At 33.0% G+C, this 71717-nt stretch overlaps 6 protein-coding genes across 14 annotated transcripts; all 6 read left to right on the plus strand.

The window, feature by feature from the left end:
* The first annotated feature begins 8262 nt into the window (after nucleotides 1-8262).
* LOC123211542 (enoyl-CoA delta isomerase 2, peroxisomal-like) lies at nucleotides 8263-9263 on the plus strand. Its single transcript, XM_044630340.1, has one exon. It carries the CDS (start codon nucleotides 8407-8409, stop codon nucleotides 9136-9138), a length of 732 nt encoding a protein of 243 aa, XP_044486275.1. The 5' UTR covers nucleotides 8263-8406; the 3' UTR covers nucleotides 9139-9263.
* Nucleotides 9264-12268: 3005 nt separating this feature from the next.
* LOC123211537 (TNF receptor-associated factor homolog 1a-like) lies at nucleotides 12269-21812 on the plus strand. 5 transcript variants are annotated; one of them, XM_044630328.1, is made up of 11 exons: nucleotides 12269-12472; nucleotides 13041-13263; nucleotides 14580-14691; nucleotides 15187-15275; nucleotides 15373-15441; nucleotides 15519-15648; nucleotides 16186-16344; nucleotides 16504-16852; nucleotides 17757-17869; nucleotides 18126-18320; nucleotides 21679-21812. In XM_044630328.1, exons 2-10 carry the CDS (start codon nucleotides 13086-13088, stop codon nucleotides 18307-18309), a joined length of 1383 nt encoding a protein of 460 aa, XP_044486263.1. In that variant the 5' UTR covers nucleotides 12269-12472; nucleotides 13041-13085; the 3' UTR covers nucleotides 18310-18320; nucleotides 21679-21812. The 5 variants fall into 5 exon arrangements, with proteins under 5 accessions (XP_044486263.1, XP_044486265.1, XP_044486262.1 ...); XM_044630330.1 differs by lacking the exon at nucleotides 21679-21812 and adding an exon at nucleotides 18372-18670 and having other exon boundaries at nucleotides 12270-12472; nucleotides 18126-18239; XM_044630331.1 differs by lacking the exon at nucleotides 21679-21812 and adding an exon at nucleotides 18372-18670 and having other exon boundaries at nucleotides 12272-12472; nucleotides 18165-18239.
* LOC123211540 (enoyl-CoA delta isomerase 2, peroxisomal-like) lies at nucleotides 21071-22021 on the plus strand. The gene has a single exon (XM_044630338.1). It carries the CDS (start codon nucleotides 21163-21165, stop codon nucleotides 21892-21894), a length of 732 nt encoding a protein of 243 aa, XP_044486273.1. The 5' UTR covers nucleotides 21071-21162; the 3' UTR covers nucleotides 21895-22021.
* A 3003-nt stretch (nucleotides 22022-25024) lies between these two features.
* On the plus strand, nucleotides 25025-34568 carry LOC123211539 (TNF receptor-associated factor homolog 1a-like). 5 transcript variants are annotated; one of them, XM_044630333.1, is made up of 11 exons: nucleotides 25025-25228; nucleotides 25797-26019; nucleotides 27336-27447; nucleotides 27943-28031; nucleotides 28129-28197; nucleotides 28275-28404; nucleotides 28942-29100; nucleotides 29260-29608; nucleotides 30513-30625; nucleotides 30882-31076; nucleotides 34435-34568. In XM_044630333.1, exons 2-10 carry the CDS (start codon nucleotides 25842-25844, stop codon nucleotides 31063-31065), a joined length of 1383 nt encoding a protein of 460 aa, XP_044486268.1. In that variant the 5' UTR covers nucleotides 25025-25228; nucleotides 25797-25841; the 3' UTR covers nucleotides 31066-31076; nucleotides 34435-34568. The 5 variants fall into 5 exon arrangements, with proteins under 5 accessions (XP_044486268.1, XP_044486271.1, XP_044486267.1 ...); XM_044630336.1 differs by lacking the exon at nucleotides 34435-34568 and adding an exon at nucleotides 31128-31426 and having other exon boundaries at nucleotides 25026-25228; nucleotides 30882-30995; XM_044630337.1 differs by lacking the exon at nucleotides 34435-34568 and adding an exon at nucleotides 31128-31426 and having other exon boundaries at nucleotides 25028-25228; nucleotides 30921-30995.
* Nucleotides 33827-34777, plus strand: LOC123211541 (enoyl-CoA delta isomerase 2, peroxisomal-like). The gene has a single exon (XM_044630339.1). It carries the CDS (start codon nucleotides 33919-33921, stop codon nucleotides 34648-34650), a length of 732 nt encoding a protein of 243 aa, XP_044486274.1. The 5' UTR covers nucleotides 33827-33918; the 3' UTR covers nucleotides 34651-34777.
* Nucleotides 34778-37492: 2715 nt separating this feature from the next.
* LOC123211543 (TNF receptor-associated factor homolog 1b-like) lies at nucleotides 37493-47422 on the plus strand. Its single transcript, XM_044630341.1, has 13 exons — nucleotides 37493-37946; nucleotides 38514-38736; nucleotides 40053-40164; nucleotides 40660-40748; nucleotides 40846-40914; nucleotides 40992-41121; nucleotides 41658-41816; nucleotides 41980-42328; nucleotides 43233-43345; nucleotides 43641-43791; nucleotides 44275-44720; nucleotides 44804-45008; nucleotides 45781-47422. Exons 2-13 carry the CDS (start codon nucleotides 38559-38561, stop codon nucleotides 47131-47133), a joined length of 3354 nt encoding a protein of 1117 aa, XP_044486276.1. The 5' UTR covers nucleotides 37493-37946; nucleotides 38514-38558; the 3' UTR covers nucleotides 47134-47422.
* The last annotated feature ends 24295 nt before the right edge of the window (nucleotides 47423-71717 follow it).

Below are 71717 nucleotides of genomic sequence, written 5' to 3' on the forward strand. Positions count from 1 at the left end.
TCTTTTGCCAAATAAGATGTTTTAGAAGGATTTAAATAACTTTTTTATCATATATTTTTATATTGTGTAGCTAAAAGCTAGAATGATACATTGTTTGAGTGAAGAAGTAAAATTCAACTATACATTTAATTTGTATAGAGGCTTAAACATTATTCAAAAAAGAAAATTACATTATTATTCTCAGCTGGGTTTCTTTACTGACGGCATCAATGCAATAGTTTCACCTATTCGCTACGAAACAATCATCTTGGGCTTTCCCTTTTTCACAACAGAAATTGAGACTCCTCAAATGAAAACCATTCGTCGCTCATTTCAGAGACCTTAAGAAAAAAAAAACCTCATTCTTGCAGCTTCCGACGATGTGCAATGGAGGGTTTTGAAAGTTTCCAAGACATGTCCCATGGTGATATATCATATAATTAACACTCATATGTAAATATTGACAAATGAGTGAATTATTATAACACTCACATGTATGAATAAAGATAAAATAATTTTTTGATATATTTTAAGTTGACCTATATTTATCGTGAATCTGATTAAATTGAAATTAAATAGAATTATTTAATTATGGTTTATAAACGACCGTTTATACGTCTATGAATGTTTGTATATAAGTTTTCACATTAACAAAGTTGGATAAGCCATGTACGTAATTTTAAAAGAGACGAAGAGTGAATGTTTTGTATGCATTGCATGAAAATTCTACACATAGAGATGTGCTTATGGTTTGATTGAATGACAATGAGATTGGCGAATGATGAAACTATGGATGATGGTGTAACATGCTAATGAATGGCCTATATTTTGTTGTGTGTTGCTTGATAAGCATTTGAACATCTAGGAACAAGACTAGAGTGGAGGTGTCATGGGTCAAGCCTGCTCTAGCGTGGCCATCGGGCGTGGGGGTTCGGTTGGGCTAAGACTTGTATAGTCTTGAGCCTTCAGGTTAGACCGACTAGAAAAATACTTAAGTTCTACGACATGACCCTATGTATATAAGATTGGGTTGAACCGAGCTTTCAATGGGTTGACCCCGTTAATTTTAATAAAAAATTAATTTTTTTATATTAATTATTTTAATTATAATGTGAATATTAGTGAGTTGGGTTAGGTCGATTTGTGGACCTAATGCCTAGGCCTATGGCTAGCACGCAAGTGCTATAGTGCAAGCCATGCTTTCTGAATCGAGCTATTTTTCATGCTTTGAGCAAACCCAACACATTTGACATGTCTAAACTAAAGTGTATAATGTTAATTTTTGCAATATGCTAATCTACTTATAATTTTTCAAACTAAAGCATTTTTATAATGATGTATATAAATGAGATGTCTAATTTTACTCTTACTTGTTCTTATAGTACTTACACTGATCAATTTCCTTCTCATTTGACCCTATAAAAATGAAATCACCTTAATCATTTGAACAATTTATTTATTTAGAATATATTAAATTTTTCATTATCGAAATATTCAAAAGGAACATAATAATTGACAAAACTGTAAAACAAATGGAAATTAATTTTTTTTTTTAAAATTAAAAATTGATTGTGAGAGTTCAAAATTGAGAAATCTAAGAAAGAGTGTGAGAGATACAAATTGAGAAATTATGTTTTAGGGACGGGGGAAAAGAGAAAAAAAAATTAAACCAATGGCTACTGGCTAGAGCCATTGGAGCTGGAGGGGTGCAAAATGGCACCCAACCATCCTACATCATTTATTTATTTTTTTTAATTTTTTCATAGTTTACTACGACAATATGTCATTTTGAATCAACCCACAACCTGATTTGACACAATTCAATGTGTTCATGTCACGACTAACCAATTGACAACGTACAATCATGCCATGGTAATGCTTAAAATCTCTTAGGATGTGCCTCGTAAGTCTTTAATAGATCAACCTACATGCTTTTGTGGCTAACCTGTAATATTATGTTTTTTCATTCTTTTTAATTCTTGATAGTTATTATTAATTTTTTAAATTTTTTAATAGGTTAGACTGGCCTATGAGTTGTGTCTCAAGCCCTCAAACATTGCCTGTTAGCTTTATGCGACCCATAATTTTGTAAGTCATCCCTTCAAGACTTGTGTTGTTAATCGATTTGATTTTTTTTATAGATTTAATTATTTTATTTATCTTAATTTATTTATACACATAATTTTATTATTTTTTTATAAAAATAATTTTATAAAAAAAACTCTCAGTTCCCTTAATTTAATAATAATAATAATTTTGTTATAAAATTAATTAAGCAAGTATAAAAGATAAAGAAATGAAAGGAAGAAATAACAAAGGAGAAGAGAGCAAGGCTATTAAACTTTATTTTCGGATGAAGAAAAGAGAAGAGAAATCTATGTTTACATGAAGAGGGGAGGGGGCATTTATAGGCAATTTGCCGCCCCTCCATTCAACAAAGGAAGCAAATTTCTAAGCCAATTTTCCAACTTCATTAATGCATTCATACTCCTTTGGTTTCTCTTGCATAAGCCTTACCATTTTCTTCTTGCTCTAATAAATGAATTCCCACCGCCTTTTTTGACTTGTTTTGGCGGAAAGCCACCTGACTTTATAACACTCCCTCCTGGATTTCCACCACTTACAGATAATTATATTAACCTTGCTAAGGAAAAACTCAATGGGATAAAAACCAAAGCAAAGGAACATTATTATTAAATGTCCTGTAAGTTGGCGTTTGACGTGCTTAAACTGCCTCATTAAAAACCTTACTAGAAAAACCCAGTGGGATAAAACCTAGTGAAGAAAAAAAGAGTACAGTGCACCTTTTGTCCAATATTGGATAAACTTCAAAATTTTGCCTAATGAACGCTCCCCCTGATAAACGCTCCCCCTCTTTGTAGTAGGATTAACTTGGTTGCGTGTTGAGCCGCCGCATACCGATGTTATACACTAACTTCTCAAATGTCAATGTCGGTAGTGTCTTAGTGAACAAATCTGTAAGATTCTCACTGGATCTGATTTGTTTGACATCAATCTTTTAACTCTGTTGGAGCTCATGAGTGTAAAAGAACTTTGGTGAGATATGTTTGGTTCTTTCTCCTTTGATGTACCTACCTCTAATTTGGGTTATACATGTTGCATTGTCTTCATATAATATGGAATGAGTGTTTATTGTAGAAGGAAGATTGTATGCATTCTGAATATGATGGATGACATACCGTAACCATATACGTTCTCGGCTAGCTTCATAGAGAGCTAAAATTTCTGAATGATTTGAAGAAGTTGCAACCAAGTCTGCTTGGTGGAATGTCATGATATAGCTATGTCATTATGAGTGAAAACATATCTCGTCTGTGAACGGGCCTTATGGGGGTCAGAAAGATAACCAGCATCTGCATATCCAACCAAACTAGGATTTTTAAGGGATTTGACAGAATAAAATAATCTCAAATCTCTAGTTCCACATAGGTAACGAAGTATATGTTTGATTCCGTTCCAGTGGCGACGGGTTGGTGAAGAGCTAAATCAGGCCAATAAATTAACTACAAAGGATATATCCGGTCTCGTGCATTAGGCCAAATATAATAAGGGTCCAATGGCATTAAGATATGGTACTTCATGATCAAGTATCTTTTTATCTTCTTCTTTAGGACGAAATGAATCATTTTTTGGATCAAGAGACCGAACAACCATTAGGGTGCTCAAAGGATAAACCTTATCCATATTAAAACATTTTAATAATTTTTCAATATACGTTGATTGATGGATAAGTATTCCATTTGAATTATGCTCGATCTGCAGGTCGAGACAATATTTTGTTTTCCCCAAATCTTTCATTTCAAATTCTTTTTTCAAATATTCAGCAGTTTTTGAGAGCTCTTCAGGAGTCCCAATTAAATTCATATCATTAACATAAACTGCTACAATAGTAAATCCCGATTCTGACCTTCTAATAAAGACACATGGACATATAGGGTCATTCACATAACCCTCTTTTTTCAAATATTCACTGAGGCAATTGTATCACATACGTTCGGATTGTTTTAATCCGTACAATGATCTTTGTAATTTAATTGAGTGTAAGCCTCTTGAATTGACCCTTTTTGCTTCAGGTAATTTGTATCCTTCAGGGAGTTTCATATAAATTTCAGCGTCTAAATTTCCATACAAATAAGCAGTAACTACGTCCATTAGATGCATATCCAGTCCTTCAGAGACTATTAAACTGATTAAATATCTGAATGTGATTATATCCATCACAGGTGCATATGTTTCATCAAAGTCTATATCGGGCCTTTGGGAAAAGCCTTGGGCTACAAGTCTGGCTTTATATCTAGCAATTTCATTTTTCTCATTTCTTTTTCTCACAAATACCCATTTATATCCAAAGGTTGTACGTCTTGCGGCGTTGGAACTACAGGCTCAAACACTTGACGTTTTGCTAGAGAAGCTAATTCTGTTTGAATTGCTTCTTCCCATTTAGGCTAATCATGTCTTTGTTTGCACTCAGCCATAGTACGTGGCTCAAAATCATCATCATTCAGAATTTCAGTAGCTACAACAAATGAGAATATGTCATCAATTATAAATGTTTCACGATTCCACACCTCTCGTGTATGAACATAATTTAAAAATATTTCAATATTCTCATTTTCCTGTTCTTTAGGATTTTGTACCACTTCAGGGGTTTGTGCCACTTCAGGGACCATAACCTCTTCTGGAGGAATATTTGTTTGATTATTTGCCTTTCTTTTTTGAGGAACAGTGTCCTTCGATCCAACAGGTCTACCATGCTTCTGGCGTGAGGTAGATGGATCAATCATAACTCGAATGAATTGTTCAGTAGTCACATTGATTCTTGTTGGTGCATTAGCAACTGAAACATGTGATCTTGCCACTTTTGTCGTATCAACAAATGCATCAGACATTTGGTTGGCAATAATTTGTAATCGCACTATCCTTTGCACTTCAGTTTCACTTTGGGATGTGCGAGGATCCAAATGAGACATGGTAGATACATACCAAGTAAGTTCATGCCTAACTTTAGGAGGTATTTTCTTTTCCCCTAAAGACGGGAAAGTTGTCTCATCAAAGTGACAATCTGTAAATCGTACAGTAAAAAGATAACCTGTTAATGGTTTCAGGTACCTAATAATGGATGGTAAATTATATCCAACATATATTCCCAAACGACGTTGGGGTCCCATTTTTGTGCGTTGAGGGGACACAATAGGGACATATACAACACAACCAAATATTCTTAAATGAGATACATTAGGTTGGTAACCAAAAACCAATTGTAGGGGAGAATATTGATGATAAGAAGAAGGTCGCAAGTGAATTAACGCTGCAGCATGTAATATAGCATGTCCCCACATAGAAGTAGGTAATTGACTTTTTAATAATAAAGTACATGCAATTACCTTGAGTCATTTGATAAGAGACTCAGCTAATTCATTCTGTGTGTGGACATGCGGGACTGGATGTTCAACCTCAATCCCCATAGATATGCAATAATCATCAAATATTTTGGATGTAAATTCACCAGCATTATCTAGCCGTATTGACTTGATCGAATAATCTGTGAAATGTGCCTTTAATTTGATAATTTGTGCTAACAGTTTAGCAAATGCAACATTTCGAGTAGGCAATAAATAGATATGAGACCATAGTGCAGATGCGTTAATTAAGACCATAAAATAACGAAATGGCCCACTTGATGGGTGAATGAGTCCACATATATCCCCTTGAATCCTTTGCAAGAATAATGGGAATTCACCTCCAATTTTGGAGGGGGATGGTCTTATTACTAATTTGCCTTGAGAACAAGCGGTGCAAAATTGTTCATTGGACAATAAAATTTTATGATTTTGTAATGTATGTCCATGTGAATTTTCAATAATCCTACGCATCATTGTAGATCCTGGGTGGCCTAAACGATCATGCCAAAGCATAAATGTTTTTGGATCAACGAACTTCTGGTTCGATACTGCGTAGGTTTTAATTGCCTTTATGATTGTATAATACAATCCAAATGATAAAACAGACAACTTTTCTAGTATAAGCCTTCTTTCGGAGGCATTACTAGTTATACAGATGAATTCTGCACCATTTTTATTCATGGTTTCAAGATGATGACCATTTTTTCTTATATCTTTAAAACTCAGTAGATTTCTTCTGGATCTACTTGAATATAATGCATTATTGGTGCTTAATTTGGTCCCATTGTTTAACATAATTGTGGCTCTTCCGGAGCCTTCTATCAGATCAATTGATCCTGATATAGTAGTTACTTTAACTTCAATTAATGCTAAAGATAAGAAAAAAAAATTTTCCTTAAGAATTGTGTGTGTTGTTGCGCTATCCACCAAACATATGTCTCCCACATCAGCTTTTGAAGTTAATGCTTCAATTTTGGAGTCCATTTCCTTTCATTGAAAAATTATATTAGTTATAACATACACAAAATATTGAAAGGAAGAGAACATGACAATAAAAAATAATATGCATGACTCCAAAATAAATATATATGATGGATTTAATTATAAAAATTTTGGGCATTTCATACTCATAATAATTACTTCTGGTAGTTGCGTTCACTTCAGGGAACGATGTATAATGAGAAAATATTATTTCAGAATTTCTTTTCTGATATAACTACTACAGGAGCAAAAATAAAATGTGGAGAATATTTTATCTTCCACATTTAGGAAAAGATTCAAAATATTACAGAGTTATACTAAATATAGAGTCATTGAGAGTATTATTAAATTTGATGTTCAAATCTATCTTTCAAATTTCTCCACAAATTTAATGGATTTATCATTATATCTATATTTCGGCTTGCAATCCTTCAGGGATATGACACTGAAAAATAATAGTCTTGTATTTGTCCTTTTGAGATATTTTATTTAGTTAGTTTTTCAAGGCTCACAAATTTTAGGTGGAGACTCATGCAAAAAGTCCATTTAATATTATCCATCTAATTTTTGGAACTTCAGGTTCAATTATTGTCATATTTACAAAACTTCTAGTTTTGTAGACAATATATATGAGTTAATCTTTGAAACTTCAGGTTTAAATATTATCTCATATTTATAAAATAGCTGATTTCGTAGGAGAAATATTGGGATTAATTTTGGAAGCTTCAGGTTCATATATTATCTCATATTTATAAAACTTCTGGTTTTGTAATTAGTATTCAGAATATTATAATACGTATTCTGATTATGTTTTGGACTTCAAGTCCATATTTTTCACACTTTATGCAAACTTTAGGTTACAAAGGTGATATTATTATTCTAAAATAAAGGCTTTGATAAAACTTGGGACTTCTGGCCCATATATACGTATTCTCTTGATTTTACAAACTTCAAGTTGTAAATTGTAAAATTCGAGACTTCGGGCTCATACATATGATTTTCTCAAGATTTTACAAACTTTAGGTTGTAAATCGAATATAAATAAAAATAAAGATTCAAATAAATAAATATGCGAATAAATAAATATTCAAATAAATGGACAATAAAAATAAATATTTAAATAATATCAAGACTTCTGATCCAGATTCTTGGTTTTGTAAGCTTTAGGTTACAAATAATATTTATGACTTCAGGTCACAAATTTATAATTTCGTAAACTTCGGGTTACGAATGATATTCAGGATTTTAGATCCAAATTCATGATATTCAGGACTGCAGGTCCAGATTCATAATTTTGTAAACTTCAAGTTACAAACAAGATTCAGAACTTCAAGTTCAGATTTATGATATTCCAAACTTCAGGTCTAGATTCAAGAGTTTCAGAATTTTAGGTCCAAATTTATAATTTTACAAACTTCGGGTTGCAAATATTGTATAATTATAAAGAAAAATTAAGCAGAAATATAACAGAAATTAAAAGTTAACTGAGACATCACAACTGAGATATTCGTATTTATAATATTTAAGCAATGTAACGATATAATAATAAAATATAATATACCTGAACTGATCATGCTGATAACGTGTTATAAAATTAATTAAGCAAGTATAAAAGACTAAGAAATGAAAGGAAGAAATAGCAAAAGAGAAGAGAGCAAGACTATTAAACTTTATTTCTGGATGAAGAAGAGAGAAGAGAAATCTATGTTTACATGAAGAGGAGGGGGTATTTATAGGGGATTTGCCGCCCCTCCAGTCAACAAAGGAAGCAAATTTCTAAGCCAATTTTCCAACTTCATAAAGGCATTCATACTCCTTTGGTTTCTCCCGCATAAACCTTGTCATTTTCTTTTTGCTATAATAAATAAATTTCTACAGCCTTTTTTGACTTGCTTTGGTGGAAAGCCACCTGGCTTTATAACATTATTATTATTATTATAAATAAACCGCAAGTCAATCTTCTTTGATATCCACGACGGAAACTATCCGGAGACTTAGGATAGATCGGTAAGCGCCAGAAACTATGTGTACCTTAGAGAAACATGGCGATGTTTTCATCTTAACCTTAACAGGTTCCTCCGATCTAGACGAGCATCGGTTCAGTCCACCCGTCATCGACTCCATACTTGCCGCTCTCTCCCAAGCCAGAGCCCAAGCCACTCCTGGATCGGTTCTTATCACCACTTCTCATGGAAAATTCTTTTCCAACGGTTTCGATCTCGCCTGGGCCCAAGCTGCAGGCTCTAGAACCGGCGCCCGAGAACGTCTCCACCACATGATCGAGATTTTTAAGCCCATTGTAGCAGCTATGATCTCTTTACCTATGCCCACCGTGGCCGCTGTCAACGGCCACGCAGCCGCCGCCGGCTTCGTCCTTGTCCTTAGCCACGACTACGCGCTGATGAGGGGCGACAAAGGCGTGTTGTACATGAGCGAAGTGGATATCGGGCTCACTTTACCAGATTATTTTGCGGCTCTGTTTCGGGCGAAAATCGGTTCAGCTTTGGTTCGGCGGGATATATTACTAAGAGCCACGAAGATCAAGGGAGAAGAAGCGGTGAAGATGGGGATTGTGGATTCTGCGCATGATAGCATGGAAGAGGTGACCGAGGCTAGCTTGCGCCTGGGGAAGGAATTGGCAAGCAAGAAATGGAGTGGTGAGGTGTATGCGGAGATAAGGAAGAGTCTGTATCCGGAGCTATGTGGCGTCTTGGGATTGGTTGAAAAAGCGGTAATTGCCAATTCTAGTCTTTAATGATCTTCTCAAAATTTTCTGTTTTGGGTTAAATTAACAATGACGTCCAACAGTTTATGTTTGTATAATAAGGAGAACATTTGAACCTTTGGAATTTTTGTGCTGCAAATATTTATCATTTTGGAGATAGGGGCGGATTTGAACTGAATTAGTTTGAGTTCAATTGTCAATTTAGCTCGATCCAACTCTAAACTAATGGTCGTCTGTTGAGCCTCAATTGCAATTAGCAGCTTCCATTTTCATGGAGCAGTTGCATTGAAAGGGCAAGAAGAGTAATACTTGAAGAGGGTCTGGATGCCCTGTGAAAATTTGAGTAACCAGAACCCATCGGTTTTTAAAAATAAGAATCGGAACCTAGAACTTACAGGGTTAGTTACTATTTATGAAAAACAGTAAAAGGGTATTTATGAATGCAAATTTTTCATGGCGTTTGAATGCAAAATTTTCTTTTTTAACTCTAAATTTAACACTATTTTTGAAAAACACTAAAAGGGTATAATATTTGTTTTTTCATTTGTTAAATTAAAAAAAAAAAGGGAAAGATTCCTGAAAATGCATAAATCTCACCAAAGCCTAGGAATCTATTGAGAATAATTGCAAATAATTCCTGGATCCAAAAAATTATTACATAGAAAAAAATTTACTCAAAGAAGAACCTATATCATTGACGGCAAGGAAGAGAAATCAACAATTGGTTTTGTAATGCAAATCAACTTGGGCTTATGTATTCTGTAGCAACTGGTAAAATTTCATATGAGAACAAGGATTGTTGATACCCATATGCTCCAATAGAAAACGTTCATCTCGGGTGCTCTTGAGATTAGATTAGAGAGAAATAAGATTAGAAGAGACAACTTTTGTTTGTTTGATTTTGTGTCTTATGTTTTTTATCAAGTGGGAAATGAGATTGGACTTAACAAAGAAATGTAGATATTTTTGTTTTTGTTTTTGGAAAAGAAGTAGACCTAGAGGGGAGTGACGACAAGTTCAGAGTTTGTGAAGAAGAGAAAAACAATTTTGGACAGACAAGTGTAGATTTTGGAGGAGACGATATAATGTGCAAGGGCTTGTTGTTGGAGGCAGTAAAATTGTGAAAGAGGGAGGAATTGCTTGATGTGCTTTTCACAAAGCATGATATGAACATAAGTCTAATATAGTGTTGTGTCTTGCCATGACGATCGCTGAGGTGTTAGACGCAGATGTGGGGGTGGTTGGGGGGATGCTGGTGAGATTGGAGAGGTTAGTGAAAAATGTAACAACTTTTTACAACAACTTTATTAATATATTTATTATTCATTTTCATACCGATATGTTCAACGTCTCTTCTTTTAGTTAAGTCCTCATAATGAATATAAATATATTACGATGACGTCTTGGAAATGTGCAACAAAGAAGTCTTAATCTCTCTTTGGTTCGATGATTATATTAGTTAGATTAGGAAAATAATATTAAGAAATTTATATTTATGTCAATAATTATAATTAAGTTATTTAGTATAACGTTATTAGGAAAAATATTAAAGTCTCTAATTATTAATATAGAATTAGGATTCCTAAAGAAATATAATATTAGGGAATTAGAACTTTCAGGAAAAGTAAAATTCATATCATTAAATAAATTCTTACAAAATTAATAAAAATTACAAAAAAAATCTACTTTCTTCCTTCTTTGTATTTCCTTATTTTGTTATGTATATCCATATTTGATTATTTAATTAGGTATTTAATTAGATGATTTTAAATTAAAAATTAAATAACAATAAATTATATAATAATACATTGTTTAAAAACCTAATTTAATATTCTAGACTAAATTTGTGCCACATTACTCTATTAACAATAGACTTTCCAAATTTCATAGGTTTCTCAAAGCAAAGGTCATGTCTATGACATGAATCTGAAACTGATTTTTGTATAATATATAGGTGAACTGGATATACCAATTACCAAATGTATATAAATTAATCAATATGGTTTTTTTATCCGTTGTTATATAATTGCAATATTATCTTTCTCTTTTTTTTTTTTTTCTCTTTCTATACACCGATGCGCTACTTAGATATTCAAATTTATCAAATTATTTGATTATACATCATTCAAAGATTTAATTAAACGAGATGACAATTTTGATATAAATTTTGGATCTTGACTTTATATAATTCTAAAAAGAAGGAGATTTTTCAATAAAAATGAGAAAAAAAATGAGAATGAAAACGATAAATATCCCAATAATCAGGGACAAAGACACTTATGTCCCCTCCTCGACCCACCTTGTCCCCCTCCTCGTACTCATCTCTATTTCTATATATTATTATATTTTTTAAAATACTAATAATCCTTATATTTTTATATTATTTATGGTTTTTAAATTTATTTATGTTTTTTTATATTAAGGTGGTTTAAATATGTTATTTGTAACATTTGAAATAGTGGGTTGATTTTAATTTTAGTTAATTTTATTATTTAATATGTTTATGTTGTGTTTAAAGTGTACGAGAAGAAAATTTTTTCTTACGGATATAAAGATGAAATATTTTCTTATGGGTAAAAATGATGAATTTTTGTTAACCTCATAAAAGGAGATAAGCAAAGAATAGAGATTGGCATTCTCTGCAGGGACAAGAATAAAAAATAGAGTATTTGATCTTACGCCTTTTTGTTATTATCTTTAGAGTTCGTACTCTCCACTTAAATGGTTTCCTCTTAAAGCCCATGTAAATCAACCCGGCCCGATCCATTAAATCTCAAAATCTCATCATCCCAAACCCCAACTGCCACTAGTTCTTCATCATAGAATTAGTAAAATAAAATTTAAAAAAAAAAAAGTGGAACCCACATCGTGTAAAGCCATTCAAGAGGAAGAACTCATATAAGGTAAGCAGGCTAAGAGCCGCCGCTGCCACTACCACCACCTCCACCTCCTTGCTCGGCTCTCCGATAGTTGTCACCGACCTCCTATTTTTTAATTATTTATTTATATTTATTTGCCCTTAATTAATTAATTAATTAATAGAAAAATAAATAAAATAAAAAAGGGTTACAGGTGAAACAGAAACAAAGCCAAACCTACTCGGCCCCACTCTCTTCCCTTGCTCCTCCTCGTCATACCCATTTTTTTTTTTAATTTCCCCAATATTTGATTGAAAAAAAAAAAAAAGACAAAACCGAAATTAAAATAAATAAATCTAGCAAATAATTTTCCTTTTTTGGGTCTATCTCTCTTTTCTAATTCCTTACTGCTCCTTTGTATTGGACCCCTCTCTATCTTTCTCTGTAAAATCTCAAAGAGCTGTCATAACCCAATTTAGGAACGGTCCTCTGCTCTTCGGTTTCAGGTTCGATCTATATACGATGTCGTCTGTTCTTTTTCAATTCCATGATTTTTCGCTTCCTGTTTTAGGGTTTGATTTTGATTGGGGTTTTTGGGGATTTCTCTCCACGATCTTTATCTTTTTTTGTCACGTATTGTAATTGGGTTTATCTTGATAGTTTTGATTATTATGTTATTGGTTCGTTTGATTGTTTATTCAGTTTTCAATCTAATTGATTAATCTTTAACTGGGTTTTTGAGATTTTGATGTCCAAGTTTGTTTCTGATTACTTTGATTTTTTTTCGTGCTTGGTATTAATATCCTTTACAGACATTGAAAACTATAATATCTCAGTATAGCGATGAAAATTATCAGAAGCCGAACAGATGGTTTTCTATTTTATTATTTTACTTTTTGTTGAATTGTAAACCTACTAGCTTTAAAATTGAGAAGGTTTTTGGTGTATTTATGGACTTATTTGTGGTTTTTATTTATTTTTTCATATTTTGATGCATTGATAGTGTTGGAAGTGATGTTTAAGAGCTGATGTTGCCTCTTTTTTTATTTATTATGTGGCCATGTTGTATTTTAGGGAGTGGAGTCGAAGGAGTGTGGGGGAAGGAATTCTGGAGTGAAAATGGCGGGGATTTCAAGTGAGGAAACTGGAGTGGGAAGGTCTGTGGAGGGTATATCAAGTGGACAGCGATGCCAGTCAGGGCAAGCACTAGCAGAGTGGCGGTCGTCTGAGCAGGTGGAGAATGGAACTCCATTGACTTCGCCCCCATATTGGGACACAAATGATGACGATGATGGCTGTATGGTTTTTGCACCCTATAGTGAATGAGTTTGTGATCCATGGTTCTAAGTAACATTACAATTTTTTCTTGTTGTCAATTGCTATAAGTTCTGAAGCAGAAAAGACGTGGTTCTCTATGAGTTTTTCAGCTTATGGGTTATTATTATACAAGTCTATACAGGCCAAGGAGCCTGAGGGTGAAAATTGCATTTCCTCAAATTCTAATAATCTCTACACCCTAATTTTGTTTGATTGAATAAATGGATGATTATAATTGGTCATGGTACAATCTGGGGTGGAGATGGAGATTCTATAAGCACGTGGTTTGTGGGTGCCTAAATGCTTTTGAATGCTTTCATGCTTTTTGCACTTGAATTATGTGTTCACTTGATATTTATTGAAGTTGCAAAACCATCAAATTATTAGTATCCAAACGTTTTGTTTGCAATTTTGAGCCTTGTATTTTATTTCCTTGTGGAGCAAATTGACAGATTTTCTGACCTCTTAGATATTGTATATTAGTTATACTTCTCTAGTTTTCTAACTTATTTACATGCCCAAAAATGTATTACCTGATCTCAAAAAGTCCCAGGGAAGGGAACACACAGACAGTTTGCTTCCCATTTTGGTTCTTTTTCCTGGAATCTTTTAGATGAATTAAGGAACTATGCATCTGGGGTGAATTAATTAGTTGTTTTTCCAAAACAATAGTGAACTAAGTAGTAGAATGAGAAATGTAGAGGCTTTACATTTTCTTTTCTTTATTACCTGCTAAGTGAGCAAATGGTCGTATAATGCAAATTTGAAGTGTCTTTAAGATCAAATTGCTGTTTTTTCTTTAATATTGAAATGTTTAAGGTGGAAACCATCTTTCACATAACTTGCTAGTAATATGTAATACATAGATGAATAAGTGAGCCTTGTATTATACGATGCTTTCTGTTAGATATTTTAGACATTGTTTGAGCTTATGACAGTTATAGATTTTTCTTTGCCATGCTGGTAAATTGTTTTGACTTTCATGTTGCTTGGTTTTGCTTACTTTATGAGTAAAATATGTTGGATGCTATCCCTGTGGAGGATTCTTCATATTCTATATGGGTACGGATGCATATAGGCAGTTGAGTCTGAAGATGATGCAAATGGAGTCCAAAAAAGCTAGTTTTCCCATCTAGTAGTCTAATTTTGGAAGTTGACGGAGATAGCTGTACTTGCTTTTTTTATATTTTCTCTTCATGAAGAGAAATATTAAATTATATTCTTTCTATTTATGTTATGTTTAAATCATTTTCTAAACACCATTATACTTCTCTAACTAAGATTACTTCTTTGTAGGGCCAAAACCTTCTGACCTATACGGAAAATACACGTGGAAGATAGAGAATTTTTCACAGATTAGCAAACGAGAACTCCGTAGTAGTGCATTTGAAGTTGGTGGCTACAAATGGTATGAGGTTTTGAGTATGAAAGGTTTCTCATTCTTTTTTTTCATTATATTTAGTTTCTCCATTGCTTTTCTTATCAAATTGTGTGGATTAAATCTTTGCACATCTGTTTAGTGACAGAAACACGTTTGTTCATATATGTCCTTCAGATGCTTAGCCCATTTTTAACACTAGTGAAAGATCAGCCTTTTGAACTTTCAGATAGCTCTAATTCATCTCATTTGTAATTTTTAATCTTTACTTCTGTCGAAGGAGACTCTTATTGTATTGTATCTTTGTTTCTATGCAATGTACATAATTCTTCATTATAAATTATGGGTTCTTCATCTGTAAATTTGGAAGTTTTGTTTACTATTCAGCTAAGATTTTTTTCATAGAAGTCAAAAGTTGTTAATTTATTTCCATTAGCTGCTCTAGTAGGTCATGTCTTCAATCTTATGGATTGAAAAGTTGCTACATTTGTTGCGAACGATAACACTTTCTGCTGTCGGTCACAGGTACATTTTAATTTATCCCCAGGGCTGTGATGTTTGCAATCATCTGTCATTGTTTCTCTGTGTTGCAAATCATGACAAACTCCTACCAGGTTTGGTATCATCAATAGGTTTCAAATTGCATGAACTATATATTTTTTTAATCATAATGGTTATAATTGTGTGGTTTTTCTTGCCTTTGTGTAACAGGCTGGAGTCATTTTGCTCAGTTTACAATAGCTGTTGTAAATAGAGATCCGAAGAAATCAAAATATTCTGGTTGGTTTGCTTAAAAGGGTTTTTGTTTAGCATATCCAGGTTCTTGTTTTGTAATTTAGTAAATTGAAATTTTGCAGATACTTTGCATCGGTTTTGGAAGAAAGAGCATGACTGGGGTTGGAAAAAGTTCATGGAGCTATCAAAAGTGTCTGATGGATTTAAAGATGGTGACACTCTAATTATAAAGGCTCAAGTTCAAGTCATCAGGTATCTTCAATGCTTCATCTAGTTGACAAAGTAAATTTCATGTAAAATTTCCTTTATATTTTTGCAAGGATAGTCTTAGGTATTTGTTTTTGTTGTGCAAATGTTCTTGTATCATGTTCTTTAATGAATTAAACTTGGGTAAGATTTTCCATGAATAAAGGTGAGTATTCTTTAAATTGTTAGCCTTTTGTATGAATTTTGTTGAATGAACAAGTTAATAACTTAATAACTTAATATGCTACTTGTGAACTTTGATGGTTACTTTCTTATGAGTACTTAGTACCATTACGGCACAATAATTGTTTTTTTTTTTCCTATAACCCTATTCTGTTGCTAAATGTGTTATGTTATTAAATTGTCATAAAATATGCCATGATTTGCTTTTTAACTTGTAATCTCCTAAGTCATTTCTCTTTTTTAAATTGTAAACCTTGCAACTCTGTGTTATTTGAGGATTTTTTTTATTTTATTCTATATGTATTTTCCTTTTGATATTTGTTTCTGCATAAATGTGTTTGTTTTGCTTTGGGTTTGTAGGGAGAAATCAGATCGCCCTTTTCGATGCCTTGATTGTCAGTATAGGAGAGAACTTGTTAGGGTATATTTGACAAATGTGGAGCAAATATGTCGGCGTTTTGTGGAGGAAAGAAGAGGGAAGCTTGGGAGGTTGATAGAGGACAAAGCTCGGTGGTCAAGGTACTATTCATATTGGTTGACTTACAAGTTTGATTATTCCTTTGAGATGGTATATTACTTTTGTAAGATATGGTTTGGAGCATTTCCCATGAATTTTATGTGTTTTTAATGAAGAACTTTGCGTGTTTGATAGTAATATATGTATTGCCATGGTTGCAGCTTCTGTGCTTTCTGGTGGGGAATTGACCAAAATGCTAGGCGCCGTATGTCTAGAGAGAAAACAGATGTAATTCTGAAAGTAGTTGTAAAGAACTTTTTTATAGAAAAGGAAGTCACATCTACTTTGGTAATGGATTCCTTGTATAGTGGATTGAGGGCTCTTGAAGGGCAGTCTAAGTGCAACAAAGTGAGACCAAAGTTGTTGGATGCTGAGGAAACTCCAGCTCCCATCATTCATGTAGAGAATGATATGTTTGTTTTGGTGGATGATGTGGTGCTACTACTAGAGAGGGCTGCCTTGGAACCATTGCCACCAAAAGATGAGAAAGGTCCTCAAAATCGTATGAAGGTGGGTTTTGTAACTCTGGTATAAAGAGTTATGCCCTTGGTTAATATGAACTGAAGAAGTCATGAGTTGTTTGATTTAGATTAATCTTTTAATAGTTGCTATGAAGCATCAATTGCTTTCTTTCCTTTTAATAGTTTCTTTGGAGGTGCTTTGCATATTTCTAATTGAATGACTTCTTATCGATACGGTACTGATTAATTATTCTGGACCTTTCTGAAATTCTGAAACAATGATGTTGTGTATGCACATGTTATATTTAATTTGAATCTTTTTAGCCCTTAAAAAGTTAATTGGTTAAGTCTGGGTTTTGGTAGGTAGGTTTTTTGGGTATTTGATGAGTTGGCACAGGGTACCTAGGTTATGGTTGTATTGGGTATTGGTGGCAGCTTTTGCAGTGGTGGATCAGTTTTGCTTGCACTGGAGAAATTTTGGTGGCGGCTTTGGTGGTGGTAGAGAGGTTTCGCATGCGCAGACAAATTCTGATGGCACCTGTGTTTTTAGTTACTTACCTTAAAGATTTTGATTCTCATCCTTCAATTTTTTTCACTTTTATTATTTTATGCATGGCTTTTTCTGTAAAATTACATTGCTAATGCCTCTGTTACAAAGATGATGATAGGATCTGAAAGTAGAGGGAAAATAATTGATGTTGCTTATGCTATATTATTAGGATGTGATGTGCCCTTCTTTGAGTTGGTTTCATCTTGTATAATTTTGTATTATGTGCTATGGAGTTTATTAGCTTTTATGTTGGTTTCATCAATGATCTGAGTATATACATTGATGTGGAATCTTGTGGGAATGGAAGTTACATTCTTAAGTTACAATAACTTGGTCCGATATATAAATGTTTAGCTATATGTTTCATTGAATGACTTAGCAACATGTATTCTTGTGTATAAAGGATGGTAGCTCTGGGGAGGACTTTAACAAGGATTCCGTTGAGCGGGATGAAAGGCGTCTTACAGAATTGGGGCGTAGGACTGTGGAAATTTTTGTCCTTGCCCATATATTCAGGTAGTATATTTGTTTATCACACATTTCTAATGGCCAAAAATTTCTTATCTTCTCCACAACTTAATCACATGGGCAATTTTGAGCTTTCTATTAATGTTTGCAGGTGTTTCTAGCATGTAGGTTAATTATATTTTCCAATGCTGTTTACAGATTCCATTTTTTTTCCTCATTATTTGATACCTCACATGCAAAATTGTGTTGGTTTTCTTTCTGTTGGAATTCGCTGCTAAGTTAACCTATTTTACCGGCTTCTCAGTAAACATGGATGCTTAAACTATTTCATGGTTGCATACAGCAATAAAATTGAAGTTGCCTATCAGGAAGCTGTTGCATTGAAGAGGCAAGAAGAGCTAATTCGTGAAGAGGAAGCAGCATGGCTGGCTGAAAGTGAGCAGAAGGCTAAACGTGGTGCTGCTGAAAAGGAGAAGAAATATTACTAAGAGCCACGAAGATCAAGGGAGAAGAAGCGGTGAAGATGGGGATTGTGGATTCTGCGCATGATAGCATGGAAGAGGTGACTGAGGCTAGCTTGCGCCTGGGCAAGCAATTGGCAAGCAGGAAATGGAGTGGTGAGGTGTATGCGGAGATAAGGAAGAGTCTGTATCCGGAGCTATGTGGCGTCTTGGGATTGGTTGAAAAAGCGGTAATTGCCAATTCTAGGCTTTAATGAATGATCTTCTCAAAATTTTCTGTTTTGGGTTAAATTAATAATGACGTCCAACAGTTTATGTTTGTATAACAAGGAGAACATTTGAACCTTTGGAATTTTTATGCTGCAAATAGGAGCGGGTTTGAACTGAATTAGGTTGAGTTCGATTGTCAATTTATCTCGATCCAACTCTAAACTAATGGTTGGTGTTGAGCCTCAATTGCAATTAGCAGCTTCCATTTTCATGGAGCAGTTGCATTGAAAGGGCAAGAAGAGTAATACTTGAAGAGGATCTGGATGCCCTGTGAAAATTTGAGTGACCAGAACCCATCGGTTTTTGAAAATAAGAATCGGAACCAAGAACTTATATAGGGTTAGTTACTATTTATGAAAAACAGTAAAAGGGTATTTATGAATGCAAATTTTTCATGGCGGTTGAATGCAAAATTTCCTTTTTTAACTCTAAATTTAACACTATTTATGAAAAACAGTAAAAGGGTATAATATTTATTTTTTCATTTGTTAAATTAAAAAAAAAGGGAAAGATTCCTGAAAATGCATAAATCTCACCAAAGCCTAGGAATCTATTGAGAATAATTGCAAATAATTCCTGGATCCAAAAAATTATTACATAGAAAAAAATTTAGGCAAATAAGAACCTGTATCATCGACGGCAAGGAAGAGAAATCAACAATTGGTTTAGTGATGCAAATCAACTTGGGCTTATGAATTCTGTAGCAACTAGTAAAATTTCATATGAGAACAAGGATTGTTGATACTCATATGCTCCAATAGAAAACGTTCATCTCGGGTGCTCTTGAGATTAGAATAGAGAGAAATAAGAATAATGAAAAGGAAAAGAGAAGATTCGATATATAAAAGAGTATAGATTCAAATCCTCTCTACCGACATATCAAGGTCAAAATATATTATTTTTTTCTAAATTTTTCATCATTAATTTTGAAAATTTCATTTACCCATCTATAACCATTTAAATCTGTTAGTTTTAAAAGTAAACTTAAATTTTATTTTATTTTTCTCTTTAAACTCTAAAAACTAATAATTTTCTCAAACTAACAATTTTCTCCGACTCAAATTTTAATCTCAAATTTTATTTTGTTGTGTGTTGCTTGATGAGCATTTGAACATCTAGGAACAAGACTAGAGTGGAGGTGTCATGGGTCAAGCCTGCTCTAGCGTGGCCATCGGGCATGGGGGTTCGGTTGGGCCTAAGACTTGTATAGTCTTGAGCCTTCAGGTTAGACCGACTAGAAAAATACTTAAGTTCTACGACATGACCCTATGTATATAAGATTGGGTTGAACCGAGCTTTAAATGGGTTGACTCCGTCAATTTTAATAAAAAAATTAATTTTTTTATATTAATTAATTATTTTAATTATAATGTGAATATTAGTGAGTTGCGTTAGGTCGATCTGTGGACCTAATGCCTAGGCCTATGGCTTGCACACAGGTGCTATAATGCAAGCCATGCTTTCCGAATCAAGCTATTTTTCGAGCTTCAGGCAAACCCAACACATTTGACATGTCTAAACTAAAGTGTATAATGTTAATTTTTGCAATATGCTAATCTACTTATAATTTTTCAAACTAAAGCATTTTTATAATGATGTATGTAAATAAGATATCTAATTTTACTCTTACTTGTTCTTATAATATTTACACTGATCAATTTCCTTCTCATTTGACCCTATAAAAATGAACTCACCTTAATCATTTGAACAATTTATTTATTTAGAATATATTAAATTTTTTCATTATCGAAATATTTAAAAGGAACATAATAATTGACAAAATTGTAAAACAAATGGAAATTAATTTTTTTTTTAAAAAATTAAAAATTGATTGAGAGAGTTCAAAATTGAGAAATCTAAGAAAGAGTGTGAGAGATACAAATTGAGAAATTATGTTTTAGGGACGGGGAAAAAGAGAAAAAAAAAAACCAATGGCTACTGGCCAAAGCCGTTGGAGCTAGAGGGGTGCAAAATGGCACCCAGCCGCCCAACATTTATTTTTTTTTAAATTTTTTTCATAGTTTACTATAACAATATGTCATTTCGAATCAACCAGCAATCTGATTTGCAGGGTTGGATTTGACATAATCCAATGTGTTCATGTCATGAACTGATAACATACAGTCATGACATAGTAAGACTTAAAATCTCTTAGGATATGCCTCCGTAAGTCTTTAATAGGTCAACTTACATGCTTTTGTGGCTAAACTGTCATATTATGTTTTTTCATTCTCTTTAATTCTTGATAGTTATTATTAATTTTTTAAATTTTTTAATGGGTTAGATTGGCTTATGAGTTGTGTCTCAAGCCCTCAGACATGGCCTATTAGCTTTATGCGACCTATTATTTTGTAAGTCATACCTTCAAGAGTTGTGTTGTTGATCGATTCGGCTTTTTTATATATTTAATTATTTTATTTATCTCAATTTATTTATACACATAATTTTATTATTTTTTATAAAAATAATTTTATAAAAAAAAACCTCTCAATTCCCTTAATTTAATAATAATAATATTATTATTATAAATAAACCGCAAGTCAATCTTCTTTGATATCCGCGACGGAAACGATCCGGAGACTTAGGATAGATCGGTAAGCACCAGAAACTATGTGCACCTTAGAAAAACATGGCGATGTTTTCATCTTAACCTTAACAGGTTCCTCCGATCTAGACGAGCATCGGTTCAGTCCACCCGTCATCGACTCCATACTCGCCGCTCTCTCCCAAGCCAGAGCCCAAGCTACTCCTGGATCGGTTCTTATCACCAGTTCTCATGGAAAATTCTTTTCCAACGGTTTCGATCTCGCCTGGGCCCAAGCTGCAGGCTCTAGAATCGGCGCCCGAGAACGTCTCCACCACATGGTCGAGATTTTTAAGCCCATTGTAGCAGCTATGATCTCTTTACCTATGCCCACCGTGGCCGCTGTCAACGGCCACGCAGCCGGCGCCGGCTTTGCCCTTGTCCTTAGCCACGACTACGCGCTGATGAGGGGCGACAAAGGCGTGTTGTACATGAGCGAAGTGGATATCGGGCTCACTTTACCAGATTATTTTGCGGCTCTGTTTCGGGCGAAAATCGGTTCAGCTTTGGTTCGGCGGGATATATTACTAAGAGCCACGAAGATCAAGGGAGAAGAAGCGGTGAAGATGGGGATTGTGGATTCTGCGCATGATAGCATGGAAGAGGTGACCGAGGCTAGCTTGCGCCTGGGGAAGGAATTGGCAAGCAGGAAATGGAGTGGTGAGGTGTATGCGGAGATAAGGAAGAGTCTGTATCCGGAGCTATGTGGCGTCTTGGGATTGGTTGAAAAAGCGGTAGTTGCCAATTCTAGGTTTTAATGATCTTCTCAAAATTTTCTGTTTTGGGTTAAATTAACAATGACGTCCAACAGTTTATGTTTGTATAATAAGGAGAACATTTGAACCTTTGGAATTTTTATGCTGCAAATATTTATCATTTTGGAAATAGGGGCGGGTTTGAACTGAATTAGTTTGAGTTCAATTGTCAGTTTAGCTCGATCCAACTCTAAACTAATGGTCGTGTGTTGAGCCTCAATGGCCATTAGCAGCTTCCATTTTCATGGAGCAGTTGCATTGAAAGGGCAAGAAGAGTAATACTTGAAGAGGGTCTGGATGCCCTGTGAAAATTTGAGTAACCAGAACCCATCGGTTTTTAAAAATAAGAATCGGAACCTAGAACTTACAGGGTTAGTTACTATTTATGAAAAACAGTAAAAGGGTATTTATGAATGCAAATTTTTCATGGCGTTTGAATGCAAAATTTTCTTTTTTAACTCTAAATTTAACACTATTTTTGAAAAACACTAAAAGGGTATAATATTTGTTTTTTCATTTGTTAAATTAAAAAAAAAAAGGGAAAGATTCCTGAAAATGCATAAATCTCACCAAAGCCTAGGAATCTATTGAGAATAATTGCAAATAATTCCTGGATCCAAAAAATTATTACATAGAAAAAAATTTACTCAAAGAAGAACCTATATCATTGACGGCAAGGAAGAGAAATCAACAATTGGTTTTGTAATGCAAATCAACTTGGGCTTATGTATTCTGTAGCAACTGGTAAAATTTCATATGAGAACAAGGATTGTTGATACCCATATGCTCCAATAGAAAACGTTCATCTCGGGTGCTCTTGAGATTAGATTAGAGAGAAATAAGATTAGAAGAGACAACTTTTGTTTGTTTGATTTTGTGTCTTATGTTTTTTATCAAGTGGGAAATGAGATTGGACTTAACAAAGAAATGTAGATATTTTTGTTTTTGTTTTTGGAAAAGAAGTAGACCTAGAGGGGAGTGACGACAAGTTCAGAGTTTGTGAAGAAGAGAAAAACAATTTTGGACAGACAAGTGTAGATTTTGGAGGAGACGATATAATGTGCAAGGGCTTGTTGTTGGAGGCAGTAAAATTGTGAAAGAGGGAGGAATTGCTTGATGTGCTTTTCACAAAGCATGATATGAACATAAGTCTAATATAGTGTTGTGTCTTGCCATGACGATCGCTGAGGTGTTAGACGCAGATGTGGGGGTGGTTGGGGGGATGCTGGTGAGATTGGAGAGGTTAGTGAAAAATGTAACAACTTTTTACAACAACTTTATTAATATATTTATTATTCATTTTCATACCGATATGTTCAACGTCTCTTCTTTTAGTTAAGTCCTCATAATGAATATAAATATATTACGATGACGTCTTGGAAATGTGCAACAAAGAAGTCTTAATCTCTCTTTGGTTCGATGATTATATTAGTTAGATTAAGAAAATAATATTAAGAAATTTATATTTATGTCAATAATTATAATTAAGTTATTTAGTATAACGTTATTAGGAAAAATATTAAAGTCTCTAATTATTAATATAGAATTAGGATTCCTAAAGAAATATAATATTAGGGAATTAGAACTTTCAGGAAAAGTAAAATTCATATCATTAAATAAATTCTTACAAAATTAATAAAAATTACAAAAAAAATCTACTTTCTTCCTTCTTTGTATTTCCTTATTTTGTTATGTATATCCATATTTGATTATTTAATTAGGTATTTAATTAGATGATTTTAAATTAAAAATTAAATAACAATAAATTATATAATAATACATTGTTTAAAAACCTAATTTAATATTCTAGACTAAATTTGTGCCACATTACTCTATTAACAATAGACTTTCCAAATTTCATAGGTTTCTCAAAGCAAAGGTCATGTCTATGACATGAATCTGAAACTGATTTTTGTATAATATATAGGTGAACTGGATATACCAATTACCAAATGTATATAAATTAATCAATATGGTTTTTTTATCCGTTGTTATATAATTGCAATATTATCTTTCTCTTTTTTTTTTTTTTCTCTTTCTATACACCGATGCGCTACTTAGATATTCAAATTTATCAAATTATTTGATTATACATCATTCAAAGATTTAATTAAACGAGATGACAATTTTGATATAAATTTTGGATCTTGACTTTATATAATTCTAAAAAGAAGGAGATTTTTCAATAAAAATGAGAAAAAAAATGAGAATGAAAACGATAAATATCCCAATAATCAGGGACAAAGACACTTATGTCCCCTCCTCGACCCACCTTGTCCCCCTCCTCGTACTCATCTCTATTTCTATATATTATTATATTTTTTAAAATACTAATAATCCTTATATTTTTATATTATTTATGGTTTTTAAATTTATTTATGTTTTTTTATATTAAGGTGGTTTAAATATGTTATTTGTAACATTTGAAATAGTGGGTTGATTTTAATTTTAGTTAATTTTATTATTTAATATGTTTATGTTGTGTTTAAAGTGTACGAGAAGAAAATTTTTTCTTACGGATATAAAGATGAAATATTTTCTTATGGGTAAAAATGATGAATTTTTGTTAACCTCATAAAAGGAGATAAGCAAAGAATAGAGATTGGCATTCTCTGCAGGGACAAGAATAAAAAATAGAGTATTTGATCTTACGCCTTTTTGTTATTATCTTTAGAGTTCGTACTCTCCACTTAAATGGTTTCCTCTTAAAGCCCATGTAAATCAACCCGGCCCGATCCATTAAATCTCAAAATCTCATCATCCCAAACCCCAACTGCCACTAGTTCTTCATCATAGAATTAGTAAAATAAAATTTAAAAAAAAAAAAGTGGAACCCACATCGTGTAAAGCCATTCAAGAGGAAGAACTCATATAAGGTAAGCAGGCTAAGAGCCGCCGCTGCCACTACCACCACCTCCACCTCCTTGCTCGGCTCTCCGATAGTTGTCACCGACCTCCTATTTTTTAATTATTTATTTATATTTATTTGCCCTTAATTAATTAATTAATTAATAGAAAAATAAATAAAATAAAAAAGGGTTACAGGTGAAACAGAAACAAAGCCAAACCTACTCGGCCCCACTCTCTTCCCTTGCTCCTCCTCGTCATACCCATTTTTTTTTTTAATTTCCCCAATATTTGATTGAAAAAAAAAAAAAAGACAAAACCGAAATTAAAATAAATAAATCTAGCAAATAATTTTCCTTTTTTGGGTCTATCTCTCTTTTCTAATTCCTTACTGCTCCTTTGTATTGGACCCCTCTCTATCTTTCTCTGTAAAATCTCAAAGAGCTGTCATAACCCAATTTAGGAACGGTCCTCTGCTCTTCGGTTTCAGGTTCGATCTATATACGATGTCGTCTGTTCTTTTTCAATTCCATGATTTTTCGCTTCCTGTTTTAGGGTTTGATTTTGATTGGGGTTTTTGGGGATTTCTCTCCACGATCTTTATCTTTTTTTGTCACGTATTGTAATTGGGTTTATCTTGATAGTTTTGATTATTATGTTATTGGTTCGTTTGATTGTTTATTCAGTTTTCAATCTAATTGATTAATCTTTAACTGGGTTTTTGAGATTTTGATGTCCAAGTTTGTTTCTGATTACTTTGATTTTTTTTCGTGCTTGGTATTAATATCCTTTACAGACATTGAAAACTATAATATCTCAGTATAGCGATGAAAATTATCAGAAGCCGAACAGATGGTTTTCTATTTTATTATTTTACTTTTTGTTGAATTGTAAACCTACTAGCTTTAAAATTGAGAAGGTTTTTGGTGTATTTATGGACTTATTTGTGGTTTTTATTTATTTTTTCATATTTTGATGCATTGATAGTGTTGGAAGTGATGTTTAAGAGCTGATGTTGCCTCTTTTTTTATTTATTATGTGGCCATGTTGTATTTTAGGGAGTGGAGTCGAAGGAGTGTGGGGGAAGGAATTCTGGAGTGAAAATGGCGGGGATTTCAAGTGAGGAAACTGGAGTGGGAAGGTCTGTGGAGGGTATATCAAGTGGACAGCGATGCCAGTCAGGGCAAGCACTAGCAGAGTGGCGGTCGTCTGAGCAGGTGGAGAATGGAACTCCATTGACTTCGCCCCCATATTGGGACACAAATGATGACGATGATGGCTGTATGGTTTTTGCACCCTATAGTGAATGAGTTTGTGATCCATGGTTCTAAGTAACATTACAATTTTTTCTTGTTGTCAATTGCTATAAGTTCTGAAGCAGAAAAGACGTGGTTCTCTATGAGTTTTTCAGCTTATGGGTTATTATTATACAAGTCTATACAGGCCAAGGAGCCTGAGGGTGAAAATTGCATTTCCTCAAATTCTAATAATCTCTACACCCTAATTTTGTTTGATTGAATAAATGGATGATTATAATTGGTCATGGTACAATCTGGGGTGGAGATGGAGATTCTATAAGCACGTGGTTTGTGGGTGCCTAAATGCTTTTGAATGCTTTCATGCTTTTTGCACTTGAATTATGTGTTCACTTGATATTTATTGAAGTTGCAAAACCATCAAATTATTAGTATCCAAACGTTTTGTTTGCAATTTTGAGCCTTGTATTTTATTTCCTTGTGGAGCAAATTGACAGATTTTCTGACCTCTTAGATATTGTATATTAGTTATACTTCTCTAGTTTTCTAACTTATTTACATGCCCAAAAATGTATTACCTGATCTCAAAAAGTCCCAGGGAAGGGAACACACAGACAGTTTGCTTCCCATTTTGGTTCTTTTTCCTGGAATCTTTTAGATGAATTAAGGAACTATGCATCTGGGGTGAATTAATTAGTTGTTTTTCCAAAACAATAGTGAACTAAGTAGTAGAATGAGAAATGTAGAGGCTTTACATTTTCTTTTCTTTATTACCTGCTAAGTGAGCAAATGGTCGTATAATGCAAATTTGAAGTGTCTTTAAGATCAAATTGCTGTTTTTTCTTTAATATTGAAATGTTTAAGGTGGAAACCATCTTTCACATAACTTGCTAGTAATATGTAATACATAGATGAATAAGTGAGCCTTGTATTATACGATGCTTTCTGTTAGATATTTTAGACATTGTTTGAGCTTATGACAGTTATAGATTTTTCTTTGCCATGCTGGTAAATTGTTTTGACTTTCATGTTGCTTGGTTTTGCTTACTTTATGAGTAAAATATGTTGGATGCTATCCCTGTGGAGGATTCTTCATATTCTATATGGGTACGGATGCATATAGGCAGTTGAGTCTGAAGATGATGCAAATGGAGTCCAAAAAAGCTAGTTTTCCCATCTAGTAGTCTAATTTTGGAAGTTGACGGAGATAGCTGTACTTGCTTTTTTTATATTTTCTCTTCATGAAGAGAAATATTAAATTATATTCTTTCTATTTATGTTATGTTTAAATCATTTTCTAAACACCATTATACTTCTCTAACTAAGATTACTTCTTTGTAGGGCCAAAACCTTCTGACCTATACGGAAAATACACGTGGAAGATAGAGAATTTTTCACAGATTAGCAAACGAGAACTCCGTAGTAGTGCATTTGAAGTTGGTGGCTACAAATGGTATGAGGTTTTGAGTATGAAAGGTTTCTCATTCTTTTTTTTCATTATATTTAGTTTCTCCATTGCTTTTCTTATCAAATTGTGTGGATTAAATCTTTGCACATCTGTTTAGTGACAGAAACACGTTTGTTCATATATGTCCTTCAGATGCTTAGCCCATTTTTAACACTAGTGAAAGATCAGCCTTTTGAACTTTCAGATAGCTCTAATTCATCTCATTTGTAATTTTTAATCTTTACTTCTGTCGAAGGAGACTCTTATTGTATTGTATCTTTGTTTCTATGCAATGTACATAATTCTTCATTATAAATTATGGGTTCTTCATCTGTAAATTTGGAAGTTTTGTTTACTATTCAGCTAAGATTTTTTTCATAGAAGTCAAAAGTTGTTAATTTATTTCCATTAGCTGCTCTAGTAGGTCATGTCTTCAATCTTATGGATTGAAAAGTTGCTACATTTGTTGCGAACGATAACACTTTCTGCTGTCGGTCACAGGTACATTTTAATTTATCCCCAGGGCTGTGATGTTTGCAATCATCTGTCATTGTTTCTCTGTGTTGCAAATCATGACAAACTCCTACCAGGTTTGGTATCATCAATAGGTTTCAAATTGCATGAACTATATATTTTTTTAATCATAATGGTTATAATTGTGTGGTTTTTCTTGCCTTTGTGTAACAGGCTGGAGTCATTTTGCTCAGTTTACAATAGCTGTTGTAAATAGAGATCCGAAGAAATCAAAATATTCTGGTTGGTTTGCTTAAAAGGGTTTTTGTTTAGCATATCCAGGTTCTTGTTTTGTAATTTAGTAAATTGAAATTTTGCAGATACTTTGCATCGGTTTTGGAAGAAAGAGCATGACTGGGGTTGGAAAAAGTTCATGGAGCTATCAAAAGTGTCTGATGGATTTAAAGATGGTGACACTCTAATTATAAAGGCTCAAGTTCAAGTCATCAGGTATCTTCAATGCTTCATCTAGTTGACAAAGTAAATTTCATGTAAAATTTCCTTTATATTTTTGCAAGGATAGTCTTAGGTATTTGTTTTTGTTGTGCAAATGTTCTTGTATCATGTTCTTTAATGAATTAAACTTGGGTAAGATTTTCCATGAATAAAGGTGAGTATTCTTTAAATTGTTAGCCTTTTGTATGAATTTTGTTGAATGAACAAGTTAATAACTTAATAACTTAATATGCTACTTGTGAACTTTGATGGTTACTTTCTTATGAGTACTTAGTACCATTACGGCACAATAATTGTTTTTTTTTTTCCTATAACCCTATTCTGTTGCTAAATGTGTTATGTTATTAAATTGTCATAAAATATGCCATGATTTGCTTTTTAACTTGTAATCTCCTAAGTCATTTCTCTTTTTTAAATTGTAAACCTTGCAACTCTGTGTTATTTGAGGATTTTTTTTATTTTATTCTATATGTATTTTCCTTTTGATATTTGTTTCTGCATAAATGTGTTTGTTTTGCTTTGGGTTTGTAGGGAGAAATCAGATCGCCCTTTTCGATGCCTTGATTGTCAGTATAGGAGAGAACTTGTTAGGGTATATTTGACAAATGTGGAGCAAATATGTCGGCGTTTTGTGGAGGAAAGAAGAGGGAAGCTTGGGAGGTTGATAGAGGACAAAGCTCGGTGGTCAAGGTACTATTCATATTGGTTGACTTACAAGTTTGATTATTCCTTTGAGATGGTATATTACTTTTGTAAGATATGGTTTGGAGCATTTCCCATGAATTTTATGTGTTTTTAATGAAGAACTTTGCGTGTTTGATAGTAATATATGTATTGCCATGGTTGCAGCTTCTGTGCTTTCTGGTGGGGAATTGACCAAAATGCTAGGCGCCGTATGTCTAGAGAGAAAACAGATGTAATTCTGAAAGTAGTTGTAAAGAACTTTTTTATAGAAAAGGAAGTCACATCTACTTTGGTAATGGATTCCTTGTATAGTGGATTGAGGGCTCTTGAAGGGCAGTCTAAGTGCAACAAAGTGAGACCAAAGTTGTTGGATGCTGAGGAAACTCCAGCTCCCATCATTCATGTAGAGAATGATATGTTTGTTTTGGTGGATGATGTGGTGCTACTACTAGAGAGGGCTGCCTTGGAACCATTGCCACCAAAAGATGAGAAAGGTCCTCAAAATCGTATGAAGGTGGGTTTTGTAACTCTGGTATAAAGAGTTATGCCCTTGGTTAATATGAACTGAAGAAGTCATGAGTTGTTTGATTTAGATTAATCTTTTAATAGTTGCTATGAAGCATCAATTGCTTTCTTTCCTTTTAATAGTTTCTTTGGAGGTGCTTTGCATATTTCTAATTGAATGACTTCTTATCGATACGGTACTGATTAATTATTCTGGACCTTTCTGAAATTCTGAAACAATGATGTTGTGTATGCACATGTTATATTTAATTTGAATCTTTTTAGCCCTTAAAAAGTTAATTGGTTAAGTCTGGGTTTTGGTAGGTAGGTTTTTTGGGTATTTGATGAGTTGGCACAGGGTACCTAGGTTATGGTTGTATTGGGTATTGGTGGCAGCTTTTGCAGTGGTGGATCAGTTTTGCTTGCACTGGAGAAATTTTGGTGGCGGCTTTGGTGGTGGTAGAGAGGTTTCGCATGCGCAGACAAATTCTGATGGCACCTGTGTTTTTAGTTACTTACCTTAAAGATTTTGATTCTCATCCTTCAATTTTTTTCACTTTTATTATTTTATGCATGGCTTTTTCTGTAAAATTACATTGCTAATGCCTCTGTTACAAAGATGATGATAGGATCTGAAAGTAGAGGGAAAATAATTGATGTTGCTTATGCTATATTATTAGGATGTGATGTGCCCTTCTTTGAGTTGGTTTCATCTTGTATAATTTTGTATTATGTGCTATGGAGTTTATTAGCTTTTATGTTGGTTTCATCAATGATCTGAGTATATACATTGATGTGGAATCTTGTGGGAATGGAAGTTACATTCTTAAGTTACAATAACTTGGTCCGATATATAAATGTTTAGCTATATGTTTCATTGAATGACTTAGCAACATGTATTCTTGTGTATAAAGGATGGTAGCTCTGGGGAGGACTTTAACAAGGATTCCGTTGAGCGGGATGAAAGGCGTCTTACAGAATTGGGGCGTAGGACTGTGGAAATTTTTGTCCTTGCCCATATATTCAGGTAGTATATTTGTTTATCACACATTTCTAATGGCCAAAAATTTCTTATCTTCTCCACAACTTAATCACATGGGCAATTTTGAGCTTTCTATTAATGTTTGCAGGTGTTTCTAGCATGTAGGTTAATTATATTTTCCAATGCTGTTTACAGATTCCATTTTTTTTCCTCATTATTTGATACCTCACATGCAAAATTGTGTTGGTTTTCTTTCTGTTGGAATTCGCTGCTAAGTTAACCTATTTTACCGGCTTCTCAGTAAACATGGATGCTTAAACTATTTCATGGTTGCATACAGCAATAAAATTGAAGTTGCCTATCAGGAAGCTGTTGCATTGAAGAGGCAAGAAGAGCTAATTCGTGAAGAGGAAGCAGCATGGCTGGCTGAAAGTGAGCAGAAGGCTAAACGTGGTGCTGCTGAAAAGGAGAAGAAATATTACTAAGAGCCACGAAGATCAAGGGAGAAGAAGCGGTGAAGATGGGGATTGTGGATTCTGCGCATGATAGCATGGAAGAGGTGACTGAGGCTAGCTTGCGCCTGGGCAAGCAATTGGCAAGCAGGAAATGGAGTGGTGAGGTGTATGCGGAGATAAGGAAGAGTCTGTATCCGGAGCTATGTGGCGTCTTGGGATTGGTTGAAAAAGCGGTAATTGCCAATTCTAGGCTTTAATGAATGATCTTCTCAAAATTTTCTGTTTTGGGTTAAATTAATAATGACGTCCAACAGTTTATGTTTGTATAACAAGGAGAACATTTGAACCTTTGGAATTTTTATGCTGCAAATAGGAGCGGGTTTGAACTGAATTAGGTTGAGTTCGATTGTCAATTTATCTCGATCCAACTCTAAACTAATGGTTGGTGTTGAGCCTCAATTGCAATTAGCAGCTTCCATTTTCATGGAGCAGTTGCATTGAAAGGGCAAGAAGAGTAATACTTGAAGAGGATCTGGATGCCCTGTGAAAATTTGAGTGACCAGAACCCATCGGTTTTTGAAAATAAGAATCGGAACCAAGAACTTATATAGGGTTAGTTACTATTTATGAAAAACAGTAAAAGGGTATTTATGAATGCAAATTTTTCATGGCGGTTGAATGCAAAATTTCCTTTTTTAACTCTAAATTTAACACTATTTATGAAAAACAGTAAAAGGGTATAATATTTATTTTTTCATTTGTTAAATTAAAAAAAAAGGGAAAGATTCCTGAAAATGCATAAATCTCACCAAAGCCTAGGAATCTATTGAGAATAATTGCAAATAATTCCTGGATCCAAAAAATTATTACATAGAAAAAAATTTAGGCAAATAAGAACCTGTATCATCGACGGCAAGGAAGAGAAATCAACAATTGGTTTAGTGATGCAAATCAACTTGGGCTTATGAATTCTGTAGCAACTAGTAAAATTTCATATGAGAACAAGGATTGTTGATACTCATATGCTCCAATAGAAAACGTTCATCTCGGGTGCTCTTGAGATTAGAATAGAGAGAAATAAGAATAATGAAAAGGAAAAGAGAAGATTCGATATATAAAAGAGTATAGATTCAAATCCTCTCTACCGACATATCAAGGTCAAAATATATTATTTTTTTCTAAATTTTTCATCATTAATTTTGAAAATTTCATTTACCCATCTATAACCATTTAAATCTGTTAGTTTTAAAAGTAAACTTAAATTTTATTTTATTTTTCTCTTTAAACTCTAAAAACTAATAATTTTCTCAAACTAACAATTTTCTCCGACTCAAATTTTAATCTCAAATTTTATTTTGTTGTGTGTTGCTTGATGAGCATTTGAACATCTAGGAACAAGACTAGAGTGGAGGTGTCATGGGTCAAGCCTGCTCTAGCGTGGCCATCGGGCATGGGGGTTCGGTTGGGCCTAAGACTTGTATAGTCTTGAGCCTTCAGGTTAGACCGACTAGAAAAATACTTAAGTTCTACGACATGACCCTATGTATATAAGATTGGGTTGAACCGAGCTTTAAATGGGTTGACTCCGTCAATTTTAATAAAAAAATTAATTTTTTTATATTAATTAATTATTTTAATTATAATGTGAATATTAGTGAGTTGCGTTAGGTCGATCTGTGGACCTAATGCCTAGGCCTATGGCTTGCACACAGGTGCTATAATGCAAGCCATGCTTTCCGAATCAAGCTATTTTTCGAGCTTCAGGCAAACCCAACACATTTGACATGTCTAAACTAAAGTGTATAATGTTAATTTTTGCAATATGCTAATCTACTTATAATTTTTCAAACTAAAGCATTTTTATAATGATGTATGTAAATAAGATATCTAATTTTACTCTTACTTGTTCTTATAATATTTACACTGATCAATTTCCTTCTCATTTGACCCTATAAAAATGAACTCACCTTAATCATTTGAACAATTTATTTATTTAGAATATATTAAATTTTTTCATTATCGAAATATTTAAAAGGAACATAATAATTGACAAAATTGTAAAACAAATGGAAATTAATTTTTTTTTTAAAAAATTAAAAATTGATTGAGAGAGTTCAAAATTGAGAAATCTAAGAAAGAGTGTGAGAGATACAAATTGAGAAATTATGTTTTAGGGACGGGGAAAAAGAGAAAAAAAAAAACCAATGGCTACTGGCCAAAGCCGTTGGAGCTAGAGGGGTGCAAAATGGCACCCAGCCGCCCAACATTTATTTTTTTTTAAATTTTTTTCATAGTTTACTATAACAATATGTCATTTCGAATCAACCAGCAATCTGATTTGCAGGGTTGGATTTGACATAATCCAATGTGTTCATGTCATGAACTGATAACATACAGTCATGACATAGTAAGACTTAAAATCTCTTAGGATATGCCTCCGTAAGTCTTTAATAGGTCAACTTACATGCTTTTGTGGCTAAACTGTCATATTATGTTTTTTCATTCTCTTTAATTCTTGATAGTTATTATTAATTTTTTAAATTTTTTAATGGGTTAGATTGGCTTATGAGTTGTGTCTCAAGCCCTCAGACATGGCCTATTAGCTTTATGCGACCTATTATTTTGTAAGTCATACCTTCAAGAGTTGTGTTGTTGATCGATTCGGCTTTTTTATATATTTAATTATTTTATTTATCTCAATTTATTTATACACATAATTTTATTATTTTTTATAAAAATAATTTTATAAAAAAAAACCTCTCAATTCCCTTAATTTAATAATAATAATATTATTATTATAAATAAACCGCAAGTCAATCTTCTTTGATATCCGCGACGGAAACGATCCGGAGACTTAGGATAGATCGGTAAGCACCAGAAACTATGTGCACCTTAGAAAAACATGGCGATGTTTTCATCTTAACCTTAACAGGTTCCTCCGATCTAGACGAGCATCGGTTCAGTCCACCCGTCATCGACTCCATACTCGCCGCTCTCTCCCAAGCCAGAGCCCAAGCTACTCCTGGATCGGTTCTTATCACCAGTTCTCATGGAAAATTCTTTTCCAACGGTTTCGATCTCGCCTGGGCCCAAGCTGCAGGCTCTAGAATCGGCGCCCGAGAACGTCTCCACCACATGGTCGAGATTTTTAAGCCCATTGTAGCAGCTATGATCTCTTTACCTATGCCCACCGTGGCCGCTGTCAACGGCCACGCAGCCGGCGCCGGCTTTGCCCTTGTCCTTAGCCACGACTACGCGCTGATGAGGGGCGACAAAGGCGTGTTGTACATGAGCGAAGTGGATATCGGGCTCACTTTACCAGATTATTTTGCGGCTCTGTTTCGGGCGAAAATCGGTTCAGCTTTGGTTCGGCGGGATATATTACTAAGAGCCACGAAGATCAAGGGAGAAGAAGCGGTGAAGATGGGGATTGTGGATTCTGCGCATGATAGCATGGAAGAGGTGACCGAGGCTAGCTTGCGCCTGGGGAAGGAATTGGCAAGCAGGAAATGGAGTGGTGAGGTGTATGCGGAGATAAGGAAGAGTCTGTATCCGGAGCTATGTGGCGTCTTGGGATTGGTTGAAAAAGCGGTAGTTGCCAATTCTAGGTTTTAATGATCTTCTCAAAATTTTCTGTTTTGGGTTAAATTAACAATGACGTCCAACAGTTTATGTTTGTATAATAAGGAGAACATTTGAACCTTTGGAATTTTTATGCTGCAAATATTTATCATTTTGGAAATAGGGGCGGGTTTGAACTGAATTAGTTTGAGTTCAATTGTCAGTTTAGCTCGATCCAACTCTAAACTAATGGTCGTGTGTTGAGCCTCAATGGCCATTAGCAGCTTCCATTTTCATGGAGCAGTTGCATTGAAAGGGCAAGAAGAGTAATACTTGAAGAGGGTATAATATTTATTTTTTCATTTGTTAAATTAAAAAAAAAAGGGGAAGATTCCTGAAAATGCATAAATCTCACCAAAGCCTAGGAATCTATTGAGAATAATTGCAAATAATTCCTGGATCCAAAAAATTATTACATAGAAAAAAATTTACTCAAAGAAGAACCTATATCATTGACGGCAAGGAAGAGAAATCTACAATTGGTTTTGTAATGCAAATCAACTTGGGCTTATGTATTCTGTAGCAACTGGTGAAATTTCATATGAGAACAAGGATTGTTGATACCCATATGCTCCAATAGAAAACGTTCATCTCGGGTGCTCTTGAGATTAGATTAGAGAGAAATAAGATTAGAAGAGACAACTTTTGTTTGTTTGATTTTGTGTCTTATGTTTTTTATCAAGTGGGAAATGAGATTGGACTTAACAAAGAAATGTAGATATTTTTGTTTTTGTTTTTGGAAAAGAAGTAGACCTAGAGGGGAGTGACGACAAGTTCAGAGTTTGTGAAGAAGAGAAAAACAATTTTGGACAGACAAGTGTAAATTTTGGAGGAGACGATATAATGTGCAAGGGCTTGTTGTTGGAGGCAGTAAAATTGTGAAAGAGGGAGGAATTGCTTGATGTGCTTTTCACAAAGCATGATATGAACATAAGTCTAATATAGTGTTGTGCCTGGCCATGACGATCGTTGAGGTGTTAGACGCAGATGTGGGGGTGGTTGGGGGGATGTTGGTGAGATTGGAGAGGTTAGTGAAAAATGAAGGGTTCAAGGCCAAGCTAGCAACTTTGGTGGTAGGTGTGAGTGCGGTCAAGTGTGGTACTACAAGAGGGACAAGACACTATTGACAAAGTTAGCGATTTGTTTGCTTAAGTTTTTGAGTAGTGATGATTGGGAGACAGGAAAAGCCACAATGAAAATATTAAACCTAAAATAGTAAAATATTGATCATTCAGAAGTATTTCAGCTTTAAGAATACCCCAACCAATGCAACAACTATTTACATCAATTTTATTCATATATTTGTTATTTACTTTTCATACCGATACGTTCAACATCACTTCTCTTATTTAAGTCCTCGTAACGAATATAAATATATTACGGTGATGTCTTGGGAATGTGCAACAAATAAGTCTTAATCTCTCTTTGGTTCGATGATTATATTAGTTAAATTAGGAAATTTATATTCATGTCAATTATTATAATTAAGATATTTAGTATAACGTCATTAGGAAAAATATTAAAGTCTCTCATTATTAATATGGAATTAGGAAAAATCTACTTTCTTCCTCCTTTATATTTCCTTATTTTGTTATGTATATCCAGATTTAATTATTTAATCGAATATTTAATTAGATAATTTTAAATTAAAAATTAAATAACAATAAATTATATAATAATATATCGTTTAAATACATAATATAATATTTCAGATTAAATTTATGTCACATTACTCTATTAACAATAGACTTTCCAAATTTCATAGGTTTCTCAAAGCAAAGGTCATGTCTATGACATGAATCTGAAACTAATTTTTATATAATATATAGTTGAATTGGATATACCAATTGCCAAGTGTATATAAATTAATTAATATGGTTTTTTATTTATTCACTGTTACATCATTGTAATATTACCTTTTTTTTTTTTCTCTTTTTATACACGGATGCGTTACTTAAGTATTCAAATTTATCAAATTATATTATTATACATTATTCAAAGATTTAATTAAATTAGATGATAATTTTGATATGAATTTAAGATCTTGACGTTATGTGACTCTAAAAAAAAAGAGATTTTTCAATAAAAATAAGAAAAGAAACCAGAATGAAGGCAATAAATATCCTTATAATCAAGAATAAAGACACTTTTGTCCCCTTCTTGACCCACCTTATCCCTCTCTTCGTCCTCATCTCCACTTCTATATATTATTAAATTTTTTAAAAATACTAATACATCTTTATATTTTTAGATTATTTATGATTTTTAAATTTATTTATTTATTTTTTATATTAAGATGGTTTAAATATGTTATTTGTAATATTTAAAATGGTGGGTTGATTTTAGTTTTAGTTAATTTTTTTGTTTAATATATTTATGTTATGTTTAAAGTGTATGGGAAAAAAATTTTTTCTCACGGGCATAAAGATGAAATATTTTCTTGTAGGTAAAAGATGATGAATTTTTGTTATCCTCTTAAAAGGGCATAAACAGAGAATAAAGATTGACTTTTTCTGCAGGGACAAGAATAAAAAATAGAGTATTTGATTCTACCCTTTCACCAATTTATTCTTAGTTCATTGGCAATATTTTTAGAGCTTGGCTTCTCAACTTAAATGGTTTCCTCTTAAAGCCCATGTAAATCAGCCCGGCCCGACCCATTAAATCTCAAAATCACATCATCCCAAACCCTAACTGCTACTAGTTCTTCATCATAGAATTAGTAAAATAAAATTAAAAAAAAAAAGTGGAACCCACATAGTGTTAAGCCATTCAAGAAGAATGACTTATGCAAGATAAGCAGGCTAAGAGCCGCCGCTGCCACTACCACCACCACCACCTCCACCTCCACCTCCACCACCACCACCTCCACCTCCACCTTCTTGCTCGGCTCTCTGATAGTTGTCACCGACCTCCTATTTTTTAATTATTTATTTATATTTATTTGCCCTTAATTAATTAATAGAAAAATAAATAAAATAAAAAAGGGTTACAGGTGAAACAGAAACAAAGCCAAACCTACTCGGCCACTCTCTTCCCTTATTCCTCCTCGTCATACCGATATTTTTTTTTTAATTCCCCCTATATTTGATGAAAATAAAAAATAAAAGAAGACAAAACCGAAATTAAAATAAATAAATCGAGCAAATAATTTTCCTTTTTTGGGTCCATCTCTCTCTTCTAATTCCTTACTGCTCCTTTGTATTGGACCCCTCTCTATCTTTCTCTCTAAAATCTCAAAGAGCTGTCATAACCCAATTTGGGAACGGTCCTCTGCTCTTCGGTTTCAGGTTCGATCTGTATACGATGTCGTCTGTTCTTTTTCAATTCCATGATTTTTCGCTTCCTGTTTTAGGGTTTGATTTTGATTGGGGTTTTTGGGGATTTCTCTCAACGATCTTTATCTTTTTTTGTCACGTATTGTAATTGGGTTTATCTTGATAGTTTTGATTATTATGTTATTGGTTCGTTTGATTGTTTATTCAGTTTTCAATCTAATTGATTAATCTTTAACTGGGTTTTTGAGATTTTGATGTCCAAGTTTGTTTCTGATTACTTTGACTTTTTTCGTGCTTGGTATTAATATCCTTTACAGACATTGAAAACTATAGTATCTCAGTATAGCGATGAAAATTATCAGAAGCCGAACACATGGTTTTTTATTTTATTATTTTACTTTTTGTTGAATTGTAAACCTATTAGCTTTAAAATTGAGAAGGTTTTTGGTGTATTTATGGACTTATTTGTGGTTTTTATTTATTTTTTCGTGTTTTGATGCATTGATAGTGTTTGAAGTGATGCTTAAGAGCTGATGTTGAATCTTTTTTTATTTATTATGTGGACATGTCGTATTTTAGGGAGTGGAGTCGAAGGAGTGTGGGGGAAGGAATTCTGGAGTGAAAATGGCGGGGATTTCAAGTGAGGAAACTGGAGTGGGAATGTCTGTGGAGGGTATATCAAGTGGACAGCGATGCCAGTCAGGGGAAGCACTAGCAGAGTGGCGGTCGTCTGAGCAGGTGGAGAATGGAACTCCATCGACTTCGCCCCCATATTGGGACACCAATGATGATGATGATGGCTGTATGGTTTTCGCACCCTATAGTGAATGAGTTTGTGATCCATGGTTCTAAGTAACATTACAATTTTTTCTTGTTGTCAATAGCTATAAGTTCTGAAGCAGAAAAGACGTGGTTCTCTATGAGTTTTTCAGCTTATGGGTTATTATTATACAATGTCTATACAGGCCAAGGAGCCTGAGGGTGAAAATTGCATTTCCTCAAATTCTAATAATCTCTACACCCTAATTTTGTTTGATTGAATAAATGGATGATTATAATTGGTCATGGTACAATCTGGGGTGGAGATGGAGATTCTATATGCATGTGGTTTGTGGGTGCCTAAATGCTTTTGAACACTTTCTTGCTTTTTGCACTTGAATTATGTGTTCACTTGATATTTATTTAAGTTGCAAACCATCAAATTATTAGTATCCAAACCTTTTGTTTGCAATTTTGAGCCTTGTATTTTATTTCCTTGTGGAGCAAATTGACAGACTTTCTCACCTCTTAGATATTGTATATTAGTTATACTTCTCTAGTTTTCTAACTTATTTACATGCTCAATAATGTATTACCTGATCTCAAAAAGTCCCAGGGAAGGGAACACACATACAGTTTGCTTCCCATTTTGGTTCTTTTTCCTGGAATCTTTTAGATGAATTAAGGAACTATGCATCTGGGGTGAATTAATTAGTTGTTTTTCCAAAACAATAGTGAACTAAGTAGTAGAATGAGAAATGTAGAGGCTTTACATTTTCTTTTCTTTATTACCTGCTAAGTGAGCAAATGGTCATATAATGCAAATTTGAAGTGTCTTTAAGATCAAATTGCTGTTTTTTCTTTAATATTGAAATGTTTAAGGTGGAAACCATCTTTCACATAACTTGCTAGTAATATGTAATACATAGATGAATAAGTGAGCCTTGTATTATATGATGCTTTGTCTTAGATATTTTGGACATTGTTTGAGCTTATGACAGTTATAGATTTTTCTTTGCCATGCTGGTAAATTGTTTAGACTTTCATGTTGCTTGGTTTTGCTTACTTTATGAGTAAAATATGTTGGATGCTATCCCTGTGGAGGATTCTTCATATTCTATATGGGTACGGATGCATATAGGCAGTTGAGTCTGAAGATAATGCTAATGGAGTCCAAAAATGCTAGTTTTCCCATCTAGTAGTCTAATTTTGGAAGTTGTCCGAGATAGCTGTACTTGCTTTTTTTATATTCTCTCTTCATGAAGAGAAATATTAAATTATATTCTTTCTATTTATGTTATGTTTAAATCATTTTCTAAACACCATTATACTTCTCTAACTAAGATTACTTCTTTGTAGGGCCAAAACCTTCTGACCTGTATGGAAAATACACGTGGAAGATAGAGAATTTTTCACAGATTAGCAAACGCGAACTCCGTAGTAGTGTATTTGAAGTTGGTGGCTACAAATGGTATGAGGTTTTGAGTACGAAAGGTTTCTCATTCTTTTTTTTCATTATATTTAGTTTCTCCATTGCTTTTCTTATCAAATTGTGTGGATTAAATCTTTGCACATCTGTTTAGTGACAGAAACACGTTTGTTAATATATGTCCTTCAGATGCTTAGCCCATTTTTAACACTAGTGAAAGATCAGCCTTTTGAACTTTCAGATAGCTCTAATTCATCTCATTCGTAATTTTTAATCTTTACTTCTGTCGAAGGAGACTCTTATTGTATTGTATCTTTGTTTCTATGCAATGTACATAATTCTTCATTATAAATTATGGGTTCTTCATCTGTAAATTTGGAAGTTTTGTTTACTATTCAGCTAAGATTTTTTTCATAGAAGTCAAAAGTTGTTAATTTATTTCCATTAGCTGCTCAAGTAGGTCATGTCTTCAATCTTATGGATTGAAAAGTTGCTACATTTGTTGTGAACAATAACACTTTCTGCTGTCGGTCACAGGTATATTTTAATTTATCCCCAGGGCTGTGATGTTTGCAATCATCTGTCATTGTTTCTCTGTGTTGCGAATCATGACAAACTCCTACCAGGTTTGGTATCATCAATAGGTTTCAAATTGCATGAACTGTATATTTTTTTAATCTTAATGGTTATAATTGTGTGGTTTTTCTTGCCTTTGTGTAACAGGCTGGAGTCATTTTGCTCAGTTTACAATATCTGTTGTAAATAGAGATCCGAAGAAATCAAAATATTCTGGTTGGTTTGCTTAAAAGGGTTTTTGTTTAGCATATCCAGGTTCTTGTTTTGTAATTTAGTAAATTGAAATTTTGCAGATACTTTGCATCGGTTTTGGAAGAAAGAGCATGACTGGGGTTGGAAAAAGTTCATGGAGCTATCAAAAGTGTCTGATGGATTTAAAGATGGTGACACTCTAATTATAAAGGCTCAAGTTCAAGTCATCAGGTATCTTCAATGCTTCATCTAGTTGACGAAGTAAATTTCATGTAAAATTTCCTTTATATTTTTGCAAGGATAGTCTTAGGTATTTGTTTTTGTTGTGCAAATGTTCTTGTATCATGTTCTTTAATGAATTAAACTTGGGTAAGATTTTCCATGAATAAAGGTGAGTATTCTTTAAATTGTTAGCCTTTTGTATGAATTTTGTTGAATGAACAAGTTAATAACTTAATAACTTAATATGCTACTTTGTGAACTTTGATGGTTACTTTCTTATGAGTACTTAGTATCGTTACAGCACAATAATTGTTTTTTTTTCCTATAACCCTATTCTGTTGCTAAATGTGTTATGTTATTAAATTGTCTTAAAATATGCCATGATTTGCTTTTTAACTTGTAATCTCCTAAGTCATTTCTCTTTTTTAAATTGTAAACCTTGCAACTCTGTGTTATTTGAGGATTTTTTTTATTTTATTCTATATGTATTCTCCTTTTGATATTTGTTTCTGCATAAATGTGTTTGTTTTGCTTTGGGTTTGTAGGGAGAAATCAGATCGCCCTTTTCGATGCCTTGATTGTCAGTATAGGAGAGAACTTGTTAGGGTATATTTGACAAATGTGGAGCAAATATGTCGGCGTTTTGTGGAAGAAAGACGAGGGAAGCTTGGGAGGTTGATAGAGGACAAAGCTCGGTGGTCAAGGTATTGTATATTCATATTGGTTGACTTACAAGTTTGATTATTCCTTTGAGATGGTATATTACTTTTGTAAGATATGGTTTGGAGCATTTCCCATGAATTTTGTGTGTTTTTAATGAAGAACTTTGCGTGTTTGACAGTAATATATGTATTGCCATGGTTGCAGCTTCTGTGCTTTCTGGTTGGGAATTGACCAAAATGCTAGGCGCCATATGTCTAGAGAGAAAACAAATGTAATTCTGAAAGTAGTTGTAAAGCACTTTTTTATAGAAAAGGAAGTCACATCTACTTTGGTTATGGATTCCTTGTATAGTGGATTGAGGGCTCTTGAAGGGCAGTCTAAGTGCAACAAAGTGAGACCAAAGTTGTTGGATGCTGAGGAAACTCCAGCTCCCATCATTCATGTAGAGAATGATATGTTTGTTTTGGTGGATGATGTGGTGCTACTACTAGAGAGGGCTGCCTTGGAACCATTGCCACCAAAAGATGAGAAAGGTCCTCAAAATCGTATGAAGGTGGGTTTTGTAACTCTGGTATAAAGAGTTATGCCCTTGGTTAATATGAACTGAAGAAGTCATGAGTTGTTTGATTCAGATTAATCTTTTAATAGTTGCTATGAAGCATCAATTGCTTTCTTTCCTTTTAATAGTTTCTTTGGAGGTGCTTTGCATATTTCTAATTGAACGACTTCTTATTGATACGGCACTGATTAATTATTCTGGACCTTTCTGAAATTCTGAAACAATGATGTTGTGTATGCACATGTTATATTTAATTTGAATCTTTTTAGCCCTTAAAAAGTTAATTGGTTAAGTCTGGGTTTTGGTAGGTAGGTTTTTTGGGTATTTGATGAGTTGGCACAGGGTACCTAGGTTATGGTTGTATTGGGTATTGGTGGCAGCTTTTGCAGTGGTGGATCAGTTTTGCCTGCACTGGAGAAATTTTGGTGGCCGCTTTGGTGGTGGTAGAGAGGTTTCACATGCGCAGACAAATTCTGATGGCAGCTGTGTTTTTAGTTACTTACCTTAAAGATTTTGATTCTCATCCTTCAATTTTTTTCACTTTTATTATTTTATGCTTGGCTTTTTCTGTAAAATTACATTCCTAATGCCTCTGTTACAAAGATGATGATAGGATCTGAAAGTAGAGGGAAAATAATTGATGTTGCTTATGCTATATTATTAGGATGTGATGTGCCCTTCTTTGAGTTGGTTTCATCTTGTATAATTTTGTATTATGTGCTATGGAGTTTATTAGCTTTTATGTTGGTTTCATCAATGATCTGAGTATATACATTGATGTGGAATCTTGCGGAAATGGAAGTTACATTCTTAAGTTACAATAACTTGGTCCAATATGTAAATGTTTAGCTATATGTTTCATTGAATGACTTAGCAACATGTATTCTTGTGTATAAAGGATGGTAGCTCTGGGGAGGACTTTAACAAGGATTCTATTGAGCGGGATGAAAGGCGTCTTACAGAATTGGGGCGTAGGACTGTGGAAATTTTTGTCCTTGCCCATATATTCAGGTAGTATATTTGTTTATCATACATTTCTAATGGCCAAAAATTTCTTATCTTCTCCACAACTTAATCACATGGGCAATTTTGAGCTTTCTATTAATGTTTGCAGGTGTTTCTAGCATGTAGGTTAATTATATTTTCCAATGCTGTTTACAGATTCCATTTTTTTCTTCATTATTTGATACCTCACAGGCAAAATTGCATTGGTTTTCTTTCTGTTGGAATTTGCTGCTAAGTTAACCTATTTTACCCGGTTCTCAGTAAACATGGATGCTTAAACTATTTTCATGGTTGCATGCAGCAATAAAATTGAAGTTGCCTATCAGGAAGCTGTTGCATTGAAGAGGCAAGAAGAGCTAATTCGTGAAGAGGAAGCAGCATGGCTGGCTGAAAGTGAGCAGAAGGCTAAACGTGGTGCTGCTGAAAAGGAGAAGAAAACAAAGAAAAAGCAGGTATGATATCTTAGTCTTCATTTGGTAAGACCGAAGCTATAATTGAGTTTTTATTATACAAAGAAATATTAGAAACCTTTGATCTCCTTTTGAATTGACTTTTTGTGGTATTTCTTATCATCTATTTATAAAATTTATTTGGGAAACTCGGGCTTAGATTGGCATTTATATATATTTTTTTGTCATTACATAATCACCTTTTAGCCATGTCACTGAATTTTTGGTATATGATTGCCAATGTGCGTATTATTTCTCTTATAGGAATAGTGGGCATGCAATATCAGCTGTTAGATACTTATTTTTGCTGCATCATTTCTTGGGCTACAATATTTGATTTGATATTGCATTTTTTTATTATTGATTTTTGCAATTATATAATGAAATAATGAAGTTGCCAATATAAAAGTATTTGCAGTTTTCTCATAGGGTGCTTGGTTTTCTTTTGGAGTGTGATACCGTTTCCTTTTTTGTTGTATATTGTAGGCCAAGCAGAAACGAAACAATCGCAAAGGGAAAGAAAAAAAGAGGGAGGAAAGGCCCAGTGCTGGTAATCAGGACAGACATGACGAAGAAAACCCTAGTGATGAGAAAAAGGAATCCATTTCAGAAGAAGCTCAGCCTGTGCTTGAAAAGTCTGATGTGCTGGAAGATATTTCAGATGTTTCTGATTCAGTTGATGGTGTTGCTGAAGTGCTTCAGCCTGATTCAGAAGACAGGGATACCGATACGTCTGAAGTTACTCCTCCCACAGAAGCCAGTAGCAGTGGAATTTGCGGCCTATCATCTGTACCAAATGGTATGGCTGAAAAAAAGAATTTAATGGATGATAGTTCATCAACGTGCTCTACTGATTCTGTCCCATCATTTGTTATGAATGGGCCCTATAAAGGGAACTCCTTAAACTACCAAAATCAGAAGTCACCTAGCAGGTAAACAAATAATTACATTAATTATACTTGTACTGCAACAGAATATTCAGAATTCATATAACCTGGCTTGTCTGAATTTGTAGAGGGAAGAGCCAGCGAGGTAAGGTGGCACATGATGGAAGTAATTGGGCAAATGAAATAGATGATCAGCCATATAGGTCTGCTACAGATGCAGCGGAGCATAATGACATCTCTGCAAGCAGTAAGGCTGGTGAATCTGAGTCTGAGACAGTTGTTTCATCTTTTCAGGATCAGCCAGAGTGGCATGGGCAGCATGTGGTCAACAAGGTGGTTTACTATAATTCTTTTTTATGTCTTAGGTATTTGTTTAGTGTGCAAATTTTAATGCATTTAGTAGCACAGATGTTGGAAGCATGGAAGTGATGAATTAATTTTTGATTTACTTCATCTATTTGTTAGCATTCTTTGACTTCAAAATTGTTTTGTTTGTTTGATTTATTTTGTGGGGAAAAAATTCTTATTTTTATGTCAATTTCAAAAGGAGTATTTGTTTGACTTTTACAGCATAAGCTGATTGTAAAATTAGTGTCTTATCCATATATTATTATAAATATTATTTTCAAAATTTTGTTGGGCATATCATTCTATTTTATTCATCCTTTTGTTGAGCTAGCATAATATGTATATTTGTAATAAATTGTCATAGTTGTGCTAACACAATATATGCATGCTTGTAACCTTCTATCTTTTGTTGACGAAGTTGTTTACTATTTTGCATCTTTTGAAACACGTTTACAGGTCATGGTTGTTTAGGTAATGAACAAAAACTATTCCTAGTACTTAGTTTGGATGTACGCAAACAAACTACTGAATGTTCCTTGCGAACACATGTTTGTTACAAACTGTTTGAAAGTAATTTTTGAGTGTTTACTCAAATATTGGAAAATTTTCTTCTTGAATCTTGGTGTCTTGGGCACAGCTTTTATTAGTCATTAAAGCTTTTAGTTTTTTCTCAGAGGGCTATGTTAAAATTTTTGTATTTATCTTTTGAACTTTTTGTTGAGTGTTGTCATGATGGGAATTACTTTTCATGTAATAGGAAGAAGTTGTTCCAGTACAAAAGAAACTGATTATCAAAGATCCAGTGGATACAGAAAGAGCTAAAGTTAAGACAACAGCTGTATCATCCTCTTCAAGAAGTCCAACTAGAAATACACAGTCCACTGCCCAATCAAAGTCGGATCCAAAGAGCTCTGCTACTGCAGATCTGGTTCCGAATATGAAAGCCACTCCAAATGGCCAGCAACAGACTGATCAAACAGCAGCATTGAATACTTCATCCCAATCCACTGCTGTGGTTAGATCTGAGATCCTGAAGCCTGCAGTGCCAAAGCCAACTGAAAAATCCCTGGAACAGCAGCTGCCTGCGATGTCAAGGCCTTCTAGTGCCCCTCTTGTTCCTGGTCCTCGGCCAACTGCCCCTGTTGTTTCCATGGTTCATACTTCCCCACTACTTGCCCGTTCAGTTAGTGCAGCTGGGCGCTTAGGTCCTGATCTCTCACCTGCTACTCATAGTTATATTGCCCAGTCCTACAGAAATGCCAAATTGGGAAACCCTGTTAGTTCAAGTTCAGCTGGTTTAACACATCCTAGCTCTCCGAGTTTGGCAGTGAAGCCATCACATGCATACACACCACAGCCTGTCTTGGTATCTGCACCTATGTATACACCCCAGAGCTCGGAAAGGATGGAGCCAAATCCAGTCCAGTCGGGCTTTCCTTTTGGCATGGTCTCCCAGGATGTCTTACAGAATGGGCAGCAGTGGGTCGAGAGTTCCCAGAGGGATAGCAGCAGAATGATGCGCCATGATCCTTCTTCCCTGGTCAATGATATGCAAAACCTTGATTTATACAAGCCTGTGCCCTCTAGATCCAGGGAGCACTTCTCTAATGAGTTTTCTACCTCTACATCAGGAAGGCAAACCCAAGGTGTGTTGGCAGATGAATTTCCTCACATTGATATCATCAATGACCTGCTTGCTGAAGAACATGGAGCTGGGGCAGGTAGGGCAAGCACAGTCCTTCAGTCTCTTAGCAATGGACCACACGTTTTAAATCGGCATTATTCTTTCCCATGTGATATGAGCATATCAGGTGACTCATCCGGCTCATTCAGGTTTGAACGGACAAGGAGTTACCATGATGATGGGTTCCACCGGGGGTATATTTCTTCTGGTAGCCATTATGACTCAGTAAGGGAACACATTCCCCAAACTACTGCAGTGCACTATTCAAATGGGCAAATGGATGGAATGGCTCCGACTGTGTGGCAGATGGCTGGTTCTGATCTCTCATTGCTGGGCGACGGTTACCCCTATTTCCACCCGGAGTATTCAAATTTGGCATGTGGTGTTAATGGCTACACGGTATTCCGACCTTCAAATGGGCAGTAAAGGATGGTATGACAGAGTTAACCCTCCAACTGAAGGGTTGTTTTTCCGTTGTAATAATGTATTTGAGGGAATTGTTGGGTATTAGACTTGGAGTGAGGTTGTAATGTCTTCATAAGAAAAACGAAATGTTATGTAAAGAGTGTTTCTGCCTTTCTTTTTATCAAGTTAGTTTTTTTCTGAGAAAATGAGGCTTGGATGTATTTTGGGTTTTTGGTTAATGGTTGATAAATTTGATCTATAGCTCGCTACTGCTACTCAGTAAAATTCTGGAAAAATAGGATTTATGTTATTTTGCTCTCTCTCAATTTCATTATATACAACAAATATGAGACAATAATAGACAGGTTGACCATTTCAGTGTGGAACAATTATAAAATAAAATGGAAAAAGTTGAGTTGGTTTGAAATTTATTTTTAGGTGGTAGATATTACTTGTTTGATGGGTTATTCGAAAACCGTATTGGTGGTGAAAACAGTTTCTGTAGACTGAATTTTTTTGTTTTATGCTTTATAAAATATATAGTGAGATAGTTTTGCATTTGATTTTGAATTGTTTTTTGTGTTTTGATTTGCCTTCATATTTATTTATTTGATTGAGACTTCTCCTTTAGACTTTTAGAAATGATGATTAGCTCGGACGAGAAAATGTCAGATAAGAGGAAAAGCCAATTAGAGAAGATAGAAAGTCATCAGGGAAATGAATCTGGCATCAGTTATCTAATTACATTATCGAGGGAAAACCTCTTTTTAAACTCGGTTTGTTTGAACTGAACACAAAGTCAGACTTGATTCGGCTCTGTTTGGATCCACCCATCTATTGCTAGATAAACAAATGACAATTTGCGATTGATTTGAATGCCTGTTGATTATCCAACATAGTTTTGATTCAGAATGTCATTGTCTATTCTAGTGGATAACTCAATGCTCCAAGTATTAGTCAAGTGCAGTTATATTTGGTATAACCTCAAATTGTTGCTTGTCGTGTACAACTCTCTGTTCTGAAGATTGCAACTTCAACAGCTGATAAACATAACATCATTAATAAAAACTGTCTACATCTAATTTGGATAATTTAATTAGGTATTTAGATAATACGTAATTATATTTTGAGCATGAAAGCCTTTAATGTGAGCATGAGAAAATCGATTTGATATCTAATTGGGTATTCAAAATTGAATGCATATCGCATAAGTTGGACTCATACTTCTTCAGCTCCCTCCTCTATTTCCTGGATCCCTCCTGAAAAATTCTGCATTGTAATTCTGACTGACTGCCGCCTTTGGATGTGTTGGCAGACAGGCGGCTATTTTATCATGTTTACCCATATTTAGTTGATTGTTCCAGCCACATTTTGACACTAGTGACAAGCCTGAGCATTGCCAAAGTGGAAATAGTGCAAAGGGGAAAAAATGGAAAACTGTATTTGACTGGTGCAAAGGCATACTTTAACTTGGCAGGTTATAAGAACTCCTAATACGCCTTTAATGGTTGATTCACTGATGATGAAATCTCATTCAAAGTCATAAAAAGCATGTCACCATTTGCGAAAATGTTCACACAATCAGGTTTCCAGTGATGACTGAGAACATTCAAGGTCCAAGAAATTGCAGTCCCAAGAAGTTTCCTCTCATGAGAGAGAAGACCCCCACAAGCCAAAACTCATCTCATTCAGTAATCAATCACCATACCAAGTGCTTAATAGAAAAAATTCAGTAAATCAAATCTTAATTTCAGGATTTAAACATAACATATAAAATATTAAATTAAAACTTTGAGATTATCAAAATATATATAATATGAATACGTCCCCATCAAAAGTTGAATGAATTTTAAGACATACGTTATTTATATAGATAGTATATTGAACTTATTTTTTTTATTATATAAATTTATCAATAAATGATGAATTATTCAATTATCTAATTTTATTGAACCAAAATTATAACCAATGTAAACCAGAAAAGAAATTTTTCAAACACTTAATCTCGTAGCTAATTAAGCTTAATTTATATTAATATATGGTTAGATAAAGTAAAGTAGGTCGAAAAAGAAACCTGGGAAAAAAGTTCAAAAACCTCACATTGAACGTGCTTATAGAGTTACGACCCGTTCAATTTCTTTGATTTTATATTGGAAAATAAACCTTGTATAGTCAATAGTCAAAATCTTTCAGCAAGTGAAAATGGTAGCCACATTATTCAGATTTCAGTGCTATAAATGTCCTCATTTCTTCATGTAAACCTTCACACTAAAACTTTCTCAATTAATTACCCAAGAATATTAACAATGGCCACCCTTCACAACATTATTTTGGCATCTCTTCTTCTTCTTCTTCTTCTTGTACATATCCAACCTTGCAAAGCTGGTAGGGTTTTGCATGATGAAGTTATGTTGATTAAAGAAATACAACTGCAGTCTCTTCAAAAGGGTACGGTCACTCCTCCTGGGGGCTCCGGATGCACCTATATTCCTGCCATCGGCAACGCCGGCTGTCCGGTCAAGGAAATGAACGTTGCTGGCGTTGTTTTGCACCGTTCTGGCGCTTATCCGGCTCCCATGCTCACATATGGTGTGGCTACCAATCACTAATGAAGGAACATTTACTTCTCATCAGAGGCTCGAATTCAGAAACGGGAAACTCAGGTTTCATCATTCATATTCATTAGACAGTTGAATTCGTAAGAAACATGACATCGGGCAAAAAACAGGACGTGCAAGACTGATAAATCATGCAACCAAAAGTTTCTGCTATTCTTTTAATTAAGTATATATTTGTACATCTACGTTATACAATTGAATACATAGGAGAATAGAAGAATAAAGTTTCTCTGGATTTGGTCAAGCTTCGAAGAATAAAGCTTGCAAGCATTGTATTTCGTACATAGTGATTTTTATAATGATTTGATCTGTCATTTTGCTTAACCTTTGAACACTTGGAGGCCTTCTTGATGTGCTATATCGGGGAATTTTGATATTTTACCATATGTGAGACTTATTGAAAATTTAATATGTAGAGTGTTGGCACAAGTGTGGGGGTTTATTGATTCTCTATTATGTGTGATGTGCAGAGGTCATATTTGAAATTTTGCATTATGTATTGTATTGGAGGTTTATGGATGTTTTAGTTTTACATTGAGAGGGTAAATGTGTCTTTGTGTTTTATAATTTTCTGACTAGTATTTCGTCTAAAGTCAGATGCGTTGACGATGACTAAACAATGCAATGAATTCAATATGTCATATAAAACAATCCTTTTGTTTGTGTAAAAAAAGGTCCAGTTTTACCCCTACTGGCATAAACAAATTACATTTAACCGTAATCATCTAAAGCATTTATTTAACCATTTAATCTCATAAAAATTATTTTAGCTCTCTTGATCTTGTAAAAAATGACAAAACTCTTCTCATTGTGTAAAACTTACAAAACACCTTCAATTGCATAAAAATTACAACAACTCCCTAATCGCTTAAAGTTATGCCCCTTGGGAAAATATTTTGCTGTTTTCATATTGTTTTTCTCAATTCATGAATCTGTAAAATCACTTACCAACTTAGAATAACATATATTATTCCCTTTAAACACCCTTGAATATGTAGATAGACTGTGAGACGATGTCGCATAGATCTGTATGATGTCACACGGATCTGTGCGTCGTCCGATCATTTCAATCGAATTTTAGGTGGTTTTCATATTGGAAAACCACTAGGGAGGGAGGTGGTAGGAAGGTTGGCCGATGACCTTCTCGGAGTGGTTATCGAAAGGTGGTTATAAAAAAAAAAAAACTCTAGGGAAAAAGAATAAAATTTTTCAAATTTCAGATAAAAAAAATTGTTAGTTTTTTAAATTAAGGGAGACAAATGAGATAAAATTTTAGTTTTTAAAATTTTTATTATTAAATAATGGTTTTACCCTTAAATAGAAAAACAAATTTTAAAAATAGAATGAATATTTAGGTTTTTGAAATTTTACAGATGAGAGTTTGGAAATAAACTAAATCTTGGGTGGGAATAAGTCTTTTGGCCTTATTTTAATGAACATTCTTATATATAAGATAGTTTGATAATTGATAAAAGAATCAAGCGAATAATGTTGATGGTTATAATTTGGTATATTAGAAATTGACTAACATTTTGACTAATATCTATGTTGACTTGATCAAATAGGTTTATAAGAATCCTAGTTAATTTTTAACTAAGAATAACAATTAATTAAGGAAATCTTAATTATTAATTATTGTAAACACAAGTTGGTGAAGAGGTAGACTAATGAAAAGGAAGAAGAGTAAGGGGTACGTAAAGTGTAAAAGACCTGCGTATGTCTTCGTAATGAGAAGCGAAACGAGTTGTTAGTGAAAGTCAAATGTAGGAATAATAATATTATTTTAAAATTCAATTTTCAAAGTCTTCTTCAATGGTTGATCACGTTTAGAGTGGATTCGATTTAATTTAAACTCAAGTTTGAATTAAATTGAGTTTGACTTTATTTTTAATGTTGAACTAGAGCCTAAACTTGAGTTTGATAAACTTCTTTAAATCAGTTCAAACTTGATTCAGTTGAAAGAAAATTGAATAGTTATACTAAAAATAGACCAAAATAATATTATTTTATATATTGATTAAAACGATATCATTTTAATCAATTTGAATCAAGTTTTTTTTAAGCTTGTGAGCTTAATAAGCTGAATATTTTTAAAACTTAAACTCATCTAAATTAAAGTAATTTTAAACTCATTTGAGTTGAGTTAATAATTCAGCTTGAGCTCGCTCGATTTGAACTAAGTGCTTAAGTCTTATATCAGAAAACGTAATTTATCATGAATATATACATAACATAATGTTGAAAAACCTAATATATATATATATATATATATATATATATATATATTAAAAGAAATCAAAATGTGCAAGTTTTGACAAGCTAGGGTCAAAGTCATATGTTTGACTAGTCTAAAAATTAGCATTAGAATATGAAGTTTTCCAGGCTTGCCGGTCTGTTGAGTCCTCAGATTGAAATATCCACACCCGGTTTTTTTCAAGATTCTGCCCAAAGCAAGCGCTAATTTTGATTATTCCTTAATTACCATCGTATATATCCCTAAACGAAAGCACGAATCATGAGTTTTTGGGCAGCTTTATTTGTCAAAGTAGTGACAGACTCTGTAAATTAGGAAAGAGAAAAAGAAAAATACAAAAGGGTAATGAATCATGGCCCTGAAATGAATTTTATCTTGAAATGAAAGAATCACTAAAGATATCATTTGTATTTTACAAGTATAGGAATTAAAGAAAAAAAGATTGTGTATGTAATTACACTATCATTTTCAATCAAAGAATTTAGCTCTTCTCGATTCAAGCATGTTTAAGAGCTTGCATGCATCTTGCTTTTTATTCACAGAATTAATTAACCTTTCAGGAGGCCACAGCAAAATCATTAACGCTACTTGGAATGGCAGGTGGTGCACGAACGACATCGCCAGCAATGTTCATTGATCCAGTCACGGTTGATGATGGGCATTTACCACCGCCGTTTCCAGGGATGTACGTGCAAGGAGAACCGCCAATCCGTGGCACAGGACCTGCTTGAAGTGACTGAGCAAGAGCAAGGCCTGTAAAGTATTTTTCCAGCAATGGTTTCTCGTTCAAAGGCCTCATGGCAGCACCAAGTTGTATTGCACTTGAAGTAAACAAAATGGTGAAAATGAAGAAAAAGGTCGAGAAAGTAACTTCAGAGCCCATTTCTCGCTTAAACCCTCTTCGCAAATTGTAGTTTAAGTATGCGAGGATGAAGCTGAGATCAGATGGAAAGAGAATTAATGGTGTTGTGGTGGAGATATTGAGAGGTCTGTATGAACTAATTTATAGGCCGGCAATCTCATGCACCGACTGATGACAAACCAGAAGTCTGTTTCTTTGTTTTTGACTTGGCCAACGTTTGAATAAGTTTGATTTTTGAACAAGATGGTTCAAAATCTAAATAAACATATAAAGTACCTTGACGACCAAGGAGAACTTCTATTAATAATTTCTTGTAGGGGAAAGTGATTTGAAAATGCATAAACTTAACATCTTAATAAAATGTTTAATACACAAAGTTTAATGCATTTGGTAGCTCAGATGGTGGAAGCATGGAAGTGACAAATTAATATTTAATTGACTTCATCTATTTGTTAGCTGTCCATGACTTCGAAATTTTTTTTTCGTTTGATTTATTTTGTGGGGAAAAAGTTCTTATTTTATATTACTTTCAAAAGAAATATTTGTTAGACTTTTACAGCATAAGCAAATTGTAAAACTATATAATATTATTAATATTTTTTTCAAAACTTTTGTCGGCCATATCTTCTATTTTGTCTATATAAATTACTATTTTGCATCTTTTGAAACGCAGTTGGAATACATGTTTACAGATCATGGTTGTTTAGGTAATAAACAAAAACTATTCCTAGTACTTAGTATGGACGTACGCAAACAAACTACTAAATGTTCTTTGAGAACACATCTTTATTACAAACTGTTTGAAAGTAATTTTTTAGTGTAGACTCAGATATTGGAAATTTTTCTTCTTGAATCTTGATGTCATGGGCACAGCTTTTACCAAAGATCCAGTGGATACAGAAAGAGCTAAAGTTGGCTGTATCATCCTCTTCAAGAAGTCCACCTAGAAACACGCAGTCCACTGCCCAATCAAAGTCGGATCGGAAGAGCTCTGATACTGCAGATCTGGTTTCAAATATGAAAGCAACTCCAAATGGCTATCAATAGACTGATCAAATAGCAGCATTGAATACTTCATCCCAATCCACTGCTGTGGTTAGATAAGAGATCCTGAAGCCTTAAGTGCCAAAGCCAACTGAAAGCCCCCTGGAGCAGCAGCTGCCTATGATGTCAAGGTCTTCTAGTGCCCCTCTTGTTCCTGTTCCTCGGCCAACTGCCCCTGTTGTTTCCATGTTTCATACTTCCCCACTACTTGCCTGTTCAGTTAGTGCAGCTGGGTGCTTAGGTCCTGATCTTTCACCTGCTACTCATGGTTATGTTATATTCCCCGGTCCTATAGAAATGCCAAATTGGGAAACCCTGTTAGTTCAAGTTCAGCTGGTTTAACTCATCCTAGTTCTCCGAGTTTGGCCATGAAGTCATCACATACATACTCATCACAGCCTGTCTTGGTATCTGCACCTATTTATATACACCAGAGTTCAGAAAGGATGGAGCGGCCAAATCCAGTCCAGTCAGGCTTTCCTTTTGGCACTGTCTCTCAGGTTGTCTTACAGATTGGGCAGCAGTGGGTCGAGAGTTCCCAAAGGGATGGCGACAGAATGATGCACCGTGATCCTCCTTCCCTGGTGAAAGACATGCAAAATCTCGATTTACACACACCTGTGCCCTCCGGATCCAGGGAGCACTCCTCTAATGAGTTTTCTGCCTGTACATCTGGAAGACAAACCAAGGTGTGTTGGCAGACGAATATCCTCACATTGATATCATCAATGAACTGCTTGATGAAGAACATGGAGCTGGGTGGCAGCTAGGGCGAGCACAGTCCTTCAGTCTCTTGGCAATGGGCCACACGTTTTCAATCGGCATTATTCTTTCCCATGTGATATGAACATATCAGGTCACTCATTCGGCTCATGTAGGTTTGAACGGACAAGGAGTTACCAGGATGATGGGTTCCACCGGGGGTATAGTTCTTCTGGCAGCCATTATGACTCGGTAAGGGAATACATTCCCCCAACTAGTGCGTTGCACTAATCAATGGGCAAATAGATGGGATGGTTCCAACCCTGTGGCAGATAGCTTGTTCTGATCTACCATTACTAGGCGATGGTTACCACTATTTCCACCTGAAGCATTCAAATTTGGCATGTGGTGTTAATGGCTACACGGTATTCTGACCTTCAAATTGTTAGAAATATATATTGAACTTATAAATACGGAGATCGAAACTCATATTATACAAAATCAATTGGATTGTGTTAAAGTCTAATCCACACACTTATATACCACTCACTTTACTTAATTTTATTAGATGTGAGACTTTTTTTTTTTATTTAAATCTCCAACACCCCTGCTCAAGTACAACTACTATAAACTGTTAGACCCATCGTTTGGCTCAATTGGTTTTTTGCTGGGTATACTGTCACTTATCGAAAATATATTGGGTTTACAAGTGTGAAGATCGAAACTCATTTTACACAAAACCAATTAACTTTAAAATACCAATTAACTTGTCTTAAACTCTAGTTCACATACTTATATATCACTTATTTTATTTAATTTTTATGAGATGTGAGACTCTTTTTTTTTTTTGAGTCTCTAATACCCTCGTTCAAGTGTAATCACCATGGGTTGTTAGACCCGCTGTTTGACTCAACCAGCTTTTTATTAGGTGTATTGTCACTTGTATCTAAGAATACTTTAGATTGTTAAACCTGCTATTTAACTTGTAATCTGATACTACGTCGAAGATATATTATGTCTATAAGTGTGGAGATCAAAACTCATATTATACAAAATCAATTGGCTTAAAAATACTAATTCACTTGTGTTAAAGTCTCATTCCCACACTTATATACCACTCATTTCACTTAATTGTTATTATATGTGAGAGTCTTTTTTTTTTTATTTAAGTCTCTAACACTCTGATCAAATGCAACCATCATAGGCTGTTAAACTCATCGTTGACTTAATTAGTTTTTGGTTGAATATGTTGTCGCTTGTATACAAATGGACACTAAATGATGGCATGACGGTGTTAACCTGCCAATTAAAGGGTTGTTTTTCCATTGTAATACTGTATTTGAGGGAATTGTTGGGCATTAGATACAGAGTGAGGTTGTAATGTCTTGATAAGGAAAAAGAAATGTTATGTAAAGAGTGTTTCTGCCTTTCTTTCTATCAAGTTATTTTTTTCGGAGAAAATGAGGTTTTGATGTATTTTGGGTTTCTGGTTTATGGTTGATAAATTTGATCTACAGATTGCTGCTGCTGCTCTCAGTAAAATTCTTGAAAAATGGGATTTATGTTTTTCTGCCCCCTTGTCAGTTTCAACATATGGAACAATTATAAGACATAATACACATGTCATTACAGGGAACAATTATAAAATCTAATGGAAAAAGTTGAGTTGGTTTGAAATTTACTTTTAGGTGGTAGATATTACTTGTTTGATTGGTTATTTGAAAACTAAATTGGTGGTGATAACAGTTTCTCTAGATTGAATTTTTTGGTTTTATGCATTATAAATATATGAGAGTGTACTAAGTTAAATTCTTTCTCTTTCATTGTTAAGTCCTTGTCAATTTGTTGTTTGAAGTTTTCCCTTGAGTAGATGTCGCTCTTGCCAAACAGATTTGGTGACTCTATGGCATTTGATTTTGAATTGTTTTGTGTTATCATTTATCTATATATTTTATATTTGATTGAGACCTCCGGTTAGGCTTTTAGAAATCCTAAATAGTTATTCGGAGTTTGTCGCAAAACCCGTTAGAGATAAAGAATTGTTAAAGAAGATATCATATAAACAAAAAAGTTAATTAGACGGGATGAAAAGCTGTCAGATAAATGACTATCCAAAGACACGTTCAAATTGCACTGGGGCTATTCCTGCTTAGACTCAGTTTGTTTGAACTGAACGGCTCTGCTCGGTTCCACCCTGCTGGTCCTGGATAGACAAATGATAATCAGTGTCTGATTTGAATGCCTTTTGATTATCGAACATAGTTTTGATTCAAAATGTCTGCATATTCTACCGGATAACTCAGTCAACTGCAAATAGCTGTATCAATGCTCTTAGTATTAGTCAGGTGTAGTTAATTATTTTGAGTACGATCTCATCAAATTGTTGCTTGTCGTGTACAACTTTCTGCTCTGAATACTGCGACTTCAACAGCCGACAGGCATAGCGACATTCAAAAACCCTTCTGAATTTATTTTTTAATATTTAATTAAATATTTAAGAAGAATGTCATTATGTTTTGGGCATAAGAGCCTTTAATGTGAGCATGTGAATATTATTTAAATTTTTAATTAGATATTTAAAATTAGATACACATGATATTATATAAGTTAAATTTATATTTCTTGAGCTCTCTCCTCTATTTCCGGGATCCCTCCTGAAAAATTCTACATTGCAATTCTGATTGAGTGCCGCCTCTGGATGTGTTGGCAGACGGCGGCTATTAGTCCATCTAATTTTATCATGTTTACCCATATTTAGTTGATTGTTCCAGCCACGTTTTGATACTAATGACGAGTCTGAGTATTGCCAAAGTAGAAATAGTGCAGAAGAGAAAAAATGGAAACTGTATTTGACTGGTGCAAAAGCATACTTAATCTTGGCAGGTTAAAAGAACTCCAAAATCCAAATACGCCTTTAATGGCTTATTCACTGACGATGAAATGTCATTCAAAGTCATAAAGTATGTCATCGTTGACGAAAATATGAACACAAGCTGGTTTCCATTGATGACTGAGAACATTCAAGGTCCAAGAAATTGCAGTCCCAAGAAGTTTCCTTTCATGAGAGAGAAGACCCCCAGAAGCCAAGGCTTATCTCCTAAAGCAATCAAAGACCATACCAAGTGCTAAATACGATTATTCATGAAATTGATCCTAATTTCAGGATTTAAGTACAGAATATAAAATATTAAATTAAAACTTTGAGATTATAAGATTATTTGAATTTGAATATGTAAAACTTCTGAAATTATTGTGTTAAAATAACAAGTCTTCCATTATATATAATAAGTTATTATACCCTATCTAAACCCTAATGAATTTTGAGGCCTATTTTATTTACATAAATAATAAATTTTAAGTTTATTTAACTCATTTTTATTTATTATTTAAACTTATTTATAAACTTTAAAATATTCAATTATTCGATTTTATTAAATTATAATCAATGTTAATTTATATTAAAAAATTTTCAAACACTTAATCCTGATACCATTTAAGCTAAATTTATATTAATATATGGTTAGGTAAAGTAAAGTAGGCCGAGAAAGAAGCCTGGGAAAAAGTTCAAAATCCTCACATTGAACGTACAATTTCTTCGATTTTTTATTTGAAAATAAGCCTAGTAGTCAATAGTCAAAATCTTTCTGCAAATTAAAATGGTAACCACATTTTTCTGATTTCATTGCTGTAAGTGTCCTCACTTCTTCCTGTAAACCTTCATACTTAAACTTTCTCATTTAATTACCCAACAATATTAAATTATTAATAATGGCTACTCTTCACAACATTATTTTGGCAGCTACTCTTCTTCTTCTTGTACATATCCAACCATGCAAAGCTGGTAGGGTACTTTTGGATGAACAAGTTATATTGAAGAAAGAAACACAATTGCAGTCTCTTCAACAGGGTACGGTCACTCCTCCTAGGGGCTCCGGATGCACCTATATTCCGGCCACCGGCGACACCGGCTGTCTTGTCAGGGAAATGAGCGTTGCTGGCGTTGTTTTGCACCGGTCTGGCGCTTATCCGGCTCCCATGCTCACATATGGTGTGGCTACCAATCAATAATGAAGGAACATTTACTTCTCATCAGAGGCTCGAATTCAGAAACGTGGAACTCAGGTTTCATCATTCATATTCATTAGCCAGTTGAATTCGTAAGAAACAGGAAATCGGGTAAAAAACAGGACGTGCAAGACTGATAAATTATACAACAAGAAGTTCCTGCTATTCATTTAATTAAGTATTTATTTGTACATCTACGTTATAATATTGAATACGTAGGAGAATAGAAGAATAAAGGTTCTCTGGATTTGGTCAAGCTTCGAAGAATAAAGTTCACAAGCATTGTATTTCGTCCATAATGAGAAGTTTGTAAATACTATAATGTATTACCCATAGATAACATAATTTTTATAATGATTTGATCTGTCGTTCCATTTAACTTTTTAAAACAAATTTTTTAAAGACAAAATTTTTTATCAACTTTTATGAAATTTATTGTGATGTCTAAATGATATTATATTTATTTATGTTGAGTTACATTCTAACTTCATCCATTTTAGCTTTTTGTAATGGAAGCAGCCAATTTAATCTTTTTACAACAAAATCGATAGCAATGTGCCCAGGGGCAGCATTTATTTGACCATAGCTATCAGACTCAAAACTGCTTAAAAATTATTAATTAAAATAATCCTAAAGAAATTAAGATGGTCAAAACATGCTGTTCAAGAATCATATATAATTTTTTACGACAAATATCATAACAATATGTATATTAACAATAAACCAACACACTAACAATATACACATCATGGTAGCGTTATAGATCAATGCAAGTAAAACTGAGATTGATTTTAATATCTGGTTGTAATAATCTTTCTTGTCTGATTTCAAGTTGAAGTGTAAGATATTGTAAATGAAATTTAGAGTTATGGATTGATAGGGTTTTGATTGAAAGGTTAAAGATGAGAGCAGATTTGTAGATAATTAAGTTAATTGGTTATATTTGTATAAGGTTAGAGTAGTTGATTTCTTTTATAATCCTTTCAATTTTTTGTTATTTTAAGGCTAAAAGACTTATTCCCACCCAAGTTTTAATAGATTTTTAATCTCCTACCTGTAAGGTTTCAAAAATTCAAATACTTATCTTTATATTAAAGTTCTCTGTTAGAGTTAAGGATAAAACCATTATTTTGTAAAAAATAAAAAAAAAATTTTATCTTTTTTTTCCATTACTTTAAAAAATAACAATTTGCCTTCACTCAAAGTTTGAAAAACTTTCGTTTTCCCACTTAGGGTTTGATTTTTTCCAATAACCACTTTTTGACGATCACTCTAGGAAGGTTGTCAGTTGGCCTTCCCACCACCTCCCTCCCTAGTGGTTTCTTAGTGTGGAAACCACCCAAAATCTTGGCAAAATGACTGGATGATGTCACATAGATCTATAATTACCTATGTATCGGTTGGACAATGCATAGATGATCAAATGATACATAGATCGGTGCGATATTGCATAGATCTATGTAATGTTGTTTGACTATTTCAATTGAATTTTTGGTGGTTTCCACGCCGCGAAACCACCAGGGAGGGTGGTGGCAGGAAGGTCAGTTGATGACCTTCTTGGAGTGGTCTTTGGGGGGTGTTACTGGAAAAAATCAAACCTTATGAGGGAAAATGCAACTTTTCAAACTTTGAGTGAAAAAAATTGTTAGTTTTTTAAACTAAAGGAGAGAAAATAAGATAAAATTTTAGTTTTTTAATTTTTTAAAAAACTAAATAACAGTTTTACCCTTAATCTTAATAGAAAATTTTAATAAAATGGTGAGTATTTGAGTTTTGAAACCTTCTAGATGTGAATTTGAAAATAAGCCAAACCTTGGGTGGGAATAAGTCTTTTGGCCTTATTTTAATGAACATTTATATACATAGAAGATAGATTGATAATTGATAAAAGAAATCAAGGGATTAATGTGGATGGTAATAATTTGGTATATTAGAAATTGACTAACGTTTTGACTTCAAAAAACAAAGATGTTGATTATGGCTAATATATATGTTGATTATGACTATTATATATGTTGACTTCATTATATAGGTTTTTAAGAATCCTAATTAATTTTTAACTAAGAATAACAATTAAGTAAGGAAGTCTTAATTATTAATTATTGTAAATAGAAGTTGGTGAAGAAGTGGGGTAACGAAAAGGGGGTAGAGTAAGGGGTAAGTAAAGTGAAAAAGACCTGCATTTGTCTTCCTAATGAGGAGCAAATCGAGTTGTTAGTGAAAGTCAAAAGTAGGAATAATAATATTATATTAAAATTGAATTTTAATAGTTTTTATTCAATAGTTGATTATATTTAGAGTGGATTTGAATTTGGACTAACTTGAGTTTTCCTTGGTTTGAAAAAGTTAAACTCCAACCTTGAGGTTGACTACGTTCAAGGGGAGTTGAACTTGATTTTAGCTTCAATATCGAATTGAGCTTGATTTGGTGTTGTAATTGAGCTATTATGGAACAAAATAACTTTGGTTTATTATGTATTTGTTAAAACAACGGTGTTTAACTCGTGAGTTTGACAAACTAAACATTCTCTAAACTTAAGCTCACCTAACCCAAACTCATTTTGGATTTGATCGAATTAAGTTAATAATCAAATTTGATTTAGTTTGATTTGAATCCAACCCTAATTACGTTTTATATCATAGTCCGTAATTTATCATGAATATATACATAACATAATGTTGAAAAATATTGTGTATATAATTTAAAAGAAATCAAAATGTGCAAGTCTGGACAGGCTCGGGTCAAAGTCATATTTATGACTAGTCTCAATATTTGCATTAGAATTTGAAGTTTTCCAAACTTGCCGGTCTGTTGAGTCCTCGGATTGAAATATCCACACCCAGTTTTCTTTTTCTTTTTTTTCCAAGATTCTGCCCAAAACATGCGCTAATTATGATTACTTTTTGAAATGAATTTTATCTTGAAATGAAAGAATCAATAAAGATATCGTTTTTATTTGACATGGATCAAAGAAAAAAGATTGTGTATCTAATTACACTTCTATTTTCAATCAAAGAATTTATCCCTTCTCGATTGAAGCACGTTTAAGAGCTTGCATGAATCTTGATTTTTATTCACAGAATTACTTAACCATTCAGGAGGCGACCGCAAAATCATTAACGTTGCTTGGAATGGCGGGTGGTGCACGAACGACATCGCCAGCAATGTTCATTGATCCAGTCACGGTTGACGATGTGCAGGTACCGCCGCTGTTTCCAGGGATGTACGTGCAAGGAGAACCGCCGATCGGTGGCACAGGACCAGCTTGAAGTGACTGAGCAAGAGCGAGACCTGGAAAGTATTTATTCAGCAATGGTTTCTCGTTCAAAGGCCTCATGGCAGCACCAAGCTGTATGGTACTTGAAGTAAACAAAATGGTGAAAATGATAAAAAATGTCGAGAAAGTAACTTCAGAGCCCATAATGAAACTGAGATCGGATTGAAAGAGAATTAATGGTGTTGTGGTGGAGATATTGAGAGGTTTGTATGAACTTATTTATAGGCCGGCAATGGCATGCGCTGACTGATGACAAACCAGGAGTCTGTTTCTTTGTTATTGACCTGGCCAGCGTTTGAATAAGTTTGATTTTTGAACAAGATGGTTCAAAATCTGAATAAACATATACAATACCTTGGCGACCAAGAAGAACTTCCATTAATAATTTAACGCAGAGGAAAGTGATTTGAAAATACATAAAACTTAGGTATCCACTTGGGTACGTATTCAGGTAACGTGTCAATATGTAATTGAGTATTATTTTATTTTTTATTCAAAATTACTCAATCATATAATAATATATTACTTGAATACTAAATTAAATGTTTAAAACTTAATATATATTGTTTCATTGAAAAATTAGTCTCATTAGATCATTTGAGATACAAAACGTGAAACATCGTCCTAGCTATTGGCATTAAAATTTCCAAATGATAATCCGATTAGATTAGTAATTAAGTCATTGCTTACATGGAAAATTAAAGGATAAATAGAATGAAAGAGATTAGTTTAGTCTGCAGAATAAAAATGTGTTAATAACGTGTTGAAGGGGTTGTATAGATGTGAGAAGGAAGGTGGAAAATCTTGCCCCAAAAGTTGAAAGTTAATGTTTGAATCCTTCGTTAAACATTATTTTAGAGAACGACGAGTTCATATTATTAGAGTACAAGTAACGTTTATGCTTTGTCACTAAAAATATATTAAAATGTATAAGATGTACTAAAATATACAAACATATATATATATATATATATATATATATATATATATATATATATATATATATATATATTATGTTATTTAAATATAATAAAATTATACATACTTAGTTTTAAGTATTTAATTATGTATTAAGATGATGTGTTATAATATGATTAAATATTCAAATACAATTGTCTAATTAAATATAATTATCTAATCACATGATAATATAACATCTGAATACGTAATTAATCATTCAAAAATTAAAACTGAGTGCAAATTGCGTCACATGTTTAAATATATTCTCATGCTAAGAAATTTCTCCTCGCTTAATTGGTATAACATTCAAATTAAATTAAATCAAAATCTTTCGTTTAATTGGTATAGCATGATAAAATGCTCTCTTGGCTTAGGAGTGCATATGAAAGTAACGGTTATTTCCCACATGAACCACGCAAAAGCAATAAATTCTCACTTTTGAAATCGAAAATGATATTTTTTTCACCTTCTATTAGGAATAATTAGTGAAATTCGTTAACTTTAAGATAATTAAATTGAAAAAAAAAAAACCCTCTATTACTTTTAATATTATCGAGATTAAATAAATTTTATCTCTCAGACTGGATTACATGACTTTTCAGTTTTAATTTAAATAAAAAAAATTCAAAATACTCACTAATGGGCAATCACTGCAAGTTACATTTAATCGCATTAATCAATTTTTAACACAATCTGTTAACCGTACATTGCATAATACTAGAAGAAATCGGATTAATGTTAAATTTTTTGATGCCAGAGTTATTTCAGATCAACCTAACACGATTGAAATTAAATTAAGTAGTATTAAAATTCATACAAAAGTAACCTAATATGATACAAATTGACTTCAATATTTTGGAGAAATGTTATATATACACACTTTTGATACTAATTTGAATACACAAATGATGTGTCATCATATGATTAGGTATTAATTTAAAATTATCAAATCACATGGTGACACAACCTAAATTATGTATCAAAAGTGTATATGTATAGTTTTATTGATAAATTATAAAAAATGTTAAAAGATAATATTAACGGTTGTTAAAATTTTTACAAACTGTATATAGTTGTATCTTTATATAATTGTTATTATTCATATTATTATTTATTTTTATTTAAATATTTTATTTTATTAATAAATAATAAGAATGTGATTTGATTAGTTAGATTATTAACGTATTTTAAATGTCTTAGTATGTAATTTTTATGCTATTTATAAAAAAGTAAAATGTTAAATTAAATTAATATCATTAGTCATTTTCTCATATTAAATTAAATTCGTGTCTTTTCATCAAAGTATGAACTCTGTTATAATGAAGTAAATTTTACTAACAGGTAACTGTAAAACGATGAGTTTTAAAAGGGTAAAAACGGTGCTTTTTAACTCATTATAAAAAAGGGGTGAACTGGTGAAAAAGATAACTTCTCCTCTTTCGCTCTTTGCGGTAGTTCTTGAAGATAACCTAGGGTTTTGGTGGATTACCGCAGATCCAACGGTGAGACACACGTTTATCGATCAATGGTGAGTTCTTTACTTTTTTGTTTAGAGATGTTTATGGTTTGGTTTGATATAATTTGAAAGTGTTTTTAAACTAAATTAAAAAAAATCAACTTAAAAAATTTCTAAATCAAACCAAATCTTTTTAGGTTTTCAACCAAGCTAAAAAAATATGGGTTGGCTCTATTTGAATTACGGTTTGAATTATAATTATCAATATTCTACGATACACGATACATATCTTATGATACAATACAATATAAGTGAAAAATTATATGTATCATATAGTGTATTGAATTAATATGATATAGTAAATGTATCATACGATATGATATATATCACCGAAATAAATCGATATACTTTTTAGAAAAAATGATAGTGCAAAATAGGTGTTTATGAAAAATTTTCAAATGTTAACAGTGATTGTGATATTTTTCAAAATAATGACGTGTCAATTATAATTATTTTATTATTATTTTTTTAAAAAATATATTATACATGATATAAAAAATTAGATTTTTTTGATACATAATATGATATATGATTCGACTACCTTAGTTTGAACTTTTTAAAATCATTTATATATATATAAAATTTAATAAAATTAATTGGATTATAGTTTTCTAAAATATTATATAAATATGTAAAATAAATATAAAATATATATACAATATACATGCAAAGAAAATGACAAAATAAATATAAAAAAATAAGTTGTACACTTAATTGTCTATTGAAAATTTTTTATACACACACATATATATATAAAATAATAATCCAAATTTAAAAAATGATTTGAAAATTTTTTAACCCAAATCAAATAATTTAATAAATCAATGCAAACTAAATTATAATTTTTAAATAATTCGATTTAATTATACGGTTTGAGCTAAATTATACACACATAATTCTATAGTTTTCAACTATTTCATATAAGGGCAATTATGTATTTTGATAGAGTACGAGGCTGACCTGTAAGGTATAAATGAAATATGAGGTCTCTTTTTTATTTCTAGTACGTGATTTAATACATAAAGACGAATAAATAATCATCATATTTTAAGTACGCAACTCATTATTCACCTTATTCTCAAAACCTTACTTTGAGCTATCTTATACAAGTCTACAAAGTAAAATAGTTATATTATGTATATTCACTTAAAGTATATAAACAAATATATATTTATATATATATATATATATATATTATCATATAATTATATATTATTTTATTATTAATTTAAAATTATTTAATTACATAATAATACATACAAATATGTATCAATTTGTATACTAAAAATATTTTCTAGAAACAAAAGCTATGGTTTCCCCAAAATAAAAGAATAAAGGACATAACATAAAAAATGCACGGTAGACAAGTTATAAGCGTAGTCCTCACCACAATATAATAACCATTTTATGACAATTTTCAGGAACTTTAATGGCATTTATAAATACCCCTAATAATCAACAGCGTTTCCTGAAAAAGCAGGTGGTGCACGGACGGCTCGGCCAGCAAAGTTCATTTCATTGACAGGGATGCATTTACCGCCGCCGCCGGGGATGTATGTGCAAGGAGAACCGACAACTGGAGGCGGTTTACCAAGCTTAAGGGCCGAGAGAGCAAGACCAGGGAAGTCTTTCTCCAGCAGTGGCTTCTTGTGCAAAGGCCTCATGGCTGCACCAAACTGAATGCAACTTGAAGAGAACAAAATGGTTAAAACAAACACAGATGTAAAGACGCTAATTTTAGAGGCCATTTGTCTGCTGAATTAGGAGAACCAGTTTTCTTATGTTAATTTTGCTGGGGATCTGTTTGGTGAAAATTTGGTATGCGTATGGGTGCTTATGTAGGCGATGGTGAGCTTGAAGTCTGTAAAACCACGTTTTTCTAGACTCTTGGCCACGGTTTGAAGTTTGAATAAATATGGTCCAAATTATGAATCAAACATACCGTAATTAATTTGAAGACTTGAAATAAGTTATCAACGAATAATCTTGCTATTAGAAGATAATAAATTATACAATTGTTAACGTGGTCAAGAAGCTAAATGACTATGATAATCACCCAAAACACACTCTTGAAAATTACCAAAGCCAAATATTTAGGCAAGAGAAACAGGCCAAATGACTATTTCCTGGTCAAGGTTTGATGAAAATTACCCAAGGGTATTTATGTCCTTTTATTTTAATATCATAATATGAAATGTAAATGGAGGTGTAAGTGTCATTTTTTAAAACTTACGAAGGGCAAATGAAATTTCACTTAGCTTGTTTTGAATATTATCATATTCATCTCATATATTGATAAATATATTTATAGTTTTAATATGATATTTAGGCTCTTAATTTATTATATTTTATTTATTTTTATATGATTGAGTATTATTTTATTTATAGTTTTAAGTACCTAATTGAGTATTCAAATTATGTGTTATTATATATTAGATATTACTTTTTTCTTAATTGAAACTCATACAATCACCTGATAGTATATCATTTGAATATTTAATTAGAATTCAAAACTAGGGTACATATAATTTTATTAATACGTATTTATTCTCATGTTAAGTAATTTCTCCTTTTCATGTGGATTATTTACTGCTGAATGAGACAACAAAAGACAGTAAAATCAAATCGTGAATTTAATTAATATAGCATGATAAAATGCTCTCTTGCAAATGTCCATACATATGAAAGTTTCCAATTAGAGAGAACTAATGAAATGTCCCCAGCTTTGAAGTGAAATGACAATTTTTCACCTTTCGTACACCAAGTTAGTGAAATTCGATAATTTATGACAATCACATTGAAAAGGTTAAAATACCTTTTATTGCGTGTAATATTACTAAAATTAAATAACTTTTGCCTCTCAAGCTTGATTACATAACTTTTCAACCCTTATTTATAAAAAAATTTAAATTTTAAAACAGTTGCTAACAAATATTCACCGTTGGTGACCTTTAATCACACTAGATCAATTCAATTACCATCTTCATATGATTTGGGTTGAAATTGTATCATTCCAATGCTATTTCAACTGAAATTGTACTAAGTAATGTGATCTTATTATGATTATGATAGAAATCACATATAGATGGTGCGATTCAAATTGATTAGTGCAATTCTAGCTAGAATCACATTATTCTGATGAGATTTAGACTATAATTATAAGTTATTAGTGGTGAATGTTCATCGATGACTGTTTTAGAATTTGATTTTTTTATCAGCTATATAATAATGTTTAAGTTGGTGAAAAAAATTATAATTTAAAAAAATTTAAAGGTGTAAGTAATATTAATCTTATAATATTTATATTTTTTGTAAACTAAAAAAAATACCTTTTTACTGATAGAAACTATTGTTTGATTTTTGATAAAAGGTAGAAAAAATATCATTTTTCTATTTTTAAAGATGATGACTTATCGTTTTAATATAGTTTAGATAATAGATAGTTGTTCTCCTTTTTAAATACAAAAATCTCAAAAAAAGAATTTTAATGTATGGATTATGACCAGTAACTAATGGATAAATTTTGTATTTCTCTATCGCAAAATCCATCACTGATTATTACCCTAAATGTTTGGCCTTGAAAATGACTAACATTCACAAAAGTAAGTTTGAGCTCGTGGTGGAACATTGTATGTTAAAAGCCTGATGCCGATTGCCACTAATCCTAAGGATTGCATGGCAACGTGTCAAGTGAAGAAATAGCCCAAAAAAATGAGCCACTGGAGTTTGCAATCCGCCTTGAAGAAATTACTTCTTTAAACTGGTTGTAACCACCTATACAAAGCATAAATAGGTTCGGTTGCTTCATTGTAACACATTCCAACATTAAAAAAAAAAAAAATTCTATTGTATTTGTGAGTAATTTGAGGAGTAATCAAGTTCCCGTATTTCATTTGCGTTAATAGAAATTTCTTTTTCAATAAAGTCTATAGTACAAAATTTTATTCTATTTTTTCCTAATAGTAATATTAGACCCAGGTTTAGGATAGTGAATAATTATTTGTGTGATTATATGTATGTCTAAGAGTTTTGTTTAAGGAGGTTGGGTTTTAAAAATACTTTGTCCTTACTAATCTTTTGTGGGAACTTTTCTGGTATATATCAAATCATATCAACACTTACTACTTTTCTAGATTTGATCACATTTGGGTGTCTATCATTATGATTAATATAAGTCAGTCATCTGTTCTAGTTCCAATGTCAATATTCATTGGTAAAAAAAATGATTATTGGTGTATTAAATGAGGCGGTTTTTCAGTCCCTAAATTTATGAGATATAGTTAAATTTGGATTTAGTATTCTAGAAGAGACATTTAGCTTTTTAAAAACTGAACAAAAGACATTGGAGGACTATCAAATGAAGGATGTGAGGGCTCTCTTCATTTTGCAATAGATGCTATCAAATAATATATTTCCTAAAATTAGCAGAGCTTCTAGTGCTAAAAAAGCTTAAGATATCTTACAGGAGGAGTTCTATGATATCGAAAAGTTATCCTATTCTAAATTACAAACTTTTGGAAGTGATTTTGAAAATGTATTAAAGAGTTTATTATTTAAGAGTCCTATATAAGATACCTTCCACTCAAACTTTAGGGTTTTTCGGCTACCATGCTAGAGAAAGAGAAAAGAGAGTATTGAGGGAGAAAAGAAAGAAACAAAATTCCAAAGATGGTAGTGCCGAGAAGCCAAAATAAGAAAAAAGATGAAGAAGAATAAAGGAGAAAAACCTAATGCCTAGATTTTCAGTGCGCATCCATGGAAGATTTTTTTGTTTTCTAATTCCCTGGTTAGATCGCTCCAATTTTTGAAATTTTATTAGAAAACACATTGTTTTTCATTATGAAAGGTGAAGATCATGTTTTGTTTCTTCAATAATATGTTATCTGTGTTAAAACATGGTTGAAAATTCAGGTAAGTAAAGTAAACTTCTTCCTTTAAATTATTGCATCTTGATTGAGTTTTCTTAGATATTTGGTATAAGATTATTGTTAGTTTGTTATCCTTGAATCTTGGATGTGTTCTTGAAGGTTCCTAGTGCAATAGGAATGGCTTAGGTTGAGACTGGTAGGCATTAAGCATTGCAAATTGTATTTTTTCAACTCTCAGTCTAGCAACTGACCAAGAAAGAAATTCTTGAAAATCCTATGATGAATCACCAAGAATTGGCATGTATGTGATGAAGGTTTATGGCGGCTTGCATGGAGGAATTTGTAGGTGCATGCCATGAGATCTTTTTCTAGAAATTGCATGGTGAGCTGAGAGCTCTGTGAGATATTATTAAGTATTGCTCTCATGGTTGGAAAATTCTAGCAAACATGGTCCAAGTTTTGGTCATGAAATTCCTTTTCCTAGGGGCACTAATAAGTTATCGGATGGTACCCTATGACACAACTTTGTACACTTTAATTATGAGATATTTGTTTTAAAGTTTTAGGGCAAGTGAATGTTTGGTATCGAACGAACGTCTATTCATGGTAGCAATTAGCGTATAATGGAAAAGACACCTAATATTGTTTGAAGTAGACAAAATTACTCTTTTACCCTAAAGCTAAGTATGTTCTAGGGATTTAAACTAGAAAAGGTTAGAAAATGCCAAGGAAAGAAAGGAAAGGGATAGTTAGCTAAGTAGAGGTACTTAACTTTGTGAAAGACGACACTAGACCCTGTCTGAGTCAGATTCGGGTAAAAAAAATAGTAAAACTTTAGAAAAAAGAGATATACATAGATAACCGTCAACTATGTGCATAAGTGGATAATTATGTGAAAGCAATATGACTATATAAGGGATAAATACCCATGAGATGTATTATTCACTCAACTCTAAGGCATACTTGCCACATAGTTCAGTTTAGGGGTGCATGGTAAAGGGAGTGGCATTATACTTAGTTTCTCACATGATCAATGAGATACATCACATATGTGCCCATGGTAAGGGTAACCTGAAGGTGGTTTTTAGTTAGCGGTCTAGTAGCTATGTATATGTGATAAAGGAGAGACGACAATTATTTTCCTGTGTGATCAGTGTATCATCATAGGTAGTTAGCCTGGCAATTTGGTCGACATGTGCACTGAAAACCTTTATCACATGCATGCAAATTCTTGGTGAGCAACTTACTCCATATTTCTTCAACTTGTGTCCATTCCTTAATTACTAAATAATCATAATAAAACTTTAGAAATATAAATCCACCACTAACTAAAAATACTATGTTTGGAGAAAGGCATTACAAGTTGAAGCATGGAATGGACACAAACCATTAACAAAGCATCTAAATGTTTTTAGATGTATATATTATGTTCATGCACCATATGTAAAAAAGGAGTAAGCTAGATGAGAAAATAGAAAAAGATATTTTCTTAGGTTACAAAACTCAATCAAAAGGTTCAAAATCTATAATCTGAAATATAAGAAACTAATTATTAGTCAAGATATGGAGTTTGATAAAGATGTTGCATAGAATTGTGATCAGGAAAAGGTTGATAAAAGAAATATCATTGTCTTAACTAAACAATAGCTTTAACTTAAGAAAAAGAATCAGATGAAGAAATAAAATCTGAACTAGAGACTTTAGCCAGCATTCTTGCAAGTTAGCATGAAGAATTTTCTTTTGTGACACCCTTCACAAGAAGTTAGATCTCTTGTTGACATATGTGATTCTTGTAACTTCACAACTATAGAATCAAAAGATTTTGAGATAACCTTAAAATAAAAAGTATTGGTAAAGGTTATGTAAGAAGAACTAAAGATGATTAAGAAAAAAAATACTTTGGATCATCCTAAAAATAAGGAGATCATTGCAGCAAAGTGGGTTTACAAGATGAAGTTCAATTCTAATGACACAATTCATAATCATAAAGCAAGATTAATTACAAAAGGCTATATGTAACAATTCAAAGTTAACTACAATAAGATGGTTGCTCCCGTTGCATGATTAGACATTATTAGGACTTTTATTGCACTTGTTGCACAAAAGAAATGAAAGATTAATTAGCCTGATGAGAACTTAACTTTTATCAATGGATACCTTGAAGAAGAAATCTATATAGACCAACCTCAAGGGTTCATAGTTTTAGGACAAGAAGATAAATACCTAAATTAAATAAAACATTATATGGCCTGAAGCAAGCTCTAAGAGCCTGATATAACATGATCGATACATACTTCACCAATTAAGGATTTAGGATAACTAAAAGCAAACTGACTCTCTCTATTAAGTCTCACGATAAGAACATTCTCATTTTCTCTCTTTATGTAGATGATTTTATCTATATAGGCAACAATGAGAAGTATATGGTTTAAAGAAGA

The sequence above is a fragment of the Mangifera indica genome, chromosome 3, assembly GCF_011075055.1.
Source record: "Mangifera indica cultivar Alphonso chromosome 3, CATAS_Mindica_2.1, whole genome shotgun sequence".
Taxonomy (NCBI): Eukaryota; Viridiplantae; Streptophyta; class Magnoliopsida; order Sapindales; family Anacardiaceae; genus Mangifera; species Mangifera indica.

Bases quoted from the DNA above. Each gene is read 5' to 3' on its own strand.
- LOC123211542 (XM_044630340.1), top strand. From the start codon at position 8,407: ATGTGTACCTTAGAGAAACATGGCGATGTTTTCATCTTAACCTTAACA.
- LOC123211540 (XM_044630338.1), top strand. From the start codon at position 21,163: ATGTGCACCTTAGAAAAACATGGCGATGTTTTCATCTTAACCTTAACA.
- LOC123211543 (XM_044630341.1), top strand. From the start codon at position 38,559: ATGGCGGGGATTTCAAGTGAGGAAACTGGAGTGGGAATGTCTGTGGAG. The intron at 40,165-40,659 runs GTATGAGGTTTT...TGTCGGTCACAG, and splicing joins GAAGTTGGTGGCTACAAATG to GTATATTTTAATTTATCCCC. The intron at 45,009-45,780 runs GTGGTTTACTAT...TTCATGTAATAG, and splicing joins GGCAGCATGTGGTCAACAAG to GAAGAAGTTGTTCCAGTACA.
- LOC123211539 (XM_044630333.1), top strand. From the start codon at position 25,842: ATGGCGGGGATTTCAAGTGAGGAAACTGGAGTGGGAAGGTCTGTGGAG. The intron at 27,448-27,942 runs GTATGAGGTTTT...TGTCGGTCACAG, and splicing joins GAAGTTGGTGGCTACAAATG to GTACATTTTAATTTATCCCC. The intron at 28,405-28,941 runs GTATCTTCAATG...TTGGGTTTGTAG, and splicing joins GCTCAAGTTCAAGTCATCAG to GGAGAAATCAGATCGCCCTT.
- LOC123211537 (XM_044630328.1), top strand. From the start codon at position 13,086: ATGGCGGGGATTTCAAGTGAGGAAACTGGAGTGGGAAGGTCTGTGGAG. The intron at 13,264-14,579 runs GTATGGTTTTTG...ACTTCTTTGTAG, and splicing joins AAATGATGACGATGATGGCT to GGCCAAAACCTTCTGACCTA. The intron at 16,345-16,503 runs GTACTATTCATA...CCATGGTTGCAG, and splicing joins GACAAAGCTCGGTGGTCAAG to CTTCTGTGCTTTCTGGTGGG.
- LOC123211541 (XM_044630339.1), top strand. From the start codon at position 33,919: ATGTGCACCTTAGAAAAACATGGCGATGTTTTCATCTTAACCTTAACA.